This window comes from Zea mays, chromosome 3 (genome assembly GCF_902167145.1).
Source record: "Zea mays cultivar B73 chromosome 3, Zm-B73-REFERENCE-NAM-5.0, whole genome shotgun sequence".
NCBI lineage: Eukaryota > Viridiplantae > Streptophyta > Magnoliopsida > Poales > Poaceae > Zea > Zea mays.
The window spans coordinates 168,325,799-168,397,887 of record NC_050098.1 but is presented as its reverse complement, the minus strand read 5'-3'; the positions used below and the strand labels follow the sequence as shown (position 1 = coordinate 168,397,887).

Sequence of the window (72,089 nt, the reverse complement as noted above, 5' to 3'; positions counted from 1 at the left end):
CTAGAGGAAGTATACTTGGGAGTGTCCCGAATACGTACCTTCTTCTCCTTAGCCATAAGGCAAGTATGGTGTTCGTTGGGGAAGAGTGAAGATTTGTTGAAGGCTGAGGCAGCTAGTCCTTCATCCTCATAGTCGGAGGAGGAGCAGTCGGAGTCCCATTCCTTCCCGATGTGTGCCTCGCCTTTGGTCTTCCTGTAGTTCTTCTTCTCCCTCTTCCCGTGCTTATCTTGTGCCTAGTCATTATCATTATCGAGGCATTGAGCTATGAAGTGACCAGTCTTACCGCATTTGAAGCAGGAGCGCTTTCCCCTTGTTTTGTTCTTGTTGGGGTACTCCTTGCGTCCTTTTAGCGCGGTCTTGAAGCGCTTGATGATAAGCGCCATCTCATCCTCATTGAGCTCGGTAGCCTCTACTTGTGCTACTTTGTTTGGTAGCACCTCCCTGCTGCTTGTTGCTTTGAGAGCAACGAGTTGTGGCTCGTAGACGGGTAGTGGACCGTTTAGTGCATCGTCCACGTATCGTGCCTCCTTCACCATCGTGCGCCCGCTCACGAATTTTCCAAGGATTTCCTCGGGCGTCATCTTGGTGTACCTAGGATTTTCACGAATAAGGTTCACAAGATGAGGTTTAATTACTATAAATAACCTGAGCATGAGTCGGACGACGTCATGATCCGTCCATCTTGTGCTGCCATATCTTCGGATTTTGTTGACCAGGGTTTTGAGCCTGTTGTAGGTCTGTGTTGGCTCCTCTCCCCTGATCATTGCAAACCTCCCCAGCTCGCCTTCCACCAGTTCCATCTTGGTGATCATAGTGGCGTCATTACCCTCATGTGATATCTTGAGAGTATCCTAGATTTGCTTGGCGTTGTCCAAGCCGCTCACCTTATTGTATTCATCCCTGCAAAGAGATGCTAGCAAAACAGTAGTGGCTTGGGCATTTTTATGAATTTGTTTATTTATAACCACAGAGTTATCAGTACTATCAAAGTGCATTCCATTCTCTACAATTTCCCAAATACTAGGATGGAGAGAGAATAAATGACTACGCATTTTATGGCTCCAAAATGAATAGTCCTCTCCATCAAAGTGTGGAGGTTTTCCAAGGGGAATTGATAATAAATGCGCATTTGAATTATATGGCATGCGAGAATAGTCAAAAGAGTAGTTCTGATTGACCGTTTTCTTTTTCGACGAAGAGTCGTCGTTGTCGTCCCTTGGTGAAGAAGATGATGCATCGCTGTCGTAGTAGATGATCTTATTGATGCGTCTCTTCTTCTTCCCGTCTCTCTTCTTGTGACTCGAGCCTGAGTTAGTGGGCTTGTAGTCTCTTGGCTCGTTGAAGATGGACTCCTTTTCCTTGTCGTTGACCACCATCCCCTTTCCCTTAGGATCCATCTCTTCGGACGGTTAGTCCCTTAGATGAAGAGTACGGCTCCGATACCAATTGAGAGTACCTAGAGGGGGGGTGAATAGGTGATCCTGTAAAATCAAACACTAAATAGCTACAAACTTGAATATAAAGATGTTAATGCGAGTTAATCAAGTTTATGAAGCGAGCTCTTGCGAACACAAACAATCACAGAGAAGAGCAACACAAGAGACACACGATTTTTATCCCATGGTTCAGCCAAGTAACACTTGCCTACTTCCACGTTGTGGCGTCCCAATGGACGAGGGTTGCACTCAACCCCTTTCAAGTGATCCGATGATCAACTTGAATACCACTGTCTTTTCCTTTGAGATCTTTTCCTGTTTGCGAGGAATCTCCACAAGTTGGAGCCTCTCGCCCTAACAAAGTTTTGATCACAAGAAGCACAAGAGTAAGGGAGGGAAAGCAACGCACACAAGATTCAATCCGCAGCACACACACGCACACAAGCCAAGACTTGAGCTCAAAGCACAGCACAGGGAGTTCACAACTCGAACGGAGCTCAAATCACTAACACAACGAATCAAATGTGTGGAGGCGGAGTTTTGATGTCTTAGTATGCTTAGAGAATACTTGGTGTACTGCTCCATGCGCCTAGGGGTCCCTTTTATAGCCCCAAGGCAGCTAGGAGCCGTTAGACATCAATTTGGTAGGCAATTTTTGCCTCCTATCGAGTGGTGCACCGGACAGTCCAGTGCACCACCGGACAGCCACCGGTGCTTGATTTCCTTCCATACCGGGCGCAGTCGACTGTTGGTCCTCGGGACCGGTTGGTGCACCGGACAGTCCGGTGTGCCCAACCGACTGTTGACGCGGACCACGTGTCGTGCGTTGATCACGCGGACGACCATTGGCTGCTGGCGCCGTTGACTCACCGGATAGACCGGTGCACCACCGGACAGTCCAATGAATTATAGCCACGTCGCCTTTTCTTTTCTCGAGAGCAGCCGGTTCACTGTTGACCAGCCTGGGGCACCGGACACTGTCCGGTGCACCACCAGACAGTCCGGTGTGCCAGGCCCGAGCTGGTGTTGGCTGTATTTTGCCAACTCTTCTCCAATTCAAATCTTCTTTTCTTGGCACTGTTTCTAGCACTTAGATAACCATGTTAGTATAAAAAACAATCTATTAAGTCTAGAAACATATCTTGTTCTTGATTTCACACTTCTAACTCATTTGGCACTTAAGAACTTACTCAATATGTGTTGGACATCTAATCACCAAAATACTTATAGAAATGGCCAAGGGCACATTTCCCTTTCAAAAACAAATGAGTATTTCATCTGGAACTCTTTGATGGCTCTCTCTTACTCAAAACGTCTTTATCTGCCTACTTTATCTCAATATGGTTTGGAGGCTTAACTCAATATTATGTTTATTTTTTATTAACTTAGTTTCTCTTTCCTTGGCAGTCAAACCTTAATAGTTCAACATCAAATCTTCTAGACTCAGCTGGAAGGCCATTTATAGCATCCTTTTTGGGTCAATCTGGATCAATTCCAGGTTTCTATCATTCTGGTGAGCATATATATAATATACAAAAAAACTTTAGGCAGTCCATTTATACTACATGACGTACAATAAGTAAGATTTCTTTTCCTGATAGTTTCAAAGGCTTGCATAACACTCATGGAAGTTACAACACAAAGGAATGGTGTCATATGAGTGGCCTTTTAGTCCTCTAGGATTCAACAAAGTTAGCATTCCTGGGAGATTCCCTTCAAAAACCTTCTAGTTGCCATCTCTCAGGTTTTAATTCATATATTGCAATTCATTTAATTATTTGGTAAACGTACATGTCTCAGGTTCTAATGCTCACCTTCAAATAACTCACTTTTACACTTTTTTTGCCCTCAAATGCTTGCATGAGTTTTTCATAGGGCCTCGATGTTTTTAGTAGTTTCTGCTGATGAATTTTCTTTCTTACTAGTTATGACATATCAACAGTTCTTTTTTGTACTGAATACACAAAAGATAAGCTGATTTTCTGTCAACTCAAGACATTGTTTGCTAGCAGACTTCATATCAGCTCCACAAGAGCTACAATACCGACACACAGATGGCTTCATGCGATAACTGAACTATTATGCCTTTTGATTTGTTTCTAGTATGGCAATGAGTTTTTAGATATATATACTTACTAAAAGGCACTTATTTTCGTTGATTCTATAAGATGCAACTGCATACATATTTCATATGTCATTTATTCTGATGCATTGTTAATACGCTTCTAGCAAAGATTTATACTTGATGACTGATACCCCAATGTTTCACCGGTGTTTTCAATTTGGTCCCAGAGGCTCAACGCCAGATGCCTCACCATGCGATGATCCTCTCGTTGTTGCTGGTAGAGTTATGTTTTCTCTGCTTGGTTCAAGTCGCTCCCAGGCATTTGAGGCATCAAGGCGCGTTGGTGATACCCCCTTCGAAGATCGTCTCAATGTTGCGATGGTTCCCTATCACTCTCACAAGGCATCCGTCTTCTAAGACGCTAGATTGAATTTTAGATCATAATTGTCGTAAAACTGATTTGTAAAATAGTGATCACGTTGGCACGTATAATGCAACCACCGATCATCGTGCACATCTGTAAAGACGCTGCAAATATCGAAAAACATGTATCAGATCAACGTAATTTATGTATATCCAAGCGTCAATTTATGGCACTTTTTGTTACATTTTATGCTACAATTAAACCAAATCCCTTGCTGTGTTTTATGCTATTTTATGACATTTATGCTAAAATTCGTACTCATTTACAATGTTTTGGTTCATGTTTTACACTTAAATCCGTTCGAGTCAAACCCTCGCACTGTCGTACACGTGCGATTTTCATGCTGTAATTTGGTCTCCATTTGTCGTTACGAAACAGATCGATGATTTACGCTAAAATTCATACCCATTTATGTTGTTTTGGTTCACATTTATGATGTGTTTTATGTTGAAAACTTTCCACGCAACATGCATGAATCTACCCGCTACATCGTCTGCGATTTTCTCGGCGTCACTCTCTATTACGAAATAGATCCAGGATTTACGCTAAAACTTGAAATTGTTTATGTTGTTTTAGTTTATGTTTTACGCTCTGATCTGCCTGAACCAGAAACAGGTTTATCGCGCGTACACCAGCTCAACCCACAAAACACGTGCGGGTTTGCTTGGCTGGGGCTTCATAGTACTAATGGAAGCCCTAGACTTCCATCAGCTCGTGCTTTGATACAATTTTTATATATTATATAAATAGGTATTAAGATATTTATTCAAATATAATTATTGTTTATTTCTAAACACTAAGGTATATGTGGTCTGGTGGTTAGCCCCGAATTTCCGGAGCTAGGGGTGTGGGTTTAAAAGCTCGCTCTGTCCCAGATTGCGCGGTGTGGTAGCTGCGTGGGTAGGGTCGGTGCTGAGCAGGCGCTGGGATCGACAGGGCAGTAGCTGAGAGAGGGGCGATAGAACCAGCCAGAGAGTGTGGGGCGGGACTAGAGTGTCAGCGTGTCCATAGGGTAGTAGCTGAGAGAGGGACGAGAGAATCAGTCGGGGCACGTGGGTTGGGCCCAGAGTGTCAGCGTGAAGGGTGAAGTTGTGGTAGCACCAAGTGTCCACATTAGGTTCTTAATAGAGTGGTATGGATAAATAGGTACTGAGATATTTATTTAAATATAATTATTGTTTATTTATAAACACTAAGGTATGTGTGGTCTGGTGGTTACCCTCAAATGTTTGGAGCAAGGGGGTGTGGTTTTGAGTGCTCGCTTTGCACTATTTTTTGCACAGTGTGGTAGCGCAGAGGGTGAAGTCGTGGTATCACCAAGTGCCCATATTAGGTTCTTAATAGATTAGTGTATATATATATATTCGCAATGTAATATTAAGAATACCTATAACATTCAATTCTTACCAACAACTATTACTATTTCAGTAATTCAGTTTTTTTCAACTGAAATTGAATATCTGTTGCATTCCATATGATGTTATTGTCTCCACATGGATAATGAGTGACCGACAGCGGGACACTGTTGCTAGGAAGGGGTTTAAAGCATACTACATATCTGTACTGATGCACTGGAGAGCAGGTCACACATCAGGTGGCTGATGGACAAACTAGACCCAGTGGACATGACTAGGGCTGGAAAAAAAGCTCGAGCTCGACGAGCTGGCTCGGGCTCGCAGCAGCTCGGCTCGGCTCGGACCGGCTCGACGCTCAGAACGAGCCCGAGCCGAGTCTGTTTGTGTGGCTCGTGAAAAGAGCGAGCCAGCTCGGCTCGGCTCGGTGCAGCTCGCGAGCTGGCTCGTGGCTCGACCCAACAACAATTTGTTACATAAAATCTTAATTACCATATAATATTAGTACAAAATAGACAATAATTTATGTTATTTGAGATTACTATACAAAAATAATCTATTTTCTATATTATATTAGTGATATATTTATTTTACTAATTTAAAATATTTTTAAGATTTTATATTATAATTTAGAGAGTAGATTTATATTTATGGCTGGACTCGTTGGCTCGGCGAGCCGGCTCGCGAGCCCGGAGCGAGTCGAGCCGCTTTTTCGAGCTCGCCAGATGAGCGAGTCAAGCCGAGCTCGGCTGTCACACCCGGCTTTAAGGGACAAAGCCAGGTGCATCTCATACATGCGCCAAGAAGACAACATATGCAATAACAGAGTGCATAGAGATAAATGTCACAATAATCAGAGTATTTAATACATAGCGGAAGACTTATTACAAAATAAAAGAATAAATATAAAATGAACTAAGGATCGTCGGCGCCAATGTCAACTGAGAAACGCCACCTAGATCAGATCATACTCCTCGATACGTGGCTCCTCCTGAATCACCTGTTCTTCTCCTGTGGGGGGTGTGAGACAGCAAGGGTGAGCTCACACATGTTCATCGCTCAACAAGTTGTGGGGAATAATGTGACATGAACTCACAAAAGGTGGGAGTTTATGAAGTGTAAGGCTGATCAACAATAGAGGTTAAAGCTGAGCATTGCTTTTATAAGTTGGTCAAAATTTTATTAGCAGTTACTAAGTGTAAGTAAATACCAAACCTTAAATAAAGTAATAGAACAAAATTAATAAATAATCCCATGCATATGCAAATGACAAATTGAGTTTAGATTCCATAATTTAATCATCGGAGAGTCCTGAGCCGCTCATGACCGTGAGCTCGGCTAGTATACCAGTTTTTCACTCTGCAGAGGTTGTACCCTTTACCCACAAGTCATGTTTCCCATGTCGCCAGGGTTAGCTAGGCCCTTAGACACTACCAAGGTGAATGGCTAGGGATCCACTACGAGGCCTTTGCAAAGTTCCACTAGCTTCCGAAAACCCGCTACAGTTTATGGGAAGAGCACTTGCAAGAATCTCCCGTCCGACCGCCATCGCAGCAAATCAACCCGAGAACCTCCTTGCATGCAACTTCCCTACTGCCCTTGCCCCTTTCGGGTAAGGTAGTCTTCCACTAGCTTTCCTAATTAGTCAGCCAAGGGCGTCCCATTAAACCCTTGTGGCGGCACGTGTTTCTCAAGTTAAGCTCCATGTTCCAATTAACAATAATATAATGATCTTGACATGAACATAAATAAAATAACATAATAACTGGAACATGGATATAATAAATAATTATCCCAAAATCATGTAAAGCAATAGCAAAAACTACCCATGTGATTCAGGGGTAAACAAGGTAATGAGATAAACAATCTAGGGTGACCTATTGGGTCCCATCAAAATTAGACCTATGCATGGTAAATGATTACAAAGAACATTATTGGGTAACAAAAGTGAATCAAGGGCACAACTTGCCTGGCACTTGAGATTCCAGTTACCAGGGTGATTCTTCAGATCCTCGTGACCACACGCTAGTCGTAGCAATACAAACAAACATGATATAGACAAAATTAACATCACACCAAACATAAGTACAAACTGAATAATAATAATCTACACGTCGCTACAAGATCGTGGGAACGAGAACCACTAAAATTGGAGTTACGATTAAGGAGTTATGATTTTATAGAGAATTTATGTGATTAAAATATTAAACTATATTATAATTTGGTTAATATAAATCATATGAGAGGTTATTCTATAAATAATTATCTCAACTTTAATCTAAGTTATAAATTGACCATAGATCTTATTCTAGTAGGTTATAATGATAAAGAGATTAACAAGACTAACCAACATAAGTTAAATAAAGATCTAGTGATAAAATAATGAGACATGGTATAAGAAATGTTTTTATTGTATAGAAAACATTTATACGAGACTAACGCAACTTGAACGGATCAAATCGGAATCATAGATTTTAAGTTATGAATTCCCAAAGTTCGTATGTGCTTGCTACAAAATTATTTGAGTAATCATGTCTGGTATGGGTTTCATGCTAAAACAGTGCTACCAAGTAATAGACAATATTAATATAAAATTATAGGAAGTGGAATGGACTAAAAAGGATTTAATATGAATTTTCTATGATTTATACAAGTTTCTACCATTATTTTTGTATTAAAAATGAATTTAAAATGAATTTCTCTGATTTTATTCGCTGTCTGGACTGTGCGCATGAATTCAGAGAATAACAGAGGCTAACACGTAAATTTCTTAAGACTCAGTGAACAGTCCTATGGATTGCGAGTTGAATCTAAAATAACAGATGGGTTCTTTAATATAATTGTCGAGGCCGAAGGGGTATTGCGCGACCTGAGCCGCTTGATCTGTTTTCAAGGGACCAGATTAGATCGAACCACATCCAAACCGGTATGCCAGGTTTTAATCTGAGTCGCAACTTGCCAGATCCACGGTTCAGATTTCCCCGCTCGAAGGGTTACGCGCGACGTGATCACGACCATTGAATACCAATCAATGGCCATCGGTTCATCTTTAACCCCTGTCCGTCGAATACGCTGGCGAGGGAGACCGCTCAAGTAGCCGCCATTACCACGGCGCTTCAGGTGCTCCCAAAGCCTAACCGAATACAACTAATCTACGTGAAGGAAACAGGTAAGCAATCAAGAGTTCTTACCAGTTTCAGAGCCCGCGCAATCACGAGAGTCCCGGCCGCGGAGAGGTCCCGCATCCGACTGGTCCTTTGTGACATCCATTGTGCTGGTGCGGCCGCGCGCATGCAGTTGTCGCGGGGCACGGTTGCTATCGCATAGGAGCGTTCCCGGCCGCCATCCTCTGCCAAGAACAGCTTCAGTGGCCTCCGGCGAATCACCCAGCCCCGTTTGACACCGAGCGGCAGCATGGCCCATGGGTGAGGATGGAAGCCTCCACCTGTGGTTTCTCTCTCGCTCACGTGGTTGTTTCTGGGCTGGGTTTTGCGGTACGTGGCTTCTACCATGCAGAGCTGTGGCTTCCTTTTTTTATGGACGAGACGTGGGGCTGCTCAGCTGTATTTAGCTCCAGGCGAACGGAAGAAACAGACTTTGGCGCTCGACGTGTGGCTATGGAGATAGAGGCTGGGAGTCTGCGGAGAAAAGGTCTAGCTGAGATCCAGTGCATGCGGGTGGTTGTAACAGCTTCAGGAAGAAGCCGACTGCCTGCATGGCCCCAGCCCCCATGCGCGAGCGTCACTTGTGCGGCGTGAGGGATGTAATGCATGATGCCATGCTCATGTCGTGCTGAGGCAAGTGACCAGAGAAATAATAAACAAAGGACTTGTGGCCTAATCCTAGTTGATCGGCTGGTGCTTTTAATCCCAAAGCAGTTAGTGTTCTGTTTTTTTTTTTGCGTCTCCATTTTTCACAATCGAAATTGAAATCGGATTTAGATAAAGTTCAAATTTCAAGCTTAATTCAAATGCTCGATCAAAAAAAATCCAGAATGCCATGCAAATTTTATTTATTGATTGACTAATTATTCACCTAGATAAATGCTTCTATATACATAATTTCATAAGAGAATAATTCACATATATTTTTTTTATTTTAGGGTAGTATTATTTTTGAATGTGCAGACAAATTAAAAGTTATCTCAAAATAAATGTACATCACTTATTTGCCATTTTTAGGGGAATAACCTCTAGTGTAAAATATTTATTAAGAGATTGGTCAAATATATAGCAAGTTTTTTTTTTATTTCTATTTTCCTTTGCACGTCCAAAGTTTCAAATTTGATTCAAATTAATTTTTTTCTGTATTCACAAAATCGAATGCAACAACCAAAACTCCAATATGCTCTCAAAATTAAACATTTTATTTAGTATTTTATTTAATAATCCCAATGCATGATTCACGCAAAAATAAGTATTTTTTTAGAAGAAGTGTATAACCTTTATCAAGATATGTTTTAATTAAGAGTACTTATAAATATATAGTTCAACAAAGTAATAACTAAATTCATATAGGGATCCTTTTATTTAATCTTTGTTAGCCAACAAATTAAATTTAGGAGATGTTACTTGAACAGTAAGAAAATTCTTATTAAAGATATTTTGTTTCAAAAACCCTTGGATAATTTTATGAATTTCTAAAATAGAATTTTGGGTACTACATCGGCTCGGCTCGTTTCCACCCCTAGACATGACTATTCGCCCTAGTCCTGGAAAAGAGCTGAAAATAACAAAAGATACCGTCAGGTTGATATTGGGTTTGCCTAGCGCCAGCGGTGGTAGAGATTTCACTGATTGGTACGGGGAAGTTGATGCAACATCAAAGCTCAGACGAGATTTGAAAATATCAAAAGATGAGTTCGATGTAGTGAAGCTGTAGGACAAACTTGTTGAAGGAAATGATGATCAGTTGTCCATTCGCTGTTTCTTTCTTATACTATTCAACCGCCCATTGTTCTCATTACAAACAATGAAGTGTTAATGACTAAAAACATGGACCACATGGCTGACATTGACCGGTGCCAGTTGCTATATACTGACCTATGTGACACTGCCAGCCAATGGCATAAGAGGAGTACTATATACATTTTATATCTTTATTTTCTCAGATATACTACCTGTATCACCTGATGAGCCCTTCATCCCCAGAAAACAAGTACGAACACCTCGTATTAAGTTTTTTGATAAAGAAACAATCATAGATTTGATCAGAGCTGATAAGAGGAGGCCCCGTCAATCCGGGGAACCTTTTGGCCACTGTGAGGTAAGACCGTTTTTTTTCTTAACATGAGTAACTACTTGTATAGATAACATGTTTACAGATACTAATATTTTTTTATCTTATTTGCCATCTGTTCTGTAGTACGAGCGAGACATGCTACGTTGCTGCGCCAGAACGACCAGTAAATGACATTTTCAATATATGTGCCCCTCGCATCAAGCACTTGATCGCAAGCAAAATTCATTGTATGCCTGCCTTTTATCGCTCAGGTTTCGAGGCACTCCTTGATTGTCACGACAAAGAGGTTGACCAGTATTGTGCAACTCTTGAAATTACACATCGCAATCTAGTAGCCAAGCAGATACAGTTATCTCAGACTTTTGAAGAAATGATTGACGAGGTCATCCAAAGAGCTTCGGATGCTGCTGCTTCTACTGACTCTGTATAAGGTAACTTTTTATTGATCATGTCACACTACATTAACCTATGCCATTACATCATAATTATATATATTTTTTGAACTTGCACACTAAAGTTTATAGGTTTTAATCCCACCAAACTACATGATACTTATGTCAGTCACGCATATTACTTATGTTCCGGATACCTCCTATAATGTAGCCATCCCATTTCATATCAATAATTATCCCACAGACACACATATCTTGTTCCATTATGTATGCAGTGTTCCACAAATCAGGCATACTACAATATATCTTTGTTCAATTATGACAATGTGTTACATGCTACCTTGATTTTGGTACCACAGAGCAGGGTACATCTTCAGTTCATCCCACACCAACGGCTCCACAAACCAACACTGTCCCTAACGGTACGCCTGGGGTTACGTTCGTTGACAATCATATGGACGAGCACACCACCCATACTCCAGTGCAAGATACACAAGGCACTATTCCGGTTCGTGTTTCATGTGTATACGATTCTATTTACTTTTTTTACTTTCAATTTCCATGCTCTCAAATTAACCCATAAGGAACTTTTAACAAGCATATTATTTGTATTTTCCAAAACAGCAAACTGGCAAATCTGATGATGTTGATGATGTTAATATGAGCTTATTACCACTTTTTGATTCTACTCCAACAACTAATGTATGTTTATTAATCACACCTCATTATCCACACCTTTTGCAATAGTATATATATTTTTCCACTTAATCTATTACAGGCCCCCATTGTTGATTAGAACAATGGTAGTTCTCTTTTGCCGGAACACCAGACTGAGTATATGTTTTTTATGCTCCCGTCATGATATGTTTATCCATCCATTACAATTAGAGCTAATGCATACCCTTTGTGTGAAATAGGTTGGAGAACAAATTCGTTCTGATGCTCCTCAAGAACAAGGCCCTCCAGTGTTTGACCACACCCAGTTGCACATGTCGGCTATGACTTTGATTTAATTATTGTTTAGTGTCAATTTTTAATATACAATACATGTATTTATATCCCCCAATATCATTTCATTGTTCTTACCAGCATCCACAAATTAAAATCGAATCAGTTCATGATCACCCACCAAAGCTTTCACGTTTGGATTGTGATCGGGGATTGATTGATTACATATGTGCACAACATACAAACACAAGAAGGTAGTAACTACAAATCCATATGTCAATTAACTTTTTTATTCCATATACTAAATGTATCATATATTGCTATCCATACATTTCAATAACATGATGGTATGTTATTATATTGCCACAGGAGCATAATAGATTTCAGTGGCTATGGTGGCACGTTGCTCGACATCATTTAGGCCTTTTCACTGAAAAATGTCTAGATAACTTCTTCATGCAGGGATTCATAAATTGAACTCGTGCAGATGATGAAGTGTCACATCCTGCATTCAAGAGGGATAGGCTAATCATGGATGTCAACGTAGGGGTAAGGTTTTCAATTAATCTCTTGCATACATTCCTTCTATTATCATAATTTGGATTATCACATATATTTTTTTGTATTTTACAGGGTGTTCTCAATATGGAAGAGTGTGAAGAACGTAGTAAGAATCCACATGCATTTACCACCACGATACTAGCAAATTTGCTTGATACTCTCCTCCCACCCAACAAACAACTCAGGGCATGCATAGTGGTAAGAACAGACGTGTGCTCAATCTGATTATTAACGTTCTCGATCGGCCACGGCAAGAAGGTCAGCATAGCAATGCTCGACCGAATGAGCCTCACAACCCAGGATTCGGTGGTCTGCCACCGGGCGCAATGGAGAAATTAGGGAAGAGATGGCTAAACTATTTCGAGATAGGTTCACAGTTAGTGTAGCCAAAGTAGGTCAATCATATCAAAAGTCATACAATCACCGGTTTGACACTATCCCATATCCACAAGGGCAAGGATAATAGAGTTTTCCAAATATTATGGTGAAAGTGGTAGAAACACATAAGAACATGTAGGCCAGTTTCTAGCACATCTAGGCGAATTGACCAATGGGGAAGTCTTTCGTGTTCGTTTATTCTCTTTATACCTTACTGGTACCACTTTTGCATGGTACGCCTCTCTACCTCCTAATTCCATTAATTCCTGGATTGATTTAGAAAGTAAATTTTAAGAGCATTTTTCTCGGGAAATATGAATTAGGGTTGGCTGATTTAGCCTCAGTCTGATTGGGACACGAAGAATCAGTTAATGATTATATCCGGAGGTTCTGGGACACTAGAAACCGATGCTTTCAGATCCATACTCACTGCAATATCAAACTTTACTTTTGAGTTCCTAATTCATTGTTAGTACTTGTTCTACCTTTTGGCCTTCGCTATCTACTATAGTAAAACATGTTTACATACTCTTGCATTGTTCGAGCGGACAGTTCTAATGAGTTCCTACTTGCTGCATCTCCCATATATGTGACAGTAATTTTTCAACTTTTTTCGCTATACCTTTAGTGCCTTGTATCATCGTTTGCAGCTGTACTTCTAGAGCTACGTAGTACATATGTTATTTAGTTGATGAGGTGCTCAACTGCACATGTTATTTAGTAAGGTGAAATGGAGCAAGGGGCAAAGCTACATGAAGTTACTAGGATCAGCTGACCGGTATAAATATGTTATTTAGATGTATGTTTCCTTTTGTTGGGGTTTCATGCTTTATTGTAGAACTCTATGCCATGCTTCAATTTTTGTATGTTCGCGCCAATTTATGCTGGGAATGCACTTTGTACTGTGAAATATACCGGCGAGGATCCTTGCATGATGAGTATTATTAGATCATCTTCATTTACCTTACTGATGAGGAAATGAAACTAGGTGGTTTTTTTTTTGTTTGAACCAAAAATACATCAGGGGATGCCCTCGCTGTAAAGACATTAAAATATAGGCTTAAAAACTGTCTGAGAAATACCAAGAAGAGAAATTGTACAAGAGTAGAAAACTAGATAATTCTGATCCAGGTGTTTATAGGGAGAGACTAAGAGAGCGAAGGGGAAGTGGTAAAGTAAGCGATCACTAAAAAGTGTGAAATCTAACTCGGCCTGTATTATATATTATTAGTGGTTATGGGGTATCCAGGAAGACATATAAACAATGAAAGTATGAAACCTATTTGTAGTGATCCCAAACATATAATTTCGACAAAACTTTACATCATGTTACTTCTGAATTTTACATTTCGTTTCTCCGTGGCTGGGATGTGCTTTTGTTCAATGGAAATAGAGTACTGCTATTCTGGACCGCTCTTGATTCTATGGTACTAGAAAATATGTTTTGCTTTATTTCAATTTTCAAAAAAAAATGTAGCCAAATATACGGAAGTCTTCTAAGAATCTTCGTTGGTTTCTCTAAGGATAGGAGATTGTCAACTAGAGAGAAGCAGGTCAGGGCGATATGTCAAACTCGTCTACACCAACACATCAAGGAGAATGCGGCTTACTGGAAGCAAAGAGGATATCAAAAGGCAATCAGGGATGGTGACGCCAATACTGCGTTCCATCACGCTCATGCCACTCAAAGATCAAGATCCAATCATATCAGCAAGGTCACAGTTGGCGAACAGGAGCTGTACAGCCACGAGTCCAAAATGGCAGCTCTTACAAATCACGTCCGCAGCATCATGGGTCAGACAGGCACCTCAACATGGAGCTTTGATGTAAACGAACTCTATGATGGAAGACCATCAGCATCAGACAACCTGACAGCACCATTCTCTGAAAAGGAGGCTGTCGCGGTAGTACGTTCGATGAAGAAGTTGAGTGCACCCAGACCGGATGGTTGTGGTCCACTCTTCTACAGCCGAGCATGGCTTTCTACGGCCGAGCTTTTATGTCGATTTGGAACGAATCAACAGAGCATATATGGTAGTGTTGCCCAAAAAATCGGGATGCACGACTGCTGATTACTTCCAGCCGATCAACCTTCGGAACTGCAGCATCAAAATAATTAGAAAAATCATGACCACAAGGTTGCAACAGGAAATCCGCTCACTAGTGGATTGAGATCAGACTGGCTTCATACAAGGGAGGTTGATCACAGAATTTTGTGTACGCAATGGAATTAATACAATGCTGCCAAGGCATTTGATACCGTGAATTGGACTGGTCTAATCATAGTTTTGAGAGCAAGGGGATTCAATCAGAGATGCAACAATGGGTGCTACACTTGCTGGGCTCATCAAAAACTTCAGTGATGCTTAATGGGGTGCCTGGGCCATGGTTCACGTGCTAAAGAGGACTACCTCAGGGTGACCCTTTGTCACCATATCTATTCTTGATTGTTGCCGATGTGCTGCAGACTATGATTAAGCGAAACGATGGAGTACACCACCTAATGTCGGATGATCAACCATGCCTGGTGTTGCAGTATGTAGATGACACATTGATATTGCTACGTGCAAATTTGGAGGATGTTCAAAGGCTAAAACAAATCCTTGATGCCTTCTCGAACACAACAGGACTCAAAATCAATTTTTTTTCCAAAAGCACAACAGTTCCGATGAATATTGATGAGCACTTACTAACACCCATGATCTCAACAGGACTCATTAATACCTGGTTGGATGGCAGACTTGGGTTTTGAACCATATGTGCCACGCGGTTTACAACTGATATACTCAATGTCGGCAATCTCTATCCCAGCTGGACTCGTTACCTTGATCGATCGAAGAAGGAGGTCTTTTCTATATAGCGGGGAGGATAGAGCTTCTGGGGCGAGCTGCTTGATCGCTTGGGACAAGGTGCGTGCACTGAAGCAGAAGGGGGCTTGGGAATCAGGGACATTAAGCTGTACAACCTCCAGCATTGCTCGATATCCCTACGAATGGCCTTCACATTGATGCATTTAGCCACCAGACCCCAAATAACCTTGGTGACAGAGCAATTAAGGAACAAATGATCGACTGATTCAGCCTGATCACAAAAGCTGCAGGTAGCATCACCTACCTACTTCTTCTTGACCAAATTATCCTTGGTTAACAAATATCTGTTTTCCAAAAAAACACATGAACATTTTAATTTTTGGAGGGACTTCACTTTTCCAAATATGTTTCATATGTGTCCCATAATTATTTGTATCCACATGATTATATAATGTTTTAACCGAGAACTGTTTTTGCACCCCCCCCCCCCCCCCCACACACACACACACTTCCATTTAATCTGGTCATGTGCTTCTTGAGCAAGAGTATATCTTTGAGCACTAATGCAAATATCATTCCACTTTTTCAAGTTCTCATCTTGTAACCATCTCCATAAATTAATTTGCCAACCTTTTCTTTGAATTTCTTGAACCATAATGCCTTTCTCCTCACATATTTCATAAAGATCAGGTATAGCATTACACGGGGGTTTTCATTAACCAGCTATCCTCCCAAAATCTAGTTTTCTCTCCTTTTTTAATATGCACTTGTCTGCCCATGGGATAATTTTTTTAACTTGTAATAGATCATGCCAAATAGGAGAATCACCAATATTTTTTGACACATTATGAATATTCTTCTTTTGAAGATATTTCTTTTTTATGATTTCCTGCCAAGTCCCATTTTCATTCTTCAGCCTCCACCACCACTTGCATAACAAACTAATATTCAGCACCCTGAGGTTTTTAATGCCCAGGCCACCATTATTTTTCTCAGCGCACACTTTGTGCCAATTCACTAAATGATACTTTTTTCTTATCACCTCCCCCTACCGAAGAAACTTTCTTCTTTTCAAACCAAGTTTTTTAGTTGTAGTTTTTGGCAAGAGATACATCGACATATGATAGATAAGGGCATTCGAGAGGCAAAGCGTTGATCAAAGTAATTCTCCCAGCAACTGATAATGCACTGCCTTTCCAGGTTTGCAACCTTTTATCCAATTTTTCCTCTAATTTCTCCCAGTCTCTGACATGGAGTCTACTCGGGCTGATAGGCACTCCGAGGTATTTCAAGGTGAATTCACTAATCTGGCAAATAAACTGGCGTAATGTTCTGCGATTGTACTACTTCCAATGATCACACATATTTCGCTTTTCTGAAAAATAATCTTAAGTCCAGACATAAGCTCATATATGTAGAGCAACAGCTTTAGATGTCTAGCTTTATCCAAGTCATTTTTAATGCAAATGATAGTATCATCACCGTACTGAATAATAATGATGCCATTAGGAATTATGTGATCACCAAGGCTAGTCACCAACCCATTTTTTGAGCCTTATACAACATTCTAGCAAGGTTATCCGCCACAAAATTGAAGAGAATGGGTGACAGAGAATCACCCTATCTAACAACTTTAAAACTTTTGACATATTTTCCAATCTGGTTATTAACTTTAACCCTGATGGTACCCCCTTCAACAATAGCATGCATCCAAGATAACCATTTTTGACAGAAGCCTATCTTCTGCAGATAGTAAAACATAAAGGTCCCAATTGACTTTGTCATACACTTTTTCGAAATCTAACTTCAGGACAACACCAACCTCCTTTCTCCTATTTGTTTCATGCAGAATTTCATGGAGTATCAGAACCCCACTCATAATGTTTCTCCCTTTTAATAAAACTTGTCTGATGTTCATTGATCAATCTTTGAGCATATGGCTCCACCCTGATCGTAAGAACCTTAGCAATCAACTTGTATAAACAATTAGGAAGACAGATGGGTCTATATTGATGAATTTTGGTAGCCTCTTTCAACTTTAGAATGAGGACAATGATTCCATAGTTCATACGTCTCACATCCAAATTTTCATTATGCAAGTCTTGAAACAGATTAATAATATCACCTTTAATAATATCCCAACAAACTTGATGAAATTCCATGGGGATGTTATCAGGTCCAGCTGCTTTATTTTTCTCCATCTGGAACATGGCGTTTTTTATTTCAACTTCATTAAACTCTTTACACATCCCATTATTATCCATATCATCCAAATGTTCCAGGTCCTGTCAGATCTCATCATCTATTTGAAAAAGGTTTTTGGGGGCAGGACCAAACAAGGCCGAGTAATATTTTGTAGCATGTTCTAAAAGATCATCATCTCCTTCAATTCTTCTATCATCATCTTCAAAGAATAGAATGTAATTTTTCCTTTTCTTCCATTAGCTATTCTATGGAAGAATTCATTAATGATGTCACCCTTAAGTAACCAGCTCTCATGTGATCTTTGCTTCCAGTATAATTCTTCACCAAAGAATCTTCAAATTTTCATAGAGCAAGGAAACTTTCTCCTCCATTTGAAGCATATTCAAGTCACCCTGCTCCTCAATTTTTCCATGTGTTTCAGAGCCTGCTGGATTCGATATTTTCTTTTTTTTCTTTCCCCTTTATTATTCCAGTCCCGTCGTTTTAGAAATTGTTTACAAAACTTTAGCTTCTGATGGACTTTGTCAAAGGTATTTCTAGCTCCACACTGTTTTTCCCAAATTCTCCTGATGTTATTCCTAAAATCAGGGTGATACAATGTCACACCGGGATTTAAGGGACAAAGCCGGGTGCATCTCATACATGCGCTAAAGAAGACACCATATATAATAACAGAGCGTATAGAGATAAATGTCACAATAATCAGAGTATTTATTACATAGCGGAAGACTTACAAAATAAAAGATAAATATAACAGTATCTAAAATCCATCCTTGGTGCTAGAAAGTCAACTGGTAGACGCCACCTAGGTCGAATCGAACTCCTCATTAAGCGACTTTTCTTGAACCACATGTACTTCTCCTGTGGGGGGGTGAGACAGCAAGAGTGAGCTCATACATGTTCATCGCTCAACAAGTTGTAGGGAATAATGTGTATGAACTCACCAAAGGTGGGAGTTCATGTGAAGTGTAAGGCTAATCAACAAAATAAAGGTTGAAGCTGAGCATTGCTTTTATAAGTTGGTCAAAATTTTATTAGCAATTACTAAGTATAAATAAATACCAAACCTTAGTAATAATAAAATAATCCCAATGCGATGCAAATGATAAGTTGAGTTTTAATTCCATAGATTAATCATGTGAGGGTCCAAGCTGCTCATGACCGTGAGCACGACTAGTTGAAAGGGAATTAGGCTTACACCTATTTACTAAACTAATTTTGGTGGTTGAATTGCCCAACACAAATAATTGGACTAACTAGTTTGCCCAAGTCTATAAGATCTACAGGTACCAAAGGTTCACAATAAGCCAATAAAAAGATCAAGAGAAAGGGTTCAAACAAAGGAGCAAAGGGACAACCGAAGGCACCCTGGTCGGGCGCACCGGACTGTCCGGTGCACCAGGGGACTCCAAGCTGAACTTCGCACCTTCGGGAATTCTCAGAGCCGCCGCACTATAATTCACCGGACTGTCCGGTGCTCCAGGAATGAAGCGACTCTGAACTCGCCAGCTTCGGGAATTCACAACGGCTAGTCCGCTATAATTCATCGGACATGTCCGGTGTACACCGGACTGTCCGGTGTGACAACGAAGCAATGTCTACTTCGGCGCTAACGGCTATCTGCAGCGCATTGAATGCGCACCAGCGCGCGCAGAAGTCAGGCACGCCCATGCTGGCGCACCGGACACTCTACAGTTCATGTCCGGTGCGCCACCGGACATCAAGGCGGGCCCAGAAGTCAGAGCTCCAACGGTCGGAACCCTAACGGCCGAGTGACGTGTCTGTCGCACCGGACATGTCCGGTGTGCACCGGACTGTCCGGTGCACCATACGACAGACAGCCTCCACCAAACGGCTAGTTTGGTGGTTGGGGCTATAAATACCCTCAACCACCCCACATTCAAGTCATCCAAGTTTTCCACTTCTCAACCACTTACAAGAGCTAGGCATTCAATTCTAGACACACTCAAGTGATCAAATCCTCTCCAATTCCACACAAGGCTTTAGTGATTAGCGAGAGAGATTTATCGTGTTCTTTTGAGCTCTTGCGCTTGGATTGCTTCTTTTCTTTCTCACTTGCTTTTATGATCAAATCTCAATTGTAATCGAGGCAAGAGACACCAATTGTGTGGTGGTCCTTGCAGGGAAGTTTTGTTCCCGGCTTGATTTGAGAAGAGAAGCTCACTCGGTCCGAGGGACCGTTTGAGAGAGGGAAAGGGTTGAAAGAGACTCGTTCTTTGTGACCACCTCAACGGGGAGTAGGTTTGCAAGAACCGAACCTCGGTAAAATAAATCCGCGTGTCACACTCTTCATTTGCTTGCGATTTGTTTTGCGCCCTCTCTCTCGGACTCATTATTATTTCTAATGCTAACCCGACTTGTAGTTGTGATTAATTTTGTAAATTTCAGTTTCGCCCTATTCACCCCCCCTCTAGGCGACTTTCAATTGGTATCAGAGCCCGGTGCTTCATTAGAGCCTAACCGCTCAAAGTGATGTCGGGAGAACACGCTAAGAAGGAGATGGAGACCGGCGACAAGCCCACTACAAGCCATGGGTCGACTTCATCGGAAGAGTCCCACAACAAGAGGAAGGAGAAGAAGAACTCCTCCAACAAAGGGAAGGGGAAGGAGAAGAAATCCTCTTCCCACAAGTCGCATCGGAGAGGCGACAAGCACAAGAGGATGAGGAAAGTGGTCTACTACGAGACCGACACTTCATCAACGTCGACCTCTGACTTCGACGCACCGTCCGTTACTTCTAAGCGCCAAGAGCGCAAGAAGTATAGTAAGATTCCCCTACGCTACCCCCACATTTCAAAGTGTACTCCTTTACTCTCCGTTCCATTAGGCAAACCACCGGTTTTTGACGGTGAAGATTATAATATGTGGAGTGACAAAATGAGACATCATCTAACCTCACTCCACACAAGCATTTGGAATGTTGTTGAGTTTGGTGTGCAGGTGCCATCCATAGGGGATGAAGACTATGACTCGGACGAAGTGGCCAAAATCCACCACTTTAACTCCCAAGCAACCACTATACTCCTCGCCTCTCTAAGTCGAGAGGAGTATAACAAGGTGCAAGGGTTAAAAAGTGCGAAGGAAATTTGGGACGTACTCAAGACCGCGCACGAAGGAGACGAGGTGACAAAAATCACCAAGCGGGAGACGATCGAGGGGGAGCTCGGTCGCTTCATGCTTCACCAAGGGGAGGATCCACAAGCTATGTACAACCGCTTGAAGACCTTGGTGAACCAAGTGCGCAACCTCGGGAGCGAAAAATGGGATGACCATGAGACGGTCAAGGTTATTCTTAGATCCCTCGTATTTCTTAACCCTACACAAGTTCAATTAATTCGAGGTGGTCCTAGATATAAGCTAATGTCTCCCGAGGAAGTTATAGGAAAATTTGTGAGCTTTGAGCTAATGATTAAAGGCTCAAAGAAAATCATCGAGCAAGGCACTTCCTCCACACCCGAGGCACAACCGGTCGCATTCAAGGCGACGGAAGAAAAGAAGGAGGAAGCTACTCCAAGTCGAACACCCATCGATGCCTCCAAGCTCGACAACGAGGAGATGGCGCTCATCATCAAGAGCTTCCGTCAAATCCTCAAGCAAAGGAGGGGGAAAGATTACAAGCCCCACTCCAAGAAAGTGTGCTACAAATGTGGTAAGCCCGGTCATTTTATAGCAAAATGTCCACTATCTAGTGACAGTGACAGGGGCGACGACAAGAAGGGAAAGAGGAGAAAAGAAGAGGTACCACAAGAAGAGGGGCGGCGATGCCCATGTGTGCCGCGAGTGGGATTCCGAGGAGAGCTCCTCCGACTCCTCCTCCGACGAGGACGCCGCCAACATCGCCGTCACCAAGGGACTTCTCTTCCCCAACGTCGGCCACAAGTGCCTCATGGCTAAGGACGGCAAAAGAAAGAAGGTTAAATCCAAATCCTCCACTAAATATGAGTCCTCTAGTGATGATAATGCTAGTGATGAGGAGGATAATTTGCGTACTCTTTTTGCCGACCTAAACATGCAACAAAAGGAAAAACTAAATGAGCTAATTAGTGCCATCCATGAAAAGGATGATCTCTTGGACTCCCAGGAGGACTTCCTAATCAAGGATAATAAAAAGCATGTTAAGGTTAAGAATGCTTATGCTCTAGAGGTAGAAAAATGTGAGAAATTATCTAGTGAGCTAAGCACATGCCATGACACTATTGCCAACCTTAGAAATGAAAATGCCAAATTAATTGCTAAGGTTGATTCTCATGTTTGTGATGTTTTAATTCCCAATCTTAGAAATGATAATGATGATTTGCTTGCTAAGATTGAAGAATTAAACATCTCTCTTGCTAGCCTTAGGATTGAAAATGAAAAATTAATTGCTAAGGCTAAAGATTTTGATGTTTGCAATGTTACTATTTCCAACCTTAGAAGTGAAAATGATATATTACATGCTAAGGTTGTAGAATTAAAATCTTGCAAACCCTCTACATCTACCGTTGAGCATGTTTCCATTTGCACTAGATGTAGAGATGTTGATATTGATGCTATTCATGATCACATGGTATTAATTAAACAACAAAATGATCATATAGCAAAATTAGATGCTAAAATTGCCGAGCATAACTTAGAAAATGAAAAGTTTAAATTTGCTAGAAGTATGCTCTATAATAGGAGACGCCCTGACATCAAGGATGGCATTGGCTTCCAAAGGGGAGACAATGTCAAACTTAGTGCCCCTCCTAAAAGATTGTCTAATTTTGTTAAGGGCAAAGCTCCCATGCCTCAGGATAACGAGGGTTACATTTTGTACCCTGCCGGTTATCCCGAGAGCAAAATTAGGAGAATTCATTCTAGGAAGTCTCACTCTGGCCCTAACCATGCTTTTATGTATAAGGGTGAGACATCTAGCTCTAGGCAACCAACCCGTGCTAAGTTGCCTAAGAAGAAAACTCCTAGTGCATCAAATGATCATAGCATTTCATTCAAAACTTTTGATGCATCATATGTTTTAACTAGCAAATCCGGCAAGGTAGTTGCCAAGTTTGTTGGGGGCAAACACAAGGGCTCCAAGACTTGTGTTTGGGTACCTAAAGTTCTTGTTTCTAATGCCAAAGGACCCAAAACCGTTTGGGTACCTAAAGTCAAGAACTAAACTTGTTTTGTAGGTTTATGCATCCGGGGGCTCAAGTTGGATCATCGACAGCGGGTGCACAAACCACATGACTGGGGAGAAGAAAATGTTCTCCTCCTACGAGAAAAACCAAGATCCCCAAAGAGCTATCACATTCGGGGATGGAAACCAAGGTTTGGTCAAAGGTTTGGGTAAAATTGCTATATCTCCTGACCATTCCATTTCCAATGTTTTTCTTGTTGATTCATTAGATTACAATTTGCTTTCCGTATCCCAATTATGTCAAATGGGCTACAACTGTCTATTTACTGATGTAGGTGTCACTGTCTTTAGAAGAAGTGATGATTCAATAGCATTTAAGGGAGTGTTAGAGGGTCAGCTATACTTAGTAGATTTTGATAGAGCTGAACTCGACACTTGCTTAATTGCTAAGACTAACATGGGTTGGCTCTGGCACCGCCGACTAGCCCATGTTGGAATGAAGAATCTTCACAAGCTTCTAAAGGGTGAACACATTTTAGGACTAACAAATGTTCATTTTGAGAAAGACAGGGTTTGTAGCGCATGCCAAGCAGGGAAGCAAGTTGGCACTCATCATCCACACAAGAACATCATGACGACTGACAGGCCACTGGAGCTCCTACACATGGATTTATTCGGCCCGATCGCTTACATAAGCATCGGCGGGAGTAAGTACTGTCTGGTTATTGTGGATGATTATTCTCGCTTCACTTGGGTGTTCTTTTTGCAGGAAAAATCCCATACCCAAGAGACCTTAAAGGGATTCTTGAGACGGGCTCAAAATGAGTTCGGCTTAAGGATCAAGAAAATTAGAAGCGACAACGGGACGGAGTTCAAGAACTCATAAATAGAAAGCTTCCTTGAGGAGGAGGGCATCAAGCATGAGTTCTCCTCTCCCTACACACCACAACAAAATGGTGTGGTGGAGAGGAAGAACCGAACGCTATTGGACATGGCAAGAACCATGCTTGATGAGTACAAGACACCGGATCGGTTTTGGGCCGAGGCGGTCAACACCGCTTGCTACGCCATCAACCGGTTATATCTACACCGAATCCTCAAGAAGACATCATATGAACTCCTAACCGGTAAAAAGCCCAATATTTCATATTTTAGAGTCTTTGGTAGCAAATGCTTTATTCTTGTTAAAAGAGGTAGAAAATCTAAATTTGCTCCTAAGACTGTAGAAGGCTTTTTACTAGGATATGATTCAAACACAAGGGCATATAGAGTCTTTAACAAGTCCTCAGGACTAGTTGAAGTTTCTTGTGACGTTGTGTTTGATGAGACTAACGGCTCTCAAGTAGAGCAAGTTGATCTTGATGAGATTGGTGAAGAAGAGGCCCCATGCATCGCGCTAAGGAACATGTCCATTGGGGATGTGTGTCCTAAGGAATCCGAAGAGCCTCCAAATGCACAAGATCAACCTTCCTCCTCCACGCAAGGATCTCCACCAACCCAAAATGAGGACAAAGCTCAAGTTGATGAAGGAGAAGATCAAAGAGATGAGCCACCTCAAGATGACGGCAATGATAAAGGGGGAGATGCAAATGATCAAGACAAGGAGGATGAAGAACCAAGGTCGCCACACCCAAGAGTCCACCAAGCAATCCAACGAGATCACTCCGTCGACACCATCCTCGGCGACATTCATAAGGGGGTAACCACTAGATCTCGTGTTGCACATTTTTGTGAGCATTACTCTTTTGTTTCCTCTATTGAGCCACACAGGGTAGAGGAAGCACTCCAAGATTCGGATTGGGTGATGGCGATGCAAGAGGAGCTCAACAACTTCACTAGGAACGATGTATGGCATTTAGTTCCATGTCCTAACCAAAATGTTGTAGGAACCAAGTGGGTCTTCCGCAACAAGCAAGACGAGCATGGTGTGGTGACAAGGAACAAAGCTCGACTTGTGGCCAAGGGATACTCCCAAGTCGAAGGTTTGGATTTTGGTGAAACCTATGCACCCGTAGCTAGGCTTGAGTCAATTCGCATATTATTAGCCTATGCTACTTACCATGGCTTCAAGCTTTACCAAATGGACGTGAAGAGTGCCTTCCTCAATGGACCAATCAAGGAAGAGGTCTACGTTGAGCAACCTCCCGGCTTTGAAGATAGTGAGTACCCTAACCATGTCTATAGGCTCTCTAAGGCGCTTTATGGGCTCAAGCAAGCCCCAAGAGCATGGTATGAATGCCTAAGAGATTTCCTTATAGCTAATGGCTTCAAAGTCGGCAAGGCCGATCCTACTTTATTCACTAAAACTCTTGACAATGATTTGTTTGTATGCCAAATTTATGTTGATGATATTATATTTGGGTCTACTAATGAATCTACATGTGAAGAATTTAGTAGGATCATGACACAAAAATTCGAGATGTCGATGATGGGGGAGTTGAAGTATTTTCTAGGGTTTCAAGTAAAGAAACTCCAAGAGGGAACCTTCATTTGCCAAACCAAGTATACTCAAGACATTCTAAACAAGTTTGGAATGAAGGATGCCAAGCACATCAAGACACCCATGGGAACCAATGGGCATCTCGACCTCGACACGGGAGGTAAATCCATCGATCAAAAGGTATACCGGTCAATGATTGGTTCATTACTATATTTATGTGCATCTCAACCGGACATTATGCTTTCTGTTTGCATGTGTGCAAGATTCCAATCCGACCCTAAGGAATCCCACCTTACGGTCATAAAACGAATCTTGAGATATTTGGCTTATACTCCTAAGTTTGGGCTTTGGTACCCTCGGGGATCCACATTTGATTTGATTGGTTATTCGGATGCCGATTGGGCGGGGTGTAAGATTAATAGAAAGAGCACATCAGGGACTTGCCAGTTCTTGGGAAGATCCTTGGTGTCTTGGGCTTCAAAGAAGCAAAATTCGGTCGCTCTTTCTACCGCCGAAGCCGAGTACATTGCCGCAGGCCATTGTTGCGCGCAATTGCTTTGGATGAGGCAAACCCTGCGGGACTATGGTTACAAATTAACCCAAGTTCCTCTTCTATGTGATAATGAGAGTGCAATCCGCATGGCGGATAATCCCGTTGAACATAGCCGCACTAAACACATAGCCATTCGGTATCATTTTCTTAGGGATCACCAACAAAAGGGGGATATCGAGATTTCATACATTAACACTAAAGATCAATTAGTCGATACCTTTACCAAGCCACTAGACGAACAAACTTTTACCAAACTTAGGCATGAGCTCAATATTCTTGATTCTAGGAATTTCTTTTGCTAATTTGCACACATAGCTCATAAGTATACCTTTGATCATGTCTATTTTATATATGCTATGACTAATGTGTTTTCAAGTATATTTCAAACCAAGTCATAGGTATATTGAAAGGGAATTGGAGTCTTCGGCAAAGACAAGGCTTCCACTCCACTCTATTACTCATCCTTCGTCGTCGCTCCGCATCACTCTCCGTCTTTGGTATAATCTTCACTCGTATGTTTTATTTGCCAAAAGGGAGAAAGTAGTTAAAAGGGCTTATATCTCACTCAAAATATCCGTTTTTGGCGATTCATGCCAAAGGGGGAGAAAGTATGAGCCCAAAGCAAAAGGACCGCACCACCACCCTAATTTTAAAATTAATGATTTTCAATTGGTAAATTTCAAATTGGTATCTCTTTGTGTTCTAAAGGGGGAGAAGGTAGCACCTTTCAAAATTAATATCTTAAAACCCCCTTGAACACTAAGAGGAGAATTTATTGAGGGGGAGTTTTGTTCAGTCAAAGAAAAAGCATTTGAAACAAGGGAGAAAATTTCAAAACTTGAAAATGCTTCGCAAAATCTTACTCATTTACCTTTGACTATTTTGCAAAAAGACTTTGGAAAGGATTTACAAAAAGAATTTGCAAAAACAAAACTTGTGGTGCAAGCGTGGTCCAAAATGTTAAAAATAAAGAAACAATCCATGCATATCTAGTAAGTAATATTTATTGGCTCAAATTCTAAGTAACCTTTGCACTTACATTCTGCAAACTAGTTCAATTATGCACTTCTATACTTGCTTTGATTTATGTTGGCATCAATCACCAAAAAGGGGGAGATTGAAAGGGAATTAGGCTTACACCTATTTCCTAAACTAATTTTGGTGGTTGAATTGCCCAACACAAATAATTGGACTAACTAGTTTGCCCAAGTCTATAAGATCTACAGGTACCAAAGGTTCACAATAAGCCAATAAAAAGATCAAGAGAAAGGGTTCAAACAAAGGAGCAAAGGGACAACCGAAGGCACCCTGGTCGGGCGCACCGGACTGTCCGGTGTGCCACCGGACAGTGTCCGGTGCACCAGGGGACTCCAAGCTAAACTTCGCACCTTCGGGAATTCTCAGAGCCGCCGCACTATAATTCAACGGACTGTCCGGTGTACACCGGACAGTGTCCGGTGCTCCAGGAATGAAGCGACTCTGAACTCGCTAGCTTCGGGAATCCACAACGGCTAGTCCGCTATAATTCACCGGACATGTCTGGTGTACACCGGACTGTCCGGTGTGACAATGAAGCAACGGCTACTTCGGCGCCAACGGCTACCTGCAGCGCATTGAATGCGCACCAGCGCGCGCAGAAGTCAGGCACGCCCATGCTGGCGCACCGGACACTCTACAGTTCATGTCCGGTGCGCCACCAGACATCAAGGCGGGCCCAGAAGTCAGAGCTCCAACGGTCGGAACCCTAACGACCGGGTGATGTGGCTGTCGCACCGGACATGTCCGGTGTGCACCGGACTGTCCGGTGCACCATACGACAGACAGCCTCCACCAAACGGCTAGTTTGGTGGTTGGGGCTATAAATACCCCCAACCACCCCACATTCAAGTCATCCAAGTTTTCCACTTCTCAACCACTTACAAGAGCTAGGCATTCAATTCTAGACACACTCAAGTGATCAAATCCTCTCCAATTCCACACAAGGCTTTAGTGATTAGCGAGAGAGATTTGTCGTGTTCTTTTGAGCTCTTGCGCTTGGATTGCTTCTTTTCTTTCTCACTTGCTTTTGTGATCAAATCTCAATTGTAATCGAGGCAAGAGACACCAATTGTGTGGTGGTCCTTGTGGGGAAGTTTTGTTCCCGGCTTGATTTGAGAAGAGAAGCTCACTCGGTCCGATGGACCGTTTGAGAGAGGGAAAGGGTTGAAAGAGACCCGGTCTTTGTGACCACCTCAACGGGGAGTAGGTTTGCGAGAACCGAACCTCGGTAAAACAAATCCGCGTGTCACACTCTTCATTTGCTTGCGATTTGTTTTGCGCCCTCTCTCTCGGACTCATTATTATTTCTAACGCTAACCCGGCTTGTAGTTGTGATTAATTTTGTAAATTTCAGTTTCGCCCTATTCACCCCCTCTAGGCGACTTTCACTAGTATACCAGTTTTACACTTTGCAGAGGTTGCGCATCTTTACCCACAAGTCATGTTACCCATCTGCCAAAGGGTCATGAATCTCATACCTACCAAGGAAGCGAGGCAGGGTAACACTACGAGGCCTTTACAAAGTTCCACTAGCTTCAGAAAACCCGCTACAGTTTATAGGAAGCTCCAATGCAGGGATGCCTCGCCTGACCGCCATCGCAGCAAAATCAACCCAAGGACCTCCATACACTGACCACTCCCCTACTGCCCTTGCCCCTTTCGGGTAAGGTAGTCATCCACTAGCTTTCCTAGTTAATCAGCCAAGGGTATCCCATACTATCCTTGTGGTAGCACTGTTTTCTCCGGTGGTCGCTCCATGTTCCCATTAACATAATGATCTTATCATGAACATAAATAACATAACATAATAATAGAAACATGGATATAATGAAATATTAACCCAAAAACCGTGTAAAGCAATAGCAGAACTACCCAATGATTCAGGGGTAAACAATGTGAAAAGATAAACAGTCTAGGGCGACCTATTGGGTCCCATCAAAATTAAACCTATGCATGAATAAGTGATAATAAAGAACATTATTGGGTAACAAAAGTGGATTAAGGGCACAACTTGCCTGGCACTTGAGATTCCAGTTACCAGGGTGATTCCTCAGATCCTCGTGACCGCACTGATAGTCGTAGCAATACAAACAAACATGGTATAGACAAAATTAACATCACACCAAACATAAGAACAAACTATATAATAATGATCTACGCGTTGCTACGAGATCGTGGGAACGAGAACCACTAAAATCGGAATTACGGTTAAGGAGTTATGATTTTATAGAGGAATTATGTGATTAAAATATTAAACTATATTATAATTGGTTAATATAAATCATAAGAGAGGTTATTCTACAAATAATTATCTCAACTTTAATCTAAGTTATGAATTGACCATAGATCATCTTCTAGTAGATTATAACGATAAGTAGATTAACAAGACTAACCCACATAAATTAAATTAAGATCTAATTAGAAAAGAATGAGACATGGTACAATAAATGTTATTATTGCATAGTAAATGTTTATACGAGACTAACGCAACTTGAACGGATCAAATCAGAGTTACGGATTGTGAGTTATGAATTTCTGAAGATTTTATGTATTTGATATAAGATTAATTTTAATACAGTTTCATATCAAACCAGAGGTACTATGTGATAAGCAATAATATTATAAAATTATAGGAACTTAAATGGACTCATTTAGACTAAGTATGCATTTTCTATGAATTAAACAACTTCTAAGATTTATTTTTGCATTCAAAATCATTTTCTAATTCCTTTTTCTGGATTTTTATAATCCACTAGACTGGGCACACTAATATTAGAAAGTGCAGGGGTCCCTATGTACATTTTTCCAAGACTCTGGGCGCCATGGCGTGGACTGCGGGTTATAACTGAAATCTCCAGGGGCTCATAAGCAAAACCTCATACCGAAGAGGTATCTACTGATCTCAGTCATCCGATCAAGCGCGGACGACCGCGATTAGATTAGCACCCGTGGTGGTGCTCTGCCGATGCGTCCCGAATCGGTGCCCCGAGCACGGACCAAAATCCAATTGCGCAGAGATAAAATTCAGGGCATAGCAAATCAGAGGAGGGTATCACACACCAGCGATTATGATGGCGTGGAGCCTGGTCACGGCGAGGAGCGACTTTGCGGCGGAGATGGACTCCGGTGACCAATTAGCCGCATATGAAGTGATGACAAGCACCCACAGTACTCAAATTGACTTCCACGACTCCCGACGACGGCCAACAGCGCTTCAACGGAGGTGATTCGCCGAGGACCCGAGAAAAGACTGGCGGTGGACTCACGCTATACCTCTCTGGTGGCGGCGGTTTTTGTTTCAGGGAAAGGAGTCCGCGCGAGAGGATAGTGTGGCAGAACCACCCGAATTATTCCAGCTTAAGTGCTCAAGTCATGCCTCAGGGGTCGTAACACACTTAAATCAGAATAACCCGTCAGTCCCTCATATCTAGTCTGATAAAGCCACTTAACCAGGATCAAATACCACAAACTCACTCGAAGGTGAGTCACAGAAGAAATACAATAAAACAGAAAAAACCTCAAATTAAAGTACTGGAGTTATTACATAAATCGGAGTTTTCCAAGTAGCTGATATAAGTTCACGAAATAAAATGCAGCGGATAATCGATATCGTCGAATAGAGAGGAATTGGGCAAGGCCTAGCCCACTACTCCTCTTGCTCCTCTCCCATTGGAGCAGCATCCCATTCGACCGTCCAACCCGGTGGCAGGGTGGTAGGCCAAGTCACACCATCAACCATATCCTGAAGCGTACCTGCAAAAATTATGCCACAAGCAAGGCTGAGTATACTAATACTCAGCTAGACTTACCCGGTGTGAGGAAACTACTCCTCTACCTCCAGACCATGCAGCTGTTTGGTTGAGGGGTTTGGTTTGCCAAAAGCACTAGCTGTATCTAAAATTAAATTTTAGCTTTTCAATTTCTAGCATCATTATCTTAACTAAGTTGCTCCTTTTAAGCATACATGGTAGCAAGCATTTAGTACAATCAACAAGTTATCTCAAGCAAAACCTCATTTCATTTCTTACTCAATGTAGTACAAGGGGTCAAGCAGTCTCATTAGCTGCGAGAAGCAGACGATTCGAATCGATTTTTTATCCTTGCAAGGTAAACCTAAACACACGACATGTCAGGTCACTATGTCCCCACACATGTCAACCGTCCCCATCGATTCCCCGTTCGCGGCCAGGCCTCACCGCCTTGGCATACAATGCTCCACTGACCCCAGCTGCCGCCATGCAGTGACCACACTTGTACCCACCATAGCTAGCATGGGAGACCCAGTCTCAGGTCGCGTGAGGGGTAAAGTCCGCGCTCGACTTCACTCAGGTACTAGGTTTACCGGTTACCATATTTCCCGACATGTGCTTAGTACATTCAAACACTTGACTCAGGTATCCACACATTAATCCTTAATTCCTTTTCCCCGTCTCATGGACAAGGCATCCTCCCTGGATCCAAGTCCATAGACTAACATAGATCCCATTATCAAGATGAATACAATCAATTCCTTATCTCGCGCGAGTGCTAGAAAAATCACTCGACTTCTACCGAGATCCTGATTAGCAAAGCAGCTACTCGACCTAGCATACTAGTATCCATCTCAAAAAGGAATCCTAAGTTCATGCAACTAAGGGTTTCAAGCAACTCCTACACTTAAGTGCACATTACAATCCTACAAACATTAAGTGTAGTAAAGTAGCACGTATATATAACTTGGTTATACATAAAACCGGGGCTTGCCTTCAATAGCTGGGGCTACGGGGAGATCCTCAATGGCAGTCTCAGGAGCTTGCTCCTGGTCTTCCTCGTGGACAGCTCCTTGCTCGGGGATGAGCACGTACTCTCCGTCAGTGAGATTGCAATCTAAAGAATGCAATGAGTAAGATATATGCATGGTATGATATGTAATTACAATTAAGATTTGATGGGGGAAAATGATCAATTTAATAAGGTAGTGCTTAATCTCACTACTGAAGATTTTCGGGGTACACTTAGCAAATTAGGGTCAAGCTTAGTTAAGCTAATTGGTAAGTCCATTTTGGTGTTCCACTGATTTCTTTTTAATGTCTTAGAGAGAGTTTATTAAGATTTCTAGCTGAATCATTAGAGTGAGATTTATTATTCCCCCTTTTCTCTTTTATTTCCTTTATGCTTTTAAGGTGGGTTTGAACTACAAGACAACTCAATAAATTTCCAAAAATTCTGCAAAAATTACAGTGGCTTCTCACTGGTGTATAAGTCTCTATCTCAAAATTTGGGGTTTAAAAAGTAAATAGTTCTCTCTATATAAAATTAGAAAATATTAGGGCAGAGGGGGTGTCTTGAACTACAACTCCTTTTTAACCGTGAGTTATTCTCTAAGCCATTTTTTGCTGGCATTTAGATGTTATAGCATGACTTTGTACAAATTTTTAGCCATTAATACTTAGTAGTTATTTTGCTATGATTTTCTAAAGTGTCTAGTCAAAGGGGTGCTTTCTACTACCACTATACTTGAAAAATATCAAACAACAGATTTCTAATTTTCCTATCTTCTTCTTTGTGCAAGAGCAATCATTCTGAAGTTCCGCAACTTTTTGCTTAAGGGAAGGGTGGTAGGATTTATTTGGACTAAATGGTCTTTTTCATGAAGTATTGGCAATGGGTAGTATTTTGCAGCTTTCAATTGGGTTTTACAATTTTCTCTGGTGGCTTATTTCATTACCTATCTGGTAAAAATTTATTTGCCCATTATTGCACTCTTTTTTGTTTGCTCATGATTTAATTGAAATATGGCCCAAAATCAAGTTCTATTTATTTACCCTGCTTAAAGTGATGGGCTGGGGTGTTTATCATTTTTGTAGTGGGGTTCTAGTGGTTACAAGTCCACTGGATTTTTATTAACAATTTTGAAATTGTTTTCATAAATCTAATAATTGTTTTTCTAATTTGATTAGTGCCTAATAAAATATTTCTCCTAGAATTTTTCTGGACTAGGGGTCCCTTTATTTTTCCTAGGTTCTCTATTACTTAAGCGGGCTAGGAAAAATAATTGCATTCATTGTTCATTATTCTCTAATGCCTTTCTGATTTTCCTAAGTTTTGGGCAAAAATGGATTTTAATAGATAACCCTACTTAAATTTTCAATACTAGGGTGCTCACTATTTTTAAACAGTGCCTAAGGGAGGTTTATACTTCTACAAATTTTCTTAAGTTCAGCACAGAAGCATAACAAATTTTCTTTAATTTAATAAGGTTTAGTCATTTTCCTTAATCAATTTCAAACTCTAAAATTTAAAACAAAAAGCATAGGGTTCAGTATTTTTACTTGATAGTCCATAATATTTTGAATCCAGCAAAATTGGTTTGGTCAAATTTGGTTGAATATAACTCAAGATATAAATTCTCTAAGTTCTCTGCTGAATTTTAAAAGGTTAAACAGAAATGGATAAAGGAAAATTGGTTTTGCGCTGGGGTCCCTGGCGAAATATTTTAGGTGAATTACAGATAGGTCCCCGGTGCACTATTCACATGAGTCTACGGCTCTGCAGAAAACCCCCTAGGGTTTTGCAAAATCAAACCCGCGGTCCTTCCCTAATGGAACAGTGGCCGCAGAGGAAGAAAGGGGCGGAGGGGCTTACCGGCAGCGAGACTGCTCCGGTGAGGTGGTTGAGGATGTAGGGGAGGTCCTGAGGGTCACGGCGATGTGCGGGTCGCCGTCGGGAATGGTCGGAGTCGGCCGGTCCACGTGTGCAAGCGAGGGAGCTCGTCGGCGGCGAGGAGTCCGACCTAACCAGGGCGATACAGTTCAATTAAATGGGTCAGGAAGCTTCACTAGAGATCAAGGAAGAAGTGTGCGCGAGGAATTTGAGAATGGCTCACCGGATTGCTCAGTCCACGCGCGGCCGCGGGCGACCGAAGTCCGGCGAAGATGATCTCGGGTCTCTTGTGAGGTTTTGTCGGGTCCGAGAGCTTGGAAAGTTCCACGGGCCACTTGCAAAGCTAACCGAGGGGCAGGCGCAACTTGGACGTGGCTAGAGTGAGCTGGCCGCGGTGGCCGAGGCTCGGGCGGTGATGGCGGGCGGAGGAAGCTCGCCGGAGCTAAGGAGAGGCGTCTGGCCAGCGAGGGTGAGCACGGGGTGAGGTGAGGCACGCCCGGGGGTGGCTTTAAAGGCGCGGGTGAGCGCGGCCGAGGGGAGGCTCTGACAAGCGCTCGGGGCGTGCGCGGGCGAGCGCCAATGCGCGCTCTGGCGTCGAGCACGAGGCAGCGCAGAGAGAGGTTGTGTTCAAGCACGGATTGGCTCCAAATCTTTGAGATTATGGCCATGATCACGTTGAGAGATCTCTTCCCCTGACATTCCTTTGTCGTTTGTGTGTGGAGGCTTGCAGGTTTCACTGTCTGGATCAAGAGATATAGAGGGGTGAAGTTGGGTTTGTCTCACTACCGAGCACAGAGAAGATCTCGGGTTTGACGTGTCCAGAGCACGCGTCCTGATGCCATCTTCTGGTATGAGGTAGAGAGGTTAGTTAGGCACATTTTTGTCAATGAGAGCATTAGGATTAGAGCTAAGGATCAAAGTGAACATGCTTGGTTTTGGTTCAAGGGCCGAAAATTCAGAAATCTGAATTTCAGAATTCCCCATTAAACCTCCACTTGAAAGGCTTGTTTGGAGTTTTTAACAACTGTTTTTGGCCAACCTTCCATAATCTTTATTGTAGCTTAGTTAGTGTATTCCAATTTTTATAATTGGCCTAAGTCATAATTTCAAGTTTTTCATGGTCTTTCATCCCTTTTCTTCTTGTCTACCTAAATAACTTAATTAGGGTTGGTATTAGGGTTTCAACATTTTCCCTTTATGAAAACCTCAATTGCTTTAGACATGATTATTTAGATGCAACTTAGTGGATCTTTTACTCTTAAGTTGATTTGATGCTTCATGCTCACTTTGGCTTACATGAAATGATGATACTTGAGTTAGTACTAGGAAGAAACCCTAGGTGACACTAGGGTGTCACAGATAGCAAAGGGAATGAACAGGTCACGGAAGCTCCCCCTTTATCTCCCGAGGTCCTGGTTCGGAGAGAGGGGAAAAGGTATATTAGGCTACTGTTTTAGTTTTGTATAAAAGCCTACTTCTGTTGTATTTCTGTTTTGCATCAGGACAAGTGTTTTTGGGCAATTATTTGGTATTTTAAGCTGGTGTCTACAAGTTCTTAAAGGCAAGCCATACAATAGAAAGTGTGATGCCTACATATTCGACATATGCTTGTGGGAAATCTATAGATGTGACATGCCATATCTAGACCTCGGTTTTATGAGAAAATCTTCTGGCATGGAGCTCTGGCCTCTGGCTCCTCCATTTGCGTTGCTACCTGCTAGTTAAAATAAAAGTCCACGGTTCAGCTTCAGCACCCTCCAAACTAGAGTTTTCAGATTGTCCGATAAGTCACGATTAATAGGTGATTAATCGATTGATCGGTATCACATACTCGATAAGCGGCAACGACGCGATCGTATCGATCAAGAAAATATTGATAAGTCCATGGATCATATCGATAAGCGGCAATGACACCAGAAGGCCAGGGGGAGGGTGCGGGTGTTTCTTCAGTGCCCGTGGTCCTTAGAACCAACGGTTTCAATAGCCCTCCTCTCCTTGCCTATTCCATGCTACAAAACTAGAGCAAGATCTAGATCTTTGTTGTTCATTGGTTAGTGTGTAGCGTACATACTACTTTTCTGCATTCTCGCCAATAGTTCTCAATTTCTATGTTGATATCAGTGCTTGTCTTCTGGCTTCCATGTTTCTCAGAAAAATTGTGCAAGCACTTTTATTATATATTGCAAAAGGCATTGGCAATGTAGGTGAAACTCATGAGTGCCAGGACTTGTGTGATACTCAAAACTCCAATATACATCTATCTGTCATTTTGTTTTCCATTTGTGTTGTGTATTCTTCGTACTTTATTTTATGAATTTGTACTTGAACATGTGATGTTGTTTTGCTAGGCATGGCCTGACACATGTTACAAGAGCACTAATGCTATCTAACATCAATGGTCTGTATAAGCGGTCAGTATAGCGCCCGATAGGGTGCGACCATTTCTAGTGGATCAAATTCTCCATTGGATGCACTCCTGCTGCACGTGCCTCCACCTATTTGGAAACGAGTTGTTTGCATACATTTGCACGACATGCGGGCGGACTCAGGATTTAAATCAAGAATAGTTGAAGACAAAAAAATTGATATATGATGTTATGTATAATTCAGTACCTCATATATTTTTTATTAATTTGGTACATAAGCTGAATACAACCAAAATGTCTCGTGACACATTTAACTCATCAAATTAGGTTTCAAATTGGGTAGGTTTAATTCTTTGGATCTAAACGTTGAATGGCAGTTTGTTTTTTAATCAAATTCTAGGGTAGTCAGGGCGTATCAAGGCTACCTCTTAGGTCGGACCCTCTAACAACAATGTACGTACGATCGTTCCTTAACACTTAGAGTCATTTGGCATGGCTCTTTGGACGGATTCGGATCTGGCTCATCGTGAAGCCCTGCTAAACAGTCATAAAAATGGCTTCTCGTCGAGAGCCCGAGAGCTAGAGTTGTTTTCTTGTTGAGAGACAGAACACCAAAAACGTGGCTTCTACTGGCTCCTCCTACATTTTCCTCATACACCCTTCGAAAGAAAAACACAGGAGGACTTTTGTCAAATGAATTGCAAAACAGCTCTGGCTCCTCAAGAGAAGTCAAGGAGCTCAAGGAGCCAAAGTCGAAGCTATTTTTAGAGGAGTCGGAGTTCTGCCAAAAGGGTCCTAATTAGGTTGGCTCTAACCCGATGTGATATCAACCGATAACATGGGTTGGATGTCGGTCGATAGGTATATATATATGTACTAACAATTAAGGGCGGTGTGTAGATCGCCCCCGCCCCTGAAAACCACGCCCCCGCTACACGAAACCCCGCAAACCGCCCACCAACCCCGGCAGCCCGACCTCCGTATTCATCGCCACCGCAAACCGCTCCCAACCCCGCCCGCCCGGCCTCCGTTTTCATCGCCGCTGCGCCGCACGCCAACGCCTCCGCTCGCCCGCCCTCTGGGATCCTCGCCGCCGCAAACAGCTCGCCAACCACGCACGCCGAAAACCCCGCCCGCACGCCCCGCACGCCCGCGCGCGATTCGCGCAAAGCCCGACAGCCGCCCGCCTCTTCTCTGCGTCCTCTGCACGTGCCCCGCGAACCCCCCGCACAAGCCCTGAGAGCGCCAGCCCTACCTCGCCTCCGAGTGCCGCTCGCCGAGATCCAGAATGAGGGTCTCGGCGAGCACCGCCTCCGCGACCTCAACGACGAGATCAACAAACTCCTCCGTGAGCGCGGCCATTGGGAGCGCCACATCGTTGAGCTCAATGGTCGCGACTACTCCCGCAGCTCCAACGCACCGCTCATGACCGACCTCGATGGCAACATAGTCGCCATCCCCAACCCCTCGGGTCGCGGACCGGGGTACCGCTACTTTGGCGCGGCCAGGAAGCTTCCTGGCGTGCAGGAGCTCTTCGACAAGCCGCCCGAGATGCGGAAGCGCTGCACCCGCTACAAGATCCACAAGCGCATCAACGCACAAGGACGACAAGCTCCAGATGTTGCTCTCCTTCAACTTCAAGGCCCAGGGCGCGCGGCTGCTGGAGGCATCGCTGGAGGACCACGCGGGCCTCCTCGCCGCTGTTGGTACTTTTTTAACAGATCCGCCTCACGCCCCATGCTTCTCCACGCCTCCGCCCAGGCAACTCTCGCCCACCGCCACCGCCGCCCACAGACCTGCGCCCGTCGCGCGGCCGACCTTGGCGCCTCCGTGGCTTCACTCCTCTGCCCGCCCGTGGCCCACCCACAGACCTCCGCCGACCGTCGACCCCCGTCCGGCCGTCCACTCGACGCCTGACCTTCGCCTGCGGCCGCTGCCTGGCCGCCCGTACAGCCGCAGGCCGCAGCCCCACCTCCGACCTCCAGACTCCGCCCCTCCACCCGGCGTCATCTGCCACAGTGCCCGACCACCCTGCGCCGCCGCAGCAGCAGGTGAGCGTCTCTCGTCCCTTTCCTATTGTCCTGTGCACGCTCTGGGTTCCGGTGCTTGCTCTGTTTGATCTGCTGTAATTTGTCAGTAGAATTGTAGATTTTCTGGAGACAGAGACATGAAGTTGATAATATACTTCTCAGTTTCTCCGGTGGAAGAAAATCTTGTCAACTATGAGCCTGAAATGTTTGTTAGATCGCAGGTGAACTCAGAGAGATTATATTAGGCAATTGGGTCAGTTACTTACTTTGGCATCATACTGTTAGGCCTTTTTCAAACTCTGAGTTGCATCTATTAGGTATGGATGTGTGGCTAGGTCAGGGGTGACAATTGGTTGGAGCCAAGTTAGTCTTACGGAATACGGAGTATTTCACTAGGAACCCATCTGTTTTGGTGTTGCATATAATACAATACTAAATGTATACATTAAAAATCCATGAAACGCAACTACTAACCCCATCTTGACAGCTAAAGCAACTGTACAAGGTCAAAGAATGGTACAATATTATTGTTGAATGCTCAGTCATGTTTCAGTCCTAACACACTGATTCCTGCATAATGCTTGTGTATCGATAACTGGTACTGTTCATGATTTGAAAATGTTGAAAAACTGAAACCTTAGTTATAACAAACATAGATCAATGTAGTAGTGCACTTAGATACTCTTCTCTCAGTAATGTCAGATATTTGTTTATTTGTTCTACTTTGATCGACCTATAGAATGAACAAATACATAAAAGATACAACAGGGAGGGGTTTGCTACATTGGTAAGGTAAATTAGCTTCCTATAAGAATTTGATAACCTATGGTTTTGTGCGCTTCCAAAGATAAGGCTGAAAGGGAGAAACATGAAAATTTGTTTATGTTGAGAGACATTCCCTAGCGTCATTTAAAGGGACATGGAGGCATAGAACTGCACAAACCTGATAAACGTGCAGCTACCAGATCAGTGGAAACAAGCACAAGCAAACGCACACAGTGCCGCAGTAGTTGAGTAGCATTTTTCCCAAGTGAATCCTGCCAAAATCAAAATGCAAACATGAAGAACTTCAATACAGGAGAAGTACCAGTGTCATGTAATGCTTAAAGAAATAACTCATTAATCAACTTACAAGTATCCAAGAGTATAGCGTACTTAGTCCTTCTTTAGACCCAGCAAATGATTTAAGAACATATGTAGGAAGCTTCAATAACTCCTTAGCCAAATGTAGGCGCCCTGATGTTGTCTTTGCACTGAAGAACATTTCTTGCAGCAAAGATTCCTTGCTAACAATTGGATACATTGCATCAGATGAGTTCTTACTTAGAGCAGTAGAAAGTTCACGTGCTTCAAGTCTATTTGACATGTCCTTGACTTCATTCCTTTCATTGTCTGTCTGCATTTGGTAAGTCTGTAGCGTTTCTACCTCGGCAATATAGTCACTGCCAGTGTCCAGTAAGTCAATGATGCGAACAACTTCTCACAAACATTGATTGCAGGATTACCAAGTGTAATAAAACAGATTGTGTATTCCATGGCATTGCCCTCCTCCCCGCGCCGCGCCCGATTCACAATATATATTATGTAATATGAAAATTCATAGTATAATAGAAGATCCAGAATACATGTCATAAACAGAACATTGATTGCAGGATTACCAAGTGTAATAAAATAAATACAAGCATAGGAAAAGAAATATGTTAAGGATCTTTATTTAACTGGATAATTGATATTGCGAAGAAGACAAAAGAGGAGAGGGTCAAGTTGCTTAAAGATAGAGCAGCATACCATGTATTATTTGGACTGGCTAATGAGGTATGTTTTTACGACATTGGCCAACTAGCATCATAAATAATAAGTGTTTCTTACTTGAATTGATATGGAAAAATTGAAACTCGTGTATTTTTTTTGTTTGTATTTTTTTATTGTAGATGGCCTCTAAAATGAAATATTTGTCCATGGTACCTTGTTTCTCCTAGGCTTTTTCCTTGTATTTTGTTTTTAAAACATTGTTTTCAGTATTTTCTTAGAAGTTTGTGAGTCATCTTCCATTTTCTAACAATATAATGGTCTGATGCTATTTAGATGGTTCTTCTGCACCTAGCATACCTAGCATGACTGGTTGAGAAATACGTTAATTCTGTGGAACCTTATTTGCTCGTAATCCAGTTGTGTCAACATTAGATGGCATCTTTTTCACAGGGCGCAACTTGCCATGATAGCAATTTGATCTCGTAGTACCAGGAGTTCATCTGACTTCAATTGTTTAATTCAATGTATGCTTTCAGGAGCTCACGAAAGGTGTAAGCCTTACTGCGACAGCGACAACAAGGTGAGCGAGTTCATCCGTAGCTGGCACAGTCTGTCGTTGCACGAGCTGCCCACCCACGCCGGTATGTGAACTACCAACTTATGGTATTTGCTTTTATCTTCCAAGCTAACAAAATCCTAATTTGGTCTGCATGAGAATAAAGAACTTGAGGATAAATATGAGGGTCCGACTGAATATTTATCTTATTGGAAACCAAATGTAACAGTAAATCTTGTTGAAGACTTCACATGGTATTCACAAAATCAAGCTCTGTTTCTAAATTGGATTATGTTACTGCAACATTGGCAATTGATTTGTACTTCTCACCCAGCCTTTTTGACAGCTTCAAATCTCTACTAACTATTAAGGGGGCAGTGTAGACTGCCCCCGCCTGCCACCCGCCGCTCCGCCTCCCCCGCCGCGAAACTAGCCCCTCCCCCGGCATCGCAGCTTCTCTCGCCTCCTAAGACGCATCCCTCGCCCCCCATCACAGCCGCCGGCTCGCGCAAGCATCGCCCCTCCCCCTCCACGGCATCGCAGTCACGGGCGTCCTCCCTCTTCTCTCGCCCGGCCCTGTCCCGACCCGCTGGCACCCGCCCGAGGCACCCGCAGGAACACCATCCATCTGGGTTCAAGAGGGCCGCCGCCCCGTTATCGTCCTCATCATCGGCGCCACCAGTAAGTCCTCGCACCCCTTCGGTGCTCTCTCTCGTCCCCCTCATGCAAATATGGTCCGACTCGGTGAGACCGAGATGGATGGTCTCCTTCTTGGCACATGCAAACTTCCTAGCATCGACCGCCCCCGCTGCGGCCCTCACGCCCGCGCGCCGTCCCTACGCCCGCCGCGAAACCCTCACCGCGACCGCTCCACGGATCCCACCGCGCGACGCCGCTACAGCACACCCGCCAGCCATGCCGCACCACACGCGTGCATTGGCCGCTTCCCTACGCGCGCGGGAACCGCCCGCACAGCCCGCCGCGACCCGCACGCCTAGCCTCCGCCCGCTGCGCCATGGCAGATGCCGCATGGAGGCCGATGGCGGGGAGCTCCGCCTCGCTCCCTTCAGCGACACATGCGCTCTCGTCTCCGTGCTGGTGAGCGCCTGACGATCCCGTTGTCCCGCCGACTGATCCCTTTTGTGATTGATTTTGCGCGATGATCTTCACCCCCCCCTATTTTTTCGCCCCTACCGGGATCGCTTGGACCGTTGTTGCGTGAAGAAGCAGGAAAGCCACTCCCTTCAGCGACATCCTCGACAAGTACATCCAGAATGATTGCGTGAAGAAGCAGGGAAGCCACTCCCGGAACCTGCGCAGGGTCCATCTCGGCCTCGGCCTCATTAAGGCCCTCTTCGAGCAATTCCTCGACACCGAGTGTGTCTCCTTACATTCAACCAAACGCGAACACATCTCATCACTAAAGTCTGAATATTTCATGCAAGATAGGTCACCCTGACTGAATCTCAATACAACGTATGATGTACTTTTGTCAGTATGTGTGTGATGACAACTGCATGATCCAGAACTGGTTGTCATGTGGTTAAATACATTTGCCAAATTGTCAGCTGGTGCTCACAGGCTATTACTGCATGTGTAACTGTCAAGTGCTATGATTTGGACAGATAGTTGTTTTGTTTTAAAATGATACTTATATATTGACCGGTGGCTCTGTTCTTTGGCATTTGTTTTTTTCCAGGGGGACATTGTATGATGTTGCTACGACAGCTTACGGGCAGGTCTGCGCGCAGTTTCATAGCTGGGCGATCAGGAAGGCTGTTGGTGCTGGCATGTACACTCTTCCAACCAGGGAGCAGTTGATAGTGCGGCTGAATGAAACTGGTAAGCAAACATGAAGACCCACCGCATTTCGACAGATTGCAAGTTATTTCTAATGCACTTGAATCCAAATAACATATGATACTCTTTTCCACTATAGAACATTGTACCACATGCCTTGTTACTATCCTGGTTACTGTACTGTGTACTGAAAATTTGCTCATCACATTATTACAAGTGAATCATTTACCTGTCAACATTGTCATTACGGATCTTTTTTCCCCTTATTCGCATCTGAGCTATCAATATACGATATCTCCATCCACAATATTGCTCTATCATCATTTAGTTTGTGTTAAGGAAGGAATTCTCAGTAGTCTGAGCTATTTAAATTACATGTTGATTGTAATATTGAATTAAGATATTTTCTTTTCACACTTCAGGTTTTCTGTTACTTGCACGAGTTATTGCCGCAACATGTTGTGTGACACTATCCGCTTCAATGGCCGCACAGCTAGGTTCAACTCCAATGGTTGCATTCCAGATCTGCTTGCAAACCTGGTTGGCTTACTCACTTCTTGCCGATGGATTGGCTTTTGCTGGACAGGTAAGGGAACCCTGTGTTTCTTTGGTCGTTAACCTTCTTTATTAGAAATTGGATGACATTTAATAAGCTCAAGTTAATATGATTGGTAATGGGGTTTCCAGATGCATCTCTTATCTTTTGGTTTATTTCTTATAAATCGGGATCACACTTCAACAGACCATACTTGCAAGTGCATTTGCTCGTAAGGACCATCCGAAGGCCACTGCCACAGCTTCTCGTATCTTGCAGGTATGTTATGTATCTTGAGTTTCTATTTGACACATTTTCCATGGCCTTAGAGAAGCATTTCCCTTATTTTGCAGCTGGCTTTGGTCTTGGGACTTCTCCTAAGCATACTTCTTGGTGTTGGTCTGCGCATAGGGTCCAGATTATTTACATCCGATCAGGGTGTACTGCATCATATCTACATAGGAATACCGGTATGTTTTCTCTGCTAAATGCTAAGGACGATGGCAAGTCGCGGCCTTCACCATGATCCGTTTTGCTGCTTCCAGGTCAGAAAAGCAAGCACAGCAGCAAAACAGATCGATTTGGAAGTCAAGTTCAGCTGTATCGTCAGACAACAGTTTTATGGACAGCATGCACACAGCCATCATGGTAAAATTCATGTTTTGCTCTTAAATTGCATGTAGACTTCATTTTTCGATTCTGATGGAATCTCTGTTCTTGTCAGCCCAGCACTCTAGACAACCTCCTCCTGAACTCAAACCAAGAGCTTCATATACACCGGTAAGCTGGTAAAGTATGGTGGCATATCATGTTCCATATTCGACGGCTGAGACCTGGTAGAGCGTGAGGTCCTACCGCCACTGCTCTCGCGGGTCGAAGATGTCGCGCATTGGGAAAGAGCCATGTATGCTAGCAAAAAAAGAAATGACTTGTATTGACAAGTCCTCCCTGAAGTCCAAACTGTTAGAACATGAGTCTAGATATGTGAAAGGGAAATGTGCCCTTGGGCCATTTCTAAGTATTTTGGTGATTGAGTGCCAACACAAGTGCTTTTGTGTTAATCTATGCAATGTGGTGGACAAAGCGCAAATCAAGTCAAAAGGTATGTTTCTAGACTTAGTACATTGTTTTATGGACTAATGTATTGTGTCTAAGTGCTAGAAACAGGAAAGATTGAATTGGAAATGAGATGGCTATGTTCAGCCGAAGTCAGCTCGGTCTGGGTGCACCGGACTGTCCGGTGGTGCACCGGACAGTGTCCGGTGCGCCAGGCTGACTCTGGTGAACCTGCTGCTCTCGGGAGTTCGACGGCGGTGTACGGCTATAAATCACCGGACTGTCCGGTGGCGCACCATACTGTCCGGTGAGCCGTTCACAGGCGAACTCGTCGCTCTCGGGAGTTGATTAACGGCGTACGGCTAAAATTCACCGGACTGTCCGGTGGTGCACCGGACTGTCCGGTGAGCCAACGGTCAGCCAGGGCAACGGTCGACCGAGGATTCCGCGCGTGACGCGTGGTCGAGCCAACGGTCACATTGGTGCACCGGACAGTGTCCGGTGCGCCAACGGCTCTCAGACTCCAACGGTCGGCTTCGCCAAATAAGGAAGGATATCTGCACCGGACAGTGTCCGGTGGTGCACCGGACTGTCCGGTGCGCCAGTCGACAGAAGGCAAGATCTGCCTTCCAGGAATGTTCTCAACGGCTCCTAGCTGCCTTGGGGCTATAAAAGGGACCCCTAGGCGCATGGAGGAGCACACCAAGCATACTCAAATCATTCCTAAGCACCAAGACTTCGATTCCACGCATTTGTTTCTTCGTGATAGCATCTAGAGCTCTTGTTGAGTTGTGAACTCATCGGGTTGTGTTGCGAGCTCTTGTTGCGACTTGTGTGCGTGTTGACATTCTGATTTTGTGTCTTGAGTGTGTTGCTCATCCCTCCCTTACTCTGTGCTTCTTTGTGAATTTCAAGTGTAAGGGCGAGAGGCTCCAAAGTGTGGAGATTCCTTGCAAATGGGATATAGTAAAGCAAGCAAAACACTGTGGTATTCAAGTGGGTCTTTGGACCGCTTGAGAGGGGTTGATTGCAACCCTCGTCCGTTGGGACGCCACAACATGGAGTAGGCAAGCGTTGGTCTTGGCCGAACCACGGGATAAACCACTGTGCCATCTCTGTGATTGATCTCTTGTGGTTATTGTGTTTTGTTGAGACTCCTCTCTAGCCACTTGGCATTATTGTGCTAACGTCTAATCAAGGGAGATTGTGGATTAAGTTTCAAGTTTCACAGGATCACCTATTCACCCCCCCTCTAGGTGCTCTCAATATGCCCCTGATCATCAGTTTCTGGTTCAATATGTCCCTGATCATCAGTTTCTGGTTCATGTACAGTAGCAGTACAGGACTAGCCTAACCCTGTGGCTGTGACCTGTAAGTCATCTACACGGCAAGAATGCAGAGAGGGGAATTGTAGTGTAGGGTTTATTTGCTACCATATGTACATGTACGTGGGTGCAGCCATGTAAATTTGTAAATATAAATCCGATAGCGTTTAGAAAGGAAATTAAATTGTCTGGATTGAAACACCGTGTTGTTGACATCATGCAAATTTTAAATATACCTAATTTAGGTCGAGAAGTCTCATGCTATGATATGTTGTTTGATTTACAATATCGTGTGTATAAATATTTCATGTTTTTCACTTTATTTGTTTTGCGGTACCAAACATATAACGATTTCATGTGTTTCCCGTGGCAACGCACGGGCATAGACCTAGTATATATATATAAGTGAAACCATTCTCCATGCAACCACTACCTACTCATTTGCTATCCTGCAAGAGAAAAATAAAAAAAGTGTTAGGACCTACCCAAATTATGAAAAACTTGTCAACATGGTTAATCGGTTAGACCCTCTCTTCATAGGGGAAATCAAATAAAGGTTTTTTTACCCTTGTCAATGGTTGATGATCGAAGTTAATGATTATTACTTTATCTCCCTTAGATATTCTCACATGAAGCAATAACGTTCAAATCAAATGGTAATACAGGGACAAGCGATTGTTATAAGATAAATAACTGTAAATCAAGGGGAAAATAGAGGAATAAATGCATAGACGGTGCAGGGAGCTTCGGCAATAGATAATACCTCTGAAGGCTCTCCTCTTGCACAAAAAAATACCGAGCATGAGTATCCTAAATGACCAACCCCTCACACTGTTCACTAACTTATCGGGATCAAGCTCCTATATAATCCTATGTATATCTATACTCTTATCCCCTCTCTTTTACATCAAAATGTTTCGTATTTGATGGAGTACATTTTCAACTTTTCATTGTATCAACGTGTTTGTATGACTTCTCTTGGTCAAGGCTTCTTATAGAAGCCATTCTTATCCGAAGGTCTCGTCATCCGTACACTCGCCACCACATTCCTGATGTCGATGAAGCCTCTCTCACAAGCTCCTTCGACGATAATAGCTTTCAGTTTTCCGTTGCTCAAATGAATAAATTTGACAAAGCTTTTTGTTGGCCGAAGCTTTTCTCCATCGCCCATCTATTGTTTTGTTGAGACAAAGGCTAAACTAAATGGGGTCAGGAGACAAAGATCGCAATCGTTCGGACCATGTTGATTATTTTGTCCTAAAATAACAATTGAAAACAATCTTAATTATCGAGGACTTTTGGCCGAAGACTTCCTCCTCAACAATAAGCTAGAGCAAAAAATATTGAAAAATTAAAAGTAGACATCTGAGCTAGAAATGGGCCAATACAAAATTTGTTGAATCATTTAAAAAATAAATCTACCTACATAAAAAATTGGACTCCAGAAGTTAAATGAGCCCGAGGAAAGAGTTCGTGCAAACATGGGCTGCTTGCTCAAGCGCACGGTCGGTGTATGACTTCATAATGAAACACGAGATGGTTGGAGGGCCAAGTCTCATATCTATCCATGAGAATTTATCCCCAATAATTTTTCTCCCTCGGTTCTGGCCTCTATCTCCTCCATTTGCACTGCCACCTGCTCTGCTAGTTAAAATTGTTGAGAACTACGTTACCACGGATCACCAGATCCGCTCCCTTCCCTCCCATCAGCAGATTAGGCGTGAGAAGATGTGGAAGACCCGTATCCCTCCCCAGAAGCACGACAGTGAAACACATGAGACACATGATGTAGGATTGGGCCTCTGGCCTCTTTCTCTTCTCTATCTTATGAGGGGGTGTACAAGTTCCTTATATAGAGATATGAGACCCCTCATGGGCAAAGCCGGTATTTGCCCACATAACCTTGACTAGGGTTACTTAACACTCCCCCTTGGGTGAATACCGCGATCAACACATGCCTCATTAAAACTCCAAAAAACCTAGTGGGAAAATATGGAGAAAGAGCGCATGGTGACGCATATTGCATTTGCACTTTGTTGCCTCGTTAAAAACCTTATGTGAGAAACTTCAAGAAAACTCACTAAGGGAAAAAGAGTGCAACAACTGTCATCAGGATATATTTCGATCTTCTAGATCTAGATTCAATTGAATCTTCTATAAAGGCTCACTTTAGAAATGTGCTCCCCTGATCCTTGCAAAACTGTCTCAGTATGGAAAAATAACTTCTTCTAAAAGTTTATGCAGTTATGCACATATTGATTTAGCAAATAGATTGCATATTGTTGCAAGGATTATATCAAGAACTTCACCTCTACTCACTTCTAGGATATACGAGGTAAGTGCACGTATCAACGTAAATAAGCCACTTTGACTGATGGTGTTCGATCGGCTAGATCTATATATTTGATAGGAACTTCCATAAAGGCTCACATATTGATCAACAAGCTGATGTTTCCGGGCATAGAATATGACATTTATTGTCTCACGATTGTGATCAATATAAGCATTTGCTCCCCCTGACGATGACATTTGTCAAAGTCGTTATCCCTCATAACTCAAGCATATTCTTCAAGATATATGTCTCGTTGTTCATCTGGAATAACGAGAATGGATGAAGTTGGGGTGCTATAATTTTCTATCTTACACCACAATTTATACATAGTTGTGCAAAGCAAGTAACATGTCCTTCTATAGGACTTTAGGGGATAATATAGTTGCAATAGTACATATTCTAAATATGACACATCGCTTCAGGCGTTCATCCATTGCAACATATATGATGGTGTAACAAAAGTCCATCAAAGATCGTAATCCATCAGGGATTTTTCATTGATCAGATATATCGTTATAGTCTATCATTCTGGCACAATGGGGATATTTTGCCAGTAACACCTAAACCTTATAGGTTTCTGCCATCGGGGCTTTACAGGATACCGTAATTCCACATCAAGTGGAAAATACCATGAGTAAAACTCGTGGAATGCACATGTTCTTATTTGGTGAACTTCAAGTCCTTTGGTACCTCATCTTATTCCTTTTTGGGTCTGTATGGGTCTTTATCCCTTTATATGGGTTATCAAAACTTTTGTGTTCAACACAGACTTTGTTTCTTCTGGAAAGATTCCATTTAGGAACTATAATCTCAACTAGGAGATATTCTCTCTACATAGAAGAGTGATCATTCATCAGGAATGTATTATCCAGTACGAGATTTATATGTTGCATATTTATAATTCAAAGATATGAGTCCTCCTAGGATCTCACAACGGATCTTCAGAATCCTATTAACTGCATATTTTAATTCATGCCATTTGCCAGATATATTACATAGCAGAACAGTGTTTATTCAACACATATGTGGGATGGGTCTAACACAAGACCACTTAAACCATCACATTCACCACACATTATTTCAGTAATGCCCATAAATGTTCGAACGTCAAGCTCGCGACTTTCATTTTATGATTATTGGTTCAGCCTCGATTGCATTTATAAATGACCCGATAAGAGAGCTTCAAGCACTCATGTCTAGGACTTTGTTTTGGATCCCGTTGCAATCTATAGAGGCAAGATAAGTGTCGACACATTTGTCTCCCACATTTAATAATGATCTTCGTCATTTCCCAAAAACAAAAGATTCATTGTTCCGTATTCCCAGCACAATAATATTGCGCGCATTGCTAGGAACTTCATCATCAAGATGAACCTCTTCGTGAGGCAAATCACCAACATGGTGAGTTCATCGGAGGAGAGTTATTATAGACCACGTGAATATGTAATCAGAACATATGCTTTAACAAAGACCAATGGATCATATTCACAGGCATCCCCGAGAATAGATCAAATACCAATAAGTCAAATGTGGATACGATATTAATCCCGGGTATATCCACATCTACATCAGGTAGAAGCATTCAAACCAATATGGTTACTCCTCAACGATTTCTAGCAGACTCCATATACACAGGATTACACACCGAACGACAGGTTCAGTTTAGCTTTTGTGCGTTTAATAGAATATTGAGGCATTACACTAGATGGACATTCATCTCCCCCGAATGTCGTGATGTTCTAAAAGCATACAGATAATATCCCCAACCACAATCATCCAGTTGTGGCCATTGTATGCTATTGTGGTGATTTATTTGGGAAATCTTACACACATTACAGATAGGGGTTTTATGCAGTGAGCTTTGGACTTAGATTAATGTAGTGGCATGAATACTACATATTTGTCCTTCAACATGAAGGATTAGTCTCAACATCCAGAGAGACACGCAACAACAAGTTACTTCATGGTTACAATTCTGCAAACTTATATTGTTATTATTACCAAATACACAGTCAATCATTAAGATTTAGACTGATATGCGCAACACATTTTTTTATCTATAAGGGTCCTTCAGGGGCTCATGCATATCATTCGTCGTTTGGAGCCAGTTGTTGACTTCAGATCAACAAGTAAGATGACCATCAGGGTCTAGCGCTCACAAGGACATTCAATGGTTGCATTGTTCTTTTAAGCACATAAGAAAATGTGTGCATAGATAATGGTAGTAAAGTGCACGACATCAGGCTAATGCTGCCAAGCAAAAAAATTTGTATGCAGAGATGTATAGTCCAACTCATTTTACCATTGCCCATGGTTTACCCAATTACTCATACTGGTCTGAAATTGGGTTTCAAGTTATGCAACATTTTTAGGTATTATAATTTTGAGAGAGAACTTATAACAACATTCAAATATTTGTTGTGTAAGCTGCCAACAGGCAAACTTTTCTCCTCATATTATACACCAATTTATTCTATAAAGCATTATTTCGATCTCCTCATTGTTCAGTAAAAAGAGAAGCTTTGGAATAGAACATACAAGGCCAAGAATTTGTTTTATCTGGGAAAACTCATCTGATTGCTAAGACTAAGCAAATGGTGATAACTACTTGGCAAGAGCGAAAAAAGACCAATATCCGTCTGGGACTTGTCTTCAACAACAGATAGTGATGCTCTCATATGAAGGAGTCATCTAGTCTCTACAAGATCTTCATAGTTCTATCACAAATTACCATCACTACCACTTTGGTGGTCAAGATTTATGGCTTTTTCGGTGTCAAGGACTAAGCACATATTAATGTCCTAATTTAGCTTCAAGCTCTGTGGTGATGTGGGATTTCATGGCTATTTTTCTACTCTTCTTACTTCTAGTAGATCAGATATAGATTATGGTAAGCATGTCAAGGGGTGAAATCCAATGTAGTTCTGCTACATAAACCCCATTTATATGTCCCTCCAGGTTTGACCTTTACCGTTTTGGTTACAGTATATATCATACTCGTCAAAGGACTATCCCGAGTTAATTCAGCAACTAGGGGTATTTATAATTTTGAGAGATGTATGCAACACAAGCATAAAGGTCCTGGATAGGACGAGCGAAGTGGTTCGACAGGAACACACAATGGTTTTCACACCAATATAATGCAAATTTTCTCAGAATAACCTCTCAGTATACTTGCAACTTTGTGTTGCTAGTGGTTACATATCCTTTTATCGCATAGTTTGCTTCATGTCATTCAGTGACAAAGAGAGCAATATGCTAACATCTGGTTGAGCAATGTATGACTGAGATTTCCGGTCTTAAATCATTTGGTAAGGACTTTTTGCTTACTAATAGAATCCCAATTTGTGATGTCTTATATGCTAAAAAGGCTTTTATGCATTATATATCTTCAGGTTACTTCAGGTAAAACTTTATGCATGAGATGAGAGTAGAGAATTAACTTATCTGTGTTTTATTGTATTTCAATTTAATTTCTCGGATTTCCAAGCACTATAGAGCTTGATATAGTTGTTATGGCCACTTGGAGATATATAAATATATAATGCCACACAACACAATCAAATAAAATATAGAGCCAAACACAATTGTTTATGAAGGTTGCACAATAATGTGACTTCAGAGGCTTGAACAACTCAGCACAATCCACGCGAGTACAATCTCTAGCGTATCTGGCATCAATGTGTGTGCGGCCATCAAGGCCACAACAACACAACAAGCCTCCGTAACAAGCGTGACAGACACAATTATGTCTCGGTAGTAGTCGGCGTACACGATAAGTCCACACAACATGAGCAACAGGTGCAATTGTGTCTCAATGATTGCGACTCATGGGTAGTGCCTACAAGGCCTGCGAAAAATGCGTGACTCGGTGATAGCGGTCCGACTCAACTGAAGCGATCCGATTAAGCGAGAGTGCGACATAGCAATCACATGGCACAACCAAGTTCGTACGACACAAATACTGCGTCATGTTGCCAGGGCGCAGCCAATGCTCAGTCAATTCCATAACTCAGACGATTAACAACGCAACCTGATCGGTGTATCCAAGTACTCACTATACAATTTAATCACTCGACGTGAGTCTAAAAGCTCAACATAATATAAATATTTAGAGCGATTTAAGTATGCACAATATAGACTTTACATGCATTTTAATAATTTTCTGCTAAATATTTACAATGAGATATATCTGCAGAAAAATACTAGAATTAGTGTATGAACATAAACTCATGAGATGCAAGAATGTGTTTTCTCATATTTACTGCAACGGTAAGGGCCCACATATTCCATGCATCAAGCCATCATGGCCAAGTTTGCTTAGGTCGTGCACATGCATGGAGACGTCCGCATGGCCTACTTTCATTATGCATGGTGATGACTGAATGGGTTAGCAGGTACGTGCATGCAGCCACGCGACCAGGGAGTGGGGACCCACGTGAAAACTGCTTCGCGCATGCATAGAGGGCGTCAGGCCGTCAGCGCATGCACCGCTCGCATGTCCATCGCAAACATGCAGGAGTGGGCTCCCATTAGTGCATGCACCGCTTTAACCGCATGCAGGTGATCCTCACTAATCCGCGATCCACTTCCTGAGGGATGTGCGGTTCGCACTACTAGTGCTAGACCATCAGAAATAAAGATATTGGATCTGCATGCATGCCGTTCCAGATCATGGCTAAGGGCGTCTTCCCCTAGCCGCACATAGGTGAGTAGGCTGCCGCCGATTAAGGCTGTGTGCAAGGCATTCCCGTTGGTGGCCACGTGCCCTACTGCTCTCCATCCTCCAGCGCTGTCCACACGAGGTCGTCCTTGTGCAGCAGGCACAGCTCGGCGGGCTCCATCGGGGAGGCCATACCGCAGCGGAGCGCAAGGCCGGCCGCGTCGTTGGGGAGCGATGGATGCACGCAGCTGGTGGTGTGGGCATGGATATCGGCACTCGGCGCAACTCTCTTTTTTATTGTGATTACATATCAATAACATCTCATACCTTCCAATTGCACAGATGAATCGAAACCTATCGCGTAGGACAGTTCGGCTAGGCCGGAGACCTGCCGGCTTGACGGAGAGTTGATGCAGATCTGATCCCGCAGCAACGTCGAGGTAGAGCGTGTTGATAACGTGTTGAGAACTACGTTACCACGGATCACCAGATCCGCTCCCTTCCCTCCCGTCAGCATATTAGGCGTGAGAAGATGTGGAAGACCCGTATCCCTTCCCAGAAGCACGACAGTGAAACACACGAAACACATGATGTAGGGTTGGACATCTGACCTCTTTCTCTTCTCTATCTTATGAGGGGGTGTACAGGTTCCTTATATAGAGATGTGAGACCCCTCAGGGGCAAAGCCGCTATTTGCCCACATTACCTTGACTAGGGTTACTTAACAAAAAATAAAAGTCCACTACTTGTGTGTGCAGGACATTTGGCATGCCACGAACGACTGTCGCCCCTCCTCGGTCCCAACGCGACGAGCAGGTAACTTCTTCTCCCCACTCTCGAGTCCCCGACGCCTACTCAGGGTCGTTCATGACTTTTTAGAGGCCCAGTGCGAAATCTGATATGGAGGCCCCACCCCCATATATATAATTGAATATTTAACGTATAAAAATTATTATGTTGTTTTGATGTTTTGAAATTTATAATATGATAAATGTAAAATATAGCCAAAAGCACTTACTTGTTATCTGATATCATTAAAAATATCTTCTAATATTTTGTGATACAAAGTCATCGATTATATTATTGAGATCAATCTCATCCAACAATTTCTTTTCAACATATAGAATCGCCAAGCCATTTAACCTCTCTTGAGTTATTGTTGACCTTAAATAGTTAACAAAAATATTTCAATTTTAAAAAGCTTCTCTTCGCCGCTGCAACCATCATGTGTATAGTAAATAATACTCTCTCTATATCAAAATAGAATTCGTTTTGCTTCTTTAGTGGATTCATCATCATCTAGTTGAATATTAACATAAAAATCAAGAGATAAAACAAATACTATTTTAGAATGGATGGAGTATTCGATAAGTAATTAAGATATTAGTTTAACAATATAAACAAGACTGGTCGATAGCGCATCGCTCTTTACGTATTTGTGTATAGGATAGATAGGTTTAACAGAAAAAGTGCTAGCGTCCGGTAGTTAAGGAGCCTCTGTTTTTAAGGGCCCGATACGACCGCACCCTCGGCATCCTCTCCGGTACGGCCCTGGACCTACTTCCTGTAAGTTGCGAGTGGCCTGCTCCCTGTTGTAGACTGTAGTGCTGTGATTAATCGGGGATTAACCATCTGATCGTATCATTGGAGGCGATCAGGGCTAACGACGCGATCAGTACGATCAGATAACTGATCGTCCGATTAGTCCGCGATTAATCACAACTAATCGTCCGATCAACGCATGGACGAACAGGCCGGCGTCTGCTTTGAAAATTGAAATTTTGGCCCAGTAGCATTTCGGTCCAGCAGCTCAGCCCATATTCCACTTATCCCAATTCCCACGTGAACACAGGCAGCTGCAACGCGTGAAATACGGGCACAACAGTACCACGCGACGTCAAATACGGGCACAACTCGTGAACGACGGCGGCGCCTAGCGGCGACATCGTCCCCCTCGACTCCTCCTCCATCCCCGATGCGGCGCGCCAGCCTGCAGGTACGTTTCCTTCCCAGTCTCCACGGCTAAACCAGGGCACCAGTCCATCTCGATCTTCTCCCCAGTCCCCAGTGGCCCAGTCCCGTTCATCTCTACAGGTGTTGGATACTTGGATTGGATTCGAGTGCTCTGGAATATAGTTGTTAGTTGTTTGCCTTGTTCAAAGCCTGAAATCTTCCAGTTTTGTCCATGTTTGGGCGTATGGCTGTTTGCCTTGTTCAAAGCCTGAAGCCATGTCCATGGACGTATAGGCGTATGGCTGTTGCCTGTTTATCCACTGCAGTTCAAAGTCCGAAGCCATGTCCAAACCCTAATCTCCCTCCCATCTTGATCTCGCGTCGCATTGGCGATGTATCCTGTTCCCGGCTTCCGGCGGCTCGACGGCGATGAGCGGCTCCGTGCATCAGTGATGCCGCGTCACGGTGGCCAAGACGTGCGGGCCGTGGCTGCAGCGGCGGTGCGCCGCTCGGCATCGGCGAGCCACACTGCGCATCCGCGATTCCACACCAAGTTGGACAAAGGCGGCGCAAAGAACATGCATCCATGGAAGTCCAATCAACCATGTAGATTTCACCGAGTTTTTTGTGCTTTTGTTAGGTGCCCAATTGTCTAAATTTCTACAACTCAGATGAGACCAAAACTCCTACTCCAATATCTAATCAGATTTAGTCCCATAAGTTGTCTGAGTTATTGTTTGGTCCATCAGTCGCCTTCTATAGCACCGAAAGCACCCCCCGTATTTTGCGGGGGGAAACGGTGTTCTTTCGGGGCTACAGGTACAGAACCAATCTCCCCTGTTTAATTTATTTTGTTTTGGCTACCATAACCATTCTTTTTGTGTGGCAGATTAGCTTATTACCTCCATGGGTAAAAGAAAGCGGTCGTTGTGTCAACAAGATAACCATAATGATTCTCTAGCCAGCAAAATAATGAGAACTAGAATCCCAGATCTTCCTGAGGTACCAAGGCATTAAATTCTGATTATTGCAAGCATATGCTCACTGTTACTGCACATCTAATTACTTGGGATTATGATAGGCTACCTGAATATTACGATTTATAAACATTGATATTGTTTAGTGCTATGATTTGGTCAGTCATACATCATTATTGAATTATTCCAACTGAAGCAATGGCTTTACAATCTCAATGTTTATCTTTTATCCACTGCTTGTGTGTGCAGGACATTTGGTCTCATGTACATTCCCTAATGCCAATGCGTGATGCTGGCCGTGCTGCTTGCCTATCTCGTGCCTTTTTACGTTCCTGGAGACGTCATCCTAATCTTATCTTTAATAAGGATACGATTGGCATGAAAAAAAATTCATATGGAGAGAATTTCCACCACAAAATTAGCCGCATTCTCAGGAATCACTCTGGCATTAGTTTGAAAACATTCAAGCTTGACTACAGTGGCATGTGTGGGTTCGATGGAACTATATCTTGACAGTTGGCTTCAGGCTGCTCTTAATCCAGGGATTGAAGAACTCACCCTCTGGTTGTTCCATACAAGGAGAATATATGAATTCCCATGCTCACTTTTATCTGATGGGGTTCGAAATTCACTTCGGTACCTTAAACTTCGTTGTTGTGCTCTCCGTCCCACAGTTGAACTTGCCCCCATGAGAAGCCTAACAAGTTTACATTTGTCCTTTGTGAGCATTAAATGGGATGGGTTAAAGCGCCTCCTTTCCAACTCCCTTGCTCTGGAGGAATTAGAGCTAGTATGTTGTGACAAGATCGTTTGCCTCAAGATACCTTCTGCCCTGCAGCGTCTCAACAGCCTTAATATTTTTGGATGCTCGGCCCTCAAAGTGCTAGAGAGCAAAGCTCCAAATCTCTCTAGTCTTTCTCTTTTACATTTTGGAGGCAGGCTAGTCTTCTCACGTGTGAAAACATTGCAAATGAAGAAACTAATCACTGAAAGTACTGTCTATGATGCTCGTACCAGGCTGCCATCCATTATGCCCAATCTTGAAACTCTTGTCATAAACTCATTTGATTGGGTATGTATGTATGTGTGTGTGTGTGTGTGTGTGTGTATATATATATATATATATATATATATATATATATATATATATATATATATATATATATATATATATACTATTTAAAGATAGAAGTTGATGATATGAATGGGTTACATTTGTGATTATCTAGTGCATAAGTTATCTGAGATGCATGGCGTGTTTTTGTGCAGGTTGTTGATGCACCAATGCTGCCTACCAAATTCCTCTGTCTTAAGCACCTGATCGTTCGCTTGTCATTAGGAACAACCATTACCCAGGCATTTGACTATTTCTCTTTGGTTTCTTTCCTTGATGCGTCTCCTTCCTTGGAGACTTTTATATTAAATGTAAGGTGTTGGCACTGTCAATTCATTCGGTCCTGTAAATTCATCTTACCATTCTGTCCATTTAGCTTAATCATGTTATCTTTTTCATCATCAGGTGAGTGAGAAAGGCATGATCCATGAATCAATTTCTGCGCATCCACAATTGAGGCACACACCTGAGCACCACCATGGCCACCTCAGGAGTGTGAAGATATGTGGTTTCAGCTCTGAGAAAAGCTTATTTGAACTAACACGTTATATTCTTGAGAATGCGGTGTCACTGAAATTTCTTACACTGGACACCTTTTATGGGGATCGGTGTGGTCAGGGTAAGTGTACAAGTTGTTTACCCACGCCTGATGTTTTTATGGATGTTTCCAAAGCGATCTCAGGTATCAAGACATACATCGAGAACAAAGTTCCATCCACAGTTAAACTAACTGTTCTGGAGCCTTGCAGCCGGTGCCATGTTAGAAGAGTAATTTAGACACCATCCTAGTCATGCTACGTCACTTCCATTTAATTTAATTTAATTTGAGAAGAACCATGCTTGTTTCCTGGATTATTTATAGCTGTGTCCCGATGCACAGCAAATTTAATCTCTGATGATGGACCGTGCTTGTGTTTCCTGAATTAATACATGCCAACTGTTTAGTTTTGTAGTATGGCATGTGGATTTATTTAAGACAAGTTGACAAATCTTGTGTATTCGGTCCGATGCTGATATGTTAATTGTAGTGTGTGGCTGTGCTGTGGACTTGAGAGAAAATACTGGAAACATAATTTTGCGTTCAATTCTACTGCAACGAGCTCATCAATATGATTAGCGACAAAACAAACCATATGAGCAATGGGAAAATTTGCGGTTGCAGATAATAACTGGGCATTTCTTCACCCAAACCTCTGACAAGCCCCATCATACTTAATAATGCATCATACTTAGTAATTGTAATGGATCATCAAAGAATAGGGCTCTAAATAAATTTTAGTTTAAAAATGAATAGAAATATAGTTCGATCCTAATCCGATACGATCATTAAATTTTGGTAAGCTCAAAAGGACACTTAAACTCCACATGATTAACTGAACATAAAATTGTAGGCACTAATGGCGAGAGCGAGGTGAATTGCCTAGCAGATGACGACGGGTAAAAAAATTGAGAACCATTAACGAGCTCGCGTTCATGGTGGCCTCAAGTCCCTCCTGCCTAAGGGAGAAGTCGTGCTAGAACATCCATATCATATACTCCCTCTGTTCCAGTATATAAGGCGTAACCACCTCTGGTTCAAAGACCAAGAAATGCATTTAATTGTCTTTATACCACTGCATCGATATACGTATGCATAGAGAGAGCACGTCTTATATTGTGGGACAAGAATAAAAAGTGGTTACGCCTTATATCCTGAGACGGAGGGAGTAATAAGCTACTCTTTTCATTTTTTTATTTTTCACCATTTAATTTAAAAATAATTAGCGGGTGACAAATATTCGAGAATGAAGGTAGTATTATAAGACTAAGGTTTTCTTAATATTACTTACATTGTTCTCAATCTTGGTAGTATAGGCAAAATAAAGAACCAGCGGGTGACAAATATTCGAGAACAAATGTAGTATTATAAGACTAAGGTTTTCTCAATATTACTTACATTGTTCTCAATCTTGTTAGTATAGGCAAAATAAAGAACTAGCTGTGACAAATATTCGAGAACAAAGGTAGCATTATAAGACTAAGGTTTTCTCAATATTAATTACATTGTTCTCAATCTTACTAGTAAAGGGAAAGTAAAACCTACGCATGCATAGATGACAAAGAACATGGTCACTAGTGTCCCAATCATGGAAGACTCAGAACAGGACACTAGAGTAACAAATGATTGAAGGACACCAATTTTTGACTACGTGTTGCCAAATGCCATAAATATATAAACGGTGTACCGGTAATCATAAGCCACAACAGACAAATCGAGCCCAGAACCAAGCTGTCCTTATTCTAGAAGGGGGCATTAAACCATGGAAAACCAGCGTTTACATGCATCCTTGATGCCAAGAAACAAGGGTGATCATACCTTCTGTCTGCCTATTCCAAATCAACATGCCTAAAGTTTAGTCTAAACTCTAAAGTTCTTGAAACACTAATCACGACCAAAGCTAGGCAGGAATAGAACCGAGACCAATGCCACAAATGATTGGATGCTTGCTTGAGCTAAGACCAATATCAATGCTCTTTTGTCTGAAACACATTAGTTGAGGTCAGAAATGAAAATGGAATATAAGTACTCATGGCAAACCTGAAAAGCTTAGCTTGCAATAGAAATAACCATCATGATTCACTAGTGATGATGTGAGAGATGGAAAGAATGCATTCTTTTATGTATGCCCTTTTCACGTAAGAAACGCCTCTTAAAATTTGACTGAAGCAATTCCTGATATAAACAACTATAAATTTAAATAAACAAACCCATAAATATGAGAACACGCCAACAAAATCTTGGATAATTTATTCATATTTATCCACGATTATACCTAATCATAAAATATTCATAGTCAATATTGACCAAAGTCCATTGTGATGCATGGTCTCCAGTACTCTAGGCGGCATAGGAAGAAGTATAGGTGTACATTTGGGTCAGGCCTGATGGGCCGGCAGGAAGCACGGAAAAAAAGCACAGCCCAAGCACGGCACGACCCGAAATATTTTAGTGTCGGGCCGGCACGAGCCGGGTTTGGGCCGAGGTCGTGGCTCATGGGCGGGCACGAGCACGGCCCGTTTAACGCAGACACGAAATGACCCATATAGAGGCACGAAAAGGCCCATATATTTGTTAAAATCACACTTCATTTCACACTTTCATGTACTTGATAAAGAACACAAAGCTAGAGGTAATGCTAGTTAGATGTTTTTTGTAGCTTTAAATTAGAGTATGTGATGTAATTTTACTTTTGTTATGAACATTAGATAATAAATTGAACTTACGAACTTTGTATAGAGCTGATTATACTTTTTTCCTTCTAACAAAATAATTTGTAAACGAGGTAGTCATTGCATAACTCTGGTAACTTTAATACAAATATTAAGTTTGCTTTTGTTCAAATTTATTTGGCTTATCTTTTATTTGTTTTATTAAATTTGTTTTGAATTTAGGGCTCTGATGTGAATTTCGGACCCTGATGTGAATTTCGGGCCAAAAAATGGATTTCGGGCCTTAATGTGAATTTTTGGCCAAAAAATGAATTTCGGGCTTTTATAATTTCGGGCCACCCGAAATGAGACCAGCACGTTTAAGCAATTACGTGTCGGGTCGTGGGCCGAGGGCTAGGCCCGTGGGCCGGTCCGGCACGACCCAAAATTCAAACAATATGGGCCTTTTCGGGTTTGGGCCGGGCCGAGCTGGACGACCCGAATGTACACCTATAGGAAGAAGCTAGAGGTCGCAACGGCTCGTATAATGAGCTGTAGGATATTTCTCTATATCTGTTTTTAGTCAGATTAGGATTCAGTTGTTATAGGGATGTTTTGGTTAGGAGTTACGGGCTAGAAGATTAGGCAGGAGAATATTTAGAAGATTTGGTTTAGAGTTTGTTGAGAGTCCAATTAAGATATGCTTTGGAAGTTATATATATATATATATATATATATATATATATATATATATATGTGTGTGTGTGTGTGTGACACTATGTAATAAGGGAAACTCAAGCAATAGATAAATCTTTCCTCCCCTTGCCTATAGCCATCGCTGGCTCCTAAGACTACACAACGGTGTCCGCGTGGCGTTCTCTCCCCTTGCACAGTTAACGTATAGAGTCATGAGTATAGTGCATCGGTTATCTATACACCATCCTCTTTCGGTTACATCTCAAGGGGGGAGCTCACGACCACGCCAGATGGAGAGGATACTGTACCGGCACCCTTATTGAGCACCAAAATGAGGACCAGACGGTCCGGCCCTAGGGCCAGATGGTCCGTGCGTGCGCAGAGCAGATTAGGGTTCTGAGTTTTGTGCTACGGTTGTTAGCTAAATTCGCGGAATTAGCTCGGGAGATTAGTTTGTAAAGGGTTCAGGCCCTCCTCTATAAATATAGAGGATTACGACCGATTAAGAATCATCAATCGAATCAATAATCAATTTATCTCGCATTTATTTATTGTACATTTAGGAGTAGTTCTAGTCTAGTTCTAGTTTAGCCTTCTAATCCCCAAATTCTCCGCTTCTCTTCGACTCTACGTCGATTAGAGGAGTCTAAGTCGGCCTGCCGAGCCTAGACAACACCTAGGATCTCTCCTCCCCGACGGGATCCCTCCCGACAGCGAGATCCAGGCGCCGCCGGCGACCTTTGCCGCCCCTGCGCACGCGCGGACCGTCTGGCCGTCAGGCAGGGAACCCTAAGCCATGCGCCAGGTCGCGGACCGTCCAGCCCCTAGCCGTGGACCGTCCGCGCCTATGCAGAGAGCACCACCGCCGGTTCTCACACAGTGATTGGCGCCCTAAAAAGGCACCAACACACTTTTTTGGTGACTCCGCTGGGGACGATTTTATATAGACCTATCAAGATCGGCCCTTAATGGCTGGTTCAAAGGATAGCTCTGAAGTTTCCACCAGCAATATCATCAAACCGACATGGGAAACTGAAAGTCCCCTAGAGGGGGGTGAATAGGTGAAACCTGAAATTTATAACTTAAACACACACTAAGGTCGGGGGTAAGCGTTAGAATTAAATTCAAGTCCGAAGAGAGGGGAAAACAAATCAAACAAGAATCAAGGCGAGTGAACACAGTGATTTGTTTTACCGAGGTTCGATTCCAAAGAACCTAGTCCCCGTTGAGGAGGTCACAAAGACCGGGTCTATTTCAACCCTTTCCCTCTCTCAAACGGTCACTTAGACCGAGTGAGCCTTCTTCCTTAATCTCACGGGTCACTAAGACCCCGCAAGGACCACCACACACTTGGTGTCTCTTGCTTCGCTTACAAAGCACTTGAGAATAAGAGTGGGAAAAGAAAAAGGTCAAGCCAAGCAACGAGAGCAACAAGGAACACAAAACACCCTCTCTCAAGTCCCTAATGGAATTGAGTTGATTTGTAGGTTTAGAGAGGATTCAATCAATTTGATGTGTCTTGGAGTGGAGTATTTTGCTCTTGTATTGAATGAGATGTTTGGAATGCTTGGATGGATATGAATGAGGTGGTTGGGGGGTATTTATAGCCCCCAACCACTTCCATAGCCGTTGGTGGGGCTAATGGCGATGGGCGCACTGGACAGTCCGCTGTGCCACCGGACACCCACTGTTCATTGTCTGGTGCTCCGCCACGTCAGCTAACCGTTAGGGTTTGGAGCTGGTCGACCGTTGGAGCCTTTGTCTTCTAGCTGCACCGGACAGTCCGATGCCCTCTGACTTTGCTGCTCTGACTTCTGCGCGGTACTGTACTGCACTGTTCACTTGGCAGAGTCGACCATTGGCGCGCAGGGAGCCGTTGCTCCGCTGACTCACCGGATAGTCCGGTGGCACACCGGACATTCTGGTGAATTATAGTGGTGCGCACCCTGGAATTCCCGAGAGTGGCTGGTTTAGAGTTGTACGGCCTTGGTGCACCGGACAGTCCGGTGCGCTATTCTCCAGCACACTCAAGTTCTTGTGCTCCAATTTAAATTATGTCCCTAACTGATTTCTTTCTTGGTTTGTGTTGAACCTTATGCACCTGTAAAACATGATCTCTAGATAAACTAGTTAGTCCACGAGTTTGCGTTGGTTATTAACCACCAAAATTAATTATAGGAAATGGTTAACCCTATTTCCCTTTCAATCTCCCCCTTTTTGGTGATTGATGCCAACACAAACCAAAGCAAATATAAAGTGCAGAAAAGTAACTAGTTTGCATGAATGTGCAAAGGTTAATTGGAGTTAAACCAATTGAAAGTATCACTAAGAATAAGAGTGAATGGATTGCCTTTCTTTTATTTAACATTTTGGACCACATTTGCACCACAGGTTTTGTTTTTGCAAATCTTATTCAAAAACTTTTGTAAGTAGTCAAAGGTATAGGAATATGATTGCAAGAAGCATTTTTATGATTTGAAATTTGCCCCCTGTTTCAAATGTTTTTCCTTTGACTACATAAAAACTCCCCCTGAATGAAATTCTCCTCTTAGCTTTCAAGAGGGTTTTGAGATAGATACCAATTTGAAATTATACTTTCACAAATCAAGTGAAACATGAAAGGGAAATGTGCCCTTGGGCCATTTCTATAAGTATTTTGGTGATTAGATGTCCAACACATATTGAGTAAGTTCTTATGTACCAAATAAGTGAGAAGTATGAAATCAAGAACAAGGTATGTTTCTAGACTTAGTGAACTGTTTTGGACACTAACTTGGTTATCTAAGTGCTAGAAACAGAGCTAAGAAAAGAGGATTTGAATTGGAGAAAAGTTGCCAAAGTTCAGCCTACACAAGCTCGGGCCTAGCACACCGGACTGTTCGGTGGTGCACGGTGTTGGGGGCCTTCGGCTTCCGAAGGTCCTCAAAAACATGATTTAACAGTGTTTCTAGAGTATAATGTGTGAACAGGTATCTTCGGACTCGTATCAGAGAGGGAGAAGCTCAAAAGATACGAAGGTTGACACAGCGCCGAAGCTGTGAAGCAGGAAAGCTTCGGCATGTTCGCAGAAAAGGGAACCGACTTGAAGATGAAAAGGCCATTTAGACCTCGATAGATTACTATAGAATTACCACCAAATGTAAAGGGCATGTATGTAATTTTGTATGGGTTGTACCCCGTGCCTATAAATAGGTGAACAGTACCCCCGTACTGTTCACGCTGATTTGGTGTTCACTTTTGCGTCACGCTTGTACTTTCATTTCCTTCAAATTGGAGGTACATCTGTAATTCAATGTTATTTTTATTTATATATAATAATGATATATGATGATCTACGTAATTCTTTATGTTTCTTGTAATTCATTCTTCGTCAATATGTAATGCATTTATAAAGGTTCGCCCTTTGTGACCTTCGTCCGAAAATCATTATATCCCAAGGGAAATAATGCTTCGTAGGACGAAGGACTTAACCGATTAACATTTTCTATGTTGCCTTGTTCTTGAAGCATTTGAGAACAAGTCCCCAACATTGGCGCCCACCTCCGGTGAACTCACTTCCACTCTTTGAAGTTTTTTTATCTTCGGCGATCATAAACCTTCGTTATGGCGCCGAAGAAAGCTTCAGCACCTGGGACTGCAGCTCTACAACCGCTGGACCACAATCAGGAGACAGTCTCTCTTCGGGAGGCCCGAAGCCAGAAAAGGAAGGCTGTTAGCCCGTCACCACCAGAGGACGAGTTAGATCAAGAAATCAGAGATATGGAGATGCTTCATCAACAAGTGCAGAGGAAGAAAGAAAAGATGGCCAGGCTAGCTGAACTACAGAGGCAGATAGACGAAGCCTCTGAAGAAGTTCGTCACCTTGCTCAGGATGAGCAACACCGAAGGCCTCAGTACCAAGACCTTCATCAGGAGGGTTTTCCCAACGGAGATGACTGGTATGACAATTTCCATCATGAGAATTTTGTTTTTGACGATGCTTCTCCTCTGTCCGCTGAGCTGCAGGCTACACCTTGGCCTCCGTCCTACAAGCCTCCTGAGCTTCCCGTATTCGATGGCCACTCAGACCCGAAGCAGTTTTTGATGAGCTACGAGGCAACAGTATCTTCCTATGGTGGCAATGCTGCGGTCATGGTCAAATCTTTTGTTATGGCTGTCAGAAGTGTTGCTCAAACCTGGTATTCCTCCCTTCGACCAGGAACGATCACTTCATGGCAGAAGCTGAAGGACCTCTTGTTAACTAGCTTCCAAGGGTTTCAGACGAAGCCGGTTACTGCTCAGGCTCTGTTCCAGTGCACTCAGGATCACGAAGAATACCTTCAGGCGTATGTCCGAAGGTTCTTGCGTTTGAGAGCACAGGCACCAACGGTGCCCAATGAAATTGTCATTGAGGCCATGATCAAGGGGCTTCGGCCAGGACCGTCAGCTCAGTACTTCGCCAGGAAGCCCCCTCAAACTTTGGAGAAGCTTCTCCAGAAGATGGATGAGTACATTCGGGCCGATAACGATTTTCGCCAAAGAAGGGAGGAGGCCTTCAGGTTTTCTGAAATGACCAGGGGCTTCGGTGGGAGGTTTTACCCGAGGCATGTTAGATCAATTCATAACTCTACACAAAGTGATGATAAGGGGAGCCAACAGCAAAGGCCACAATATTCCTCACAGGCTTCGGGGCAACAGCAAGCTCCCTTCCGACCACCAGCTCCAAGAGGTAGAGGTGCCAGGGGCTTCGGAGGAAGATTTGGCGATCAACAGAGAAGAATCTTTTGCTTATTCTGTGGTGAGAACAAGGGCCATAATACCAGGATGTGTCATGTTACCATCCAGAAGCAAAAGGAAATAGCCGAAGCCGCAGCACAACAAGCTCAGCCGAAGCAGGTCATGCATACAGCTTCGTATCACTCGCCCTACATCCCAGAGTATGTAGGCAACCACCCTGCAGTTTCTGTTGCTTCAGCGAGTCAATCCCAAGCTCCTTGGCAACAACCTCCGCCTCCACCTCCGTTACAGCAAGGACAGCAGCCAGAAGGGAGCCAGTATGCTCCACACCAAAGGGACTTCCGAGAGCAGTCCGAAGCTCGTACAGTCAACAACACCGTGCCAGAGTCAAAGCACATCTATTGACAAATATCCTACCCTAATAGCAATCTTTTCTATCCAGTTTTGTTTTCTGTAATAAAGGATATTGTTTATGTTTCATATAAATACTTTCGTTGATTCCCACAAGGAAAATATATTTTTCTCAGGCTTAAATTGTTAAAGTTTAAAGACTTGTGATAATCAAGAGGACCTTCGGACTACCGAAAATTATTCGAAACAGCAAAAAGTCGTTCTAAGGAACGCAGAGTAAGTTGCCGAAGTCACAAAAAAGTCGTTCCAAAGGGAACGCAGTGTAAGTTTTTTGCTCCAAAGTCGTTCCTAAGGGAATGCAGAGCTTACAGCGAAAAGTCAACGCTGATTCCGCCAAAAGTAAAGGCGAAGAAGCTCCAAAGACGTTCCTAAGGGAATGCAGAGCTTACAGCGAAAAGTCAACGCTGATTCCGCTGAAGTAAAAGGCGAAGAAGCTCCTAAGGGAGGCTTATAATGAAAAATTTTGTATGTTTTGTCACAGGAACGCGTGTATCTTCAGAATAAACAACATTTTACTCAGCATAACATCATCGCATCATTTCGCATAACATAAGCATCATACATCATATTGCATAAAGCACAAGAAAGGGATGTGACATCGATCTTCGGAAGAATGTTTTGAAAAGGGCAAACCATGCTAAGTAGCTTCACATTGTCAAGAAGCCTGGATATTATTCAACAGAACGCTGGATATTGTTGTGACAAACAAAAATCCTTCTTCACGAAGCATGAAAAGAAGGGAAGGTGTTTTTTCGTCAAAGACTCAAAAAGCGGTACGTGTAAAGTTTCATGCATCGTAAAGAATTAAGCAATAAAAAGGGTATATTACATTCAGGATTACAAAATGTTACAATTCAGAAGTTTACTTTACAATAGTGTTCAATTTTCTTTTAGAACAACTTCTGCAGCCTCATTCAGGAGTCGATTGACGACTTCGTCCATGATTGCTTCGGCCATCTTTTTAATTTCATCGTCTCCTTTCGGCTGAGGGCCTGGAGACGCTTCAGCAGGATCTGAAGGACAGGACACGGCTATGCTGCTATTACAAACGGAAAACGAAGCTTAAAACCAAAAATTACAACACAATACAAACTATTAGTTAATACCTAATTGACCTTCGGGCTCTGTGCTCTTTTCAGCAGCCTTAGCCACTTCTCTAGCATCGTGAATGCCCTTTTCACTTCTTTGAATAATATCTCCTGCCATTTCTCGGCCACCATTATCCCAGATATCAGTAAAAAACTTTCCACCAATTATGCTTGCTTCGGCCGAAGGGTCTTTTGCGTCTTCAAAGGACAAAGCAGTTTCGGATTGTGCTAAGATTTTTACGTGTTCACAGCCCTTCTTCTCTAGAATGGTGGCAATTCCTCTGGCCCCAGAGAAAGCACATATATCCCCACGGCTATTTAAAATTTCTTCGAAGGCTTCAGCTTCGTGGTCGATCCATTCAATAGGACCTTCGGGATCGCCTCTTATAAAGTTTTCTTCACTAGAGAAGGCGCCGACCCTGGCGAAGCTAGCCTTCAACTTCTTAACACATTCTATAGATTTGTTATAGCACCTCTTTTTGGATGAACGAAGCTCTTCAACAGTTGCTTCCAAGTGATCCGCCCATTGGTCGCTGAGCTCTCGCCTTGTTTCTTCAAGTATACGTTCTTCCCTGGCTCTGGCCAGTTGTTTCCGAAGATCTTCTATTTCGCGTCTCTGAGCTTCAGCCTGACTCTTGAACGCAGCTTCGTCTTCCTTTATTTTATTTACCAATGAGTGTAATATTTTATCTTTTTCGAGGCCTTCGTTCCTCAGTTCAATTACTTCGGAACGAAGGTTGCTCAGGGCTATAGTACACCCTTCGTCTTCAGCATCTTTTTGTGCCCTGAGGGCATTACTAAGTATCAGGCCCTGCAAAGAAAAGTATGTGTGTTTCAATAAAACAAGCAAAAGGTTTTTTTGGTATCAACAAAGAATACAAGGATCCCATTTGTCGCACCTTTAAGCTATTGTAGGCCAGGCTGTCGGCCAAATCGTTCTTCGACAGCACCGAGAGCCCGTCTTCTAAGGTTGGGAATCCGAAGCTCTTGCTCATCTCCCGGCAAACAGAAATTTCCTTGTTGTCAGGGAGACAATACAAAAAGTCTTCTTCTCCACTACCATTGAATATTAACGCCCCCTTTGGATACTTCAGCTTTTGGGCGTAATGCTGGGCCTCTTGCTCCTCTTTTTCTGAAAGTTTTTTCCCCGAAGCATGACGAACAATATAATCACGAGCTCTGATGGATGCTTCGGGGGCAATGACTCCGATCTCTTCAACAAAAGTTGGCTTTGTTATTTTTTCCTCAGTTTCCAAGGATTCTATCTTCGCGGGCTCTGAGGACCCAGCTTCGGCTTCAGTCCCTTGCACTGGAGTTTTGTTATCAGAAATTTCAGTTGTCGTTTCAGGAATGGCAGCAGCCTTCTTCGGAGGTGTGCTTGAAGTTTTAATTGTTTCTAGTACATCTAGCACATTGGCCATTCTTCTTCTTTTTGGAGTCACTGCTGGCACTTTTTGATTTTTTATTGTCTCAACATTTGCTGCAGGACTCACAATTTCTGGTACTTTTTCTTCAGTTGGTTTTTTCACTTCTCCAATTTTTTCTGTGGATGGCGCTTCGGCCATTTCTTTTGTTTCTGGCAGCGAAACCTTCGGTTCTTCTAGTTCTATCTTTTTCGCCGTTTCGGTCATCCCTGCAGCTGCAGGTGGCGTGACTGGTCTGGTTGGCTTTTTAGCCTCGGTAGCCGAAGAAGATTTTTCGGTAAACTCCGGCACCGAAGCTGGTTCGATATACCGCGGCCGGTGAGTGAGGACTTTTATTTTCTTTCTTTCAGGCTCTGGCTCGCTAGGAGCAGTTGCAGCTTCTTCTTTTGCAGAGGTTGTGTTCGTTCTTTTCTGCCTTCGGACGGGGTAGCAATAGTCAGGGTAAACAAACCCAATTGCATCAAATACCCGATTCAGCCTTTTCTTTTTTCGGCCTCCGAAGGCTGCTGACATCGCAGTATCTTCGGCCTTTGAATAAGCACCAAGCAATTCGTCACTTAAATTTTCAATACTCTTTAGCCAGTCATCATCTGGCTCAGTAAATTTATCTCCAAACTTGAAGGTGTACTTCAGTCTCACAAGCCCACCTTCCTCGGCCTCTTTTATGGTTTCTTGAGGCATTTCCCATTTCTCCGCAAGAGGCCAAACCCGGAAGGCAATATGCTCTTGTACTAAATCTCTTGTTCCAATAAAAGAGCAGATGACGCCGAAGGCCCTCTGGCATTCTTCGGCAGCTTCATTCATTTCCACCTTCGGCCTCCGAAGGCCGAAGCTTTGCCAAATAGGACGCATAATTATACCTTTGATATCTTCTCGTGCTGATAGGTCATTCTTCACATAAAACCATTCTGTCATCCAATCCCCGGGCCATCTCTTCCGAAAGGTTGGTACGGGACAGCTTGCCCCGGACCGAGAGACGAAACTGTAGCAGCCAAAGTTATTATGGTACTGTTCTTTGCCCCAAGGCTTTGTTTCATATAATAATTCGTGTATATTACAGAAGCTTCTTGCATCAGGCTTCAGACCTTGGCTTCTCGCGGCCCACACGAAGATATTTAGCCTTATAATTGCCTCGGGAGTAAGTTGATGAAGATAAACTTCGAAGATTTTCAACACCTCCACGACGAAGCTACTCAAGGGAAATCGTAGCCCAGCTTTCAGAAAGCTTCGGTATACTACGACTTCATTTTCTTCAGGGTGTGGACAAGTCTTCTCTCCTTCATCGGCCCTCACAATGGACAAATCCCGAAAATACCTTCCTCTCATGTTGACAAGATGATTCTCTTTGATAGTTGATTTACCATAAACTGAATGGCTTGGTCGCCAGGGACGATCTTCGGAGTCTTCGCTACCGCTGTCCACATCATAACTGTCACTGTCACTAGTATCCTCAGACAAGCCTTCCAGAATTTCCTTGGTAATTTTTTCCGTGTTTGTCTTCGACATCGCTATAAGAAACCCCAAGTTTTTCTCTTCATCAAGAGACAGCTTCGTCTCAGCAACAGCTTTCTTGTCTCCAGACATCTTCGGAAATACCAAAAAACTGTTTTCAAAGCCGAAGCTTTAAAATTAAAGACTCAGGGAATCTTAGCGCGCAAAAGCTAAAAATCGAGCGAGCGAGAGCAAGTGACAAGAGAGCGTACCAAATGAGCTCGCGGTATGCTCTTATTTATACGCTCGGTGCGGTAAAAATGGAAAGACCCCGCCTGTCAGTGAATGTTGCTATTCTAGCAAAGGGAAGGTGTTTTTTCGGACCTTCGGCTTAAAGCCTTCGTCCATGTCGCAATCTAAATTTATTATTTTAACAAATTAATATTGCGAGGGGCTACTGTTGGGGGCCTTCGGCTTCCGAAGGTCCTCAAAAACATGATTTAACAGTGTTTCTAGAGTATAATGTGTGAACAGGTATCTTCGGACTCGTATCAGAGAGGGAGAAGCTCAAAAGATACGAAGGTTGACACAGCGCCGAAGCTGTGAAGCAGGAAAGCTTCGGCATGTTCGCAGAAAAGGGAACCGACTTGAAGATGAAAAGGCCATTTAGACCTCGATAGATTACTATAGAATTACCACCAAATGTAAAGGGCATGTATGTAATTTTGTATGGGTTGTACCTCGTGCCTATAAATAGGTGAACAGTACCCCCGTACTGTTCACGCTGATTTGGTGTTCACTTTTGCGTCACGCTTGTACTTTCATTTCCTTCAAATTGGAGGTACATCTGTAATTCAATGTTATTTTTATTTATATATAATAATGATATATGATGATCTACGTAATTCTTTATGTTTCTTGTAATTCATTCTTCGTCAATATGTAATGCATTTATAAAGGTTCGCCCTTTGTGACCTTCGTCCGAAAATCATTATATCCCAAGGGAAATAATGCTTCGTAGGACGAAGGACTTAACCGATTAACATTTTCTATGTTGCCTTGTTCTTGAAGCATTTGAGAACAAGTCCCCAACACACGGGACAGTGTCCGGTGTCCCAGGCTGGCTCGGCGTAAACTGGGCGCTCTCGGGAAAAGAGAAGGAGATATGGCTATAAATCACCGGACTGTCCGGTGAGCCAACGACGCCTGCGGCCAATGGTCGTCGGCGCGATCAACGCGCGACACGTGGTCCGCGCCAACGATCGGTTGGGCACACCGGACTGTCCGGTGTGCACTGGACAGTGTCCGGTGCGCCAACCGATCCCGGGGACCAACGATCGGCTGCACCAGATATGGAAGGAGATCACGCGCCGGACTGCTACAGTGGCTGTCCGGTGGTGCACCGGACTGTCCGGTGCACCACTCGATAGAAGGCAAGAATTGCCTACCAAATTGATGTCCAATGGCTCCTAGCTGCCTTGGGGCTATAAAAGGGATCCCTAGGCGCATGGAGCACAATACCAAGCATTCTCTAAGCATTCTAAGACTCCCAGACTCCGCCTCCACACATTTGATCGACTGTGTTAGTGATTTGAGCTCCGGTTGAGTTGTGAACTCACTGTGCTAAGTTTCGAGCTCAAGTCTTGGCTTGTGTGCGTGTGTGTGCTGTGGATTTGGGTCTTGCGTGTGTTGCTCTCCGATCCTTACTCTTGTGCTTTCTTTGTGATCAATATTGTAAGGGCGAGAGGCTCCAACTTGTGGAGATTCCTCGCAAACGGGAAGAGTACTCAAAAGATAAAGACAGTGGTATTCAAGTCGATCATTGGATCACTTGAAAGGGGCTGAGTGCAACCCTCGTCCATTGGGACGCCACAACGTGGAAGTAGGCAAGTGTTACTTGGCCGAACCACGGGATAAAAATCGCGTGTCTCTTGTGTTGCTTTTTTGTGATTGTTTTGTTCATAAGAACTCGCTTCATAGCTACTTGGTCACACTAACGCTTCGATAATCAAGTTTGTGGCTATTTAGTGTTTGATTTTACAGGGTCACCTATTCACCCCCCTCTAGGTGCTCTCAATTGGTATCAGAGTCGTACTCTTCATCTAAGGGACTAACCGCCCGAAGAGATGGATCCTAAGGGAAAGGGGATGGTGGTCAACGACAAGGAAAAGGAGTCCATCTTCAACGAGCCAAGAGACGACAAGCCCACTGACTCAGACTCGAGTCACAAGAAGAAGGACGGGAAGAAGAAGAGGCGCATCAAGAAGATCATCTACTACAACAGCGATGCCTCCTCTTCTTCACCAAGAGATGACGATGACGACGATTCTTCGTCGAAAAAGAAAACAGTCAATCAGAACTACTCTTTTGACTATTCTCGCATTACATACAATTCAAATGCGCATTTACTATCAATTTCCCTTGGAAAACCTCCACACTTTGATGGAGAGGACTATTCATTTTGGAGCCATAAAATGCGTAGTCATCTATTTTCTCTCCATCCTAGCATTTGGGAAATTGTAGAGAATGGGATGCATTTTGATAGTACTGATAACCCTGTGGTCATAAATGAACAAATTCATAAAAATGCCAAAGCCACTACTGTTTTGCTAGCATCTCTTTGCAGGGATGAATACAATAAGGTGAGTGGCCTGGACAACGCCAAACAAATCTGGGACACCCTCAAGATATCTCATGAGGGAAACGACGCCACTATGATCACTAAGATGGAACTAGTGGAAGGCGAGCTGGGAAGGTTCGCAATGATCAGGGGAGAGGAGCCAACACAGACCTACAACAGGCTCAAGACCCTGGTTCACAAAATCCGAAGTTACGGAAGCACAATATGGACAGATCATGACATCGTTCGACTAATGCTTAGGTCATTTACCGTTATTGATCCCCATATTGTCAACCTTATTCGTGAAAACCCCAGGTACACCAAGATGACGCCCGAGGAGATCCTTGGAAAATTTGTGAGCGGACGCATGATGGTGAAGGAGGCACGATACGTGGATGATGCACTAAATGGTCCACTACCCGTCTACGAGCCGTAGCCTGTTGCTCTCAAA

At 43.0% G+C, this 72,089-nt stretch overlaps 2 protein-coding genes, 1 long non-coding RNA gene and 1 other non-coding gene across 6 annotated transcripts; 2 read left to right on the top strand and 2 right to left on the bottom strand.

Moving 5' to 3' along the window:
- Positions 1-2,871: 2,871 nt before the first annotated feature.
- LOC111591237 (small nucleolar RNA snoR35) lies at positions 2,872-2,949 on the bottom strand. Its single transcript, XR_004857473.1, has one exon. It is a non-coding gene; the product is annotated as a small nucleolar RNA snoR35 (small nucleolar RNA).
- A 3,143-nt stretch (positions 2,950-6,092) lies between these two features.
- Positions 6,093-8,923, bottom strand: LOC100276311 (uncharacterized). The gene is made up of 3 exons (XM_008676455.4): positions 8,469-8,923; positions 7,247-7,302; positions 6,093-6,288 (listed from the first exon to the last, which is right to left on the bottom strand). Exons 1-3 carry the CDS (start codon positions 8,698-8,700, stop codon positions 6,274-6,276), a joined length of 303 nt encoding a protein of 100 aa, XP_008674677.1. The 5' UTR covers positions 8,701-8,923; the 3' UTR covers positions 6,093-6,273.
- A 33,872-nt stretch (positions 8,924-42,795) lies between these two features.
- LOC103648249 (uncharacterized) lies at positions 42,796-43,110 on the top strand. Its single transcript, XR_002268442.2, has 2 exons — positions 42,796-42,922; positions 42,997-43,110. It is a non-coding gene; the product is annotated as an uncharacterized lncRNA (long non-coding RNA).
- A 9,000-nt stretch (positions 43,111-52,110) lies between these two features.
- On the top strand, positions 52,111-57,085 carry LOC103650862 (uncharacterized). 3 transcript variants are annotated; one of them, XM_035966355.1, is made up of 7 exons: positions 52,111-52,273; positions 52,362-52,611; positions 52,778-52,835; positions 53,872-54,015; positions 54,862-54,974; positions 56,219-56,374; positions 56,469-57,085. In XM_035966355.1, the coding sequence occupies exons 5-7, from the start codon at positions 54,879-54,881 to the stop codon at positions 56,838-56,840; spliced, it is 624 nt and encodes a 207-aa protein (XP_035822248.1). In that variant the 5' UTR covers positions 52,111-52,273; positions 52,362-52,611; positions 52,778-52,835; positions 53,872-54,015; positions 54,862-54,878; the 3' UTR covers positions 56,841-57,085. The 3 variants fall into 3 exon arrangements, with proteins under 3 accessions (XP_035822248.1, XP_020405975.1, XP_035822249.1); XM_020550386.2 differs by lacking the exon at positions 54,862-54,974; XM_035966356.1 differs by lacking the exons at positions 52,111-52,273; positions 52,362-52,611; positions 52,778-52,835; positions 53,872-54,015 and adding an exon at positions 54,022-54,791.
- Positions 57,086-72,089: the final 15,004 nt, after the last annotated feature.

Coding starts and splice junctions, on each gene's coding strand:
- LOC100276311 (XM_008676455.4), bottom strand. CDS start 8,700: ATGGGCCATGCTGCCGCTCGGTGTCAAACGGGGCTGGGTGATTCGCCG. Junction 7,303..8,468: donor TTGCGCGGGCTCTGAAACTG/GTAAGAACTCTT, acceptor TGCTACGACTAG/CGTGTGGTCACGAGGATCTG.
- LOC103650862 (XM_020550386.2), top strand. Junction 54,016..56,218: donor TGCGGCGCGCCAGCCTGCAG/GTACGTTTCCTT, acceptor GTTTTTGTGCAG/GTTGTTGATGCACCAATGCT. Junction 56,375..56,468: donor TGGAGACTTTTATATTAAAT/GTAAGGTGTTGG, acceptor TTTCATCATCAG/GTGAGTGAGAAAGGCATGAT.